General features: G+C 42.0%; 1 protein-coding gene across 2 annotated transcripts; it reads left to right on the forward strand.

Annotated features, from left to right (window-relative positions):
* Window positions 1-2,891: 2,891 nt before the first annotated feature.
* Window positions 2,892-56,800, forward strand: Ubtd2 (ubiquitin domain containing 2). 2 transcript variants are annotated; one of them, XM_051168463.1, is made up of 3 exons: window positions 2,892-3,028; window positions 42,871-43,107; window positions 55,981-56,800. In XM_051168463.1, the coding sequence occupies exons 1-3, from the start codon at window positions 2,959-2,961 to the stop codon at window positions 56,376-56,378; spliced, it is 705 nt and encodes a 234-aa protein (XP_051024420.1). In that variant the 5' UTR covers window positions 2,892-2,958; the 3' UTR covers window positions 56,379-56,800. The 2 variants fall into 2 exon arrangements, with proteins under 2 accessions (XP_051024420.1, XP_051024421.1); XM_051168464.1 differs by lacking the exon at window positions 2,892-3,028 and adding an exon at window positions 32,490-32,635.
* Window positions 56,801-59,291: the final 2,491 nt, after the last annotated feature.

Consider the following 59,291-nt stretch of genomic DNA (forward strand, 5'->3'; position numbering starts at 1 on the left):
GACGATGAGAGGCTGAGAGGGGGATGGCGATGGGAGCCTGGGGCTTGGAGCTCAGCCTGAGACATATAATGAGACAAAAGGCCCCCATCTCAAAACAAGAAAGAAAAGGACCACATTTAAAGCTGACTGCGAAGCTACGGTACTCAAGTCCACTGTGCTTGAATAACCATGGCATAAAAATCAACAACTTAAAACTCACACAATAAGATGGTGTCTCAAAGCAGCAACATTTGAGAGTCCAGGAAAAAAAACCTTTAACACATATGGCCATGGATTTAATTAGACATTTTTTATTGATTTTAAAAATTGCGGGGGGGGGTGTATGTTGTGTGTGTAGTTGTTAGAGTGGGTGAATGCTTGTGTGTCTGCGTGTGCATGTGAAGAACAGACGTTGGTTGACATGGGATGTCTTTTGTCCAGTGGACAACCCTTAAGGAATGACAGCCAAAGTTCTTTTCTAGCTTCCACAGATATGCACACACACACACACACACACACACACACACACACACACACACACAGAGTTGGGCATGACGGTCCACGATGCCATTAATCCCAGCACTCAGGATTCGGAAGTAGGCAGATCTCCTGTGAGTGTGAGGTCAGCCAAAACTACACAGTGAGACTACCTCAAAGAAAAGAATATACAAACCAATCATTCATCTAGAGATTCACAGGCCCATAGAGATATGAATGTGCACACTTGTTTCTTAGCTATTAGATGGATTGGGCTAACCCAGTCAATGAATTTAGATAGGTGATGGGTGACATGAAGTAAACAAAAGAGTTGATCGAGTGCCCCTACAGAGCTTGGAGCATTACTGTTGGCCCCATTTTACAGGCAGGACATCTGGGCTCTACAAATTGTTCAAGCCATACAGGGAGTACAAGACGGAAGCCAGACTCCAACCCAGGAAGGTAATGGCAGAACTGGGGCTGTGTTAAGGCGACACGACTCTGCTCCTGGGAACATGTGTCTCTGCTCTAAGATGCAGGCAGGATGGCAAGCAAGCACTGCTAAGAATCTTTCCACAAGGCTGCTCTCTCTTGCTGGCGCGCCAGCGTACTGCTCAGCAGAAAGCCCTTAGCATTTGGGTGCCTACCATCTGTTTAATAGACATCGTAGAAGTCTTGGTTGCTGTGATTTCTGGAGTGAAATTCAGGACAAAGCAATCTCTTTGCAAATACTCAGGCAGCCACTCTCCTTCAGGGAAGAGATAAAGTGACAAGTGTCTGACAATGTGAACATTCAGATGGGAATGATCAGATCGACGGCTTTGTGACACAGTCCCTCCCTGATGGAAAAGCAATCTTTGAAAATCTGTAACAACATTTAACTGTATACAGCTTTTCCCCTCCCGCCAGCACTCAGGACTACAATGAGGGTAAAGCTAATTCTTCACCATTAAGCCCAAAATAGTGGACTTTTATTTCTTAGACATTTCTGTGCTTTCATATAAACGCAAAGCTTTATTTGTTTGACCTTCATTTTTGTCTGCCTATCAAATGAACACCAGGCCCAAAAATCTTATTTTGGACTGTTATCTGTGAGCTAGATTCCCAGATGTGAAATAACCCCCACTCAAGAGGTATGAACATTTTTAAAGCTGCTGATTGGCACTGCCAAACCTTTGCAAAAAGATTGAACCAATTTACACTCCCACCAGCAGTGCACAAGAATATATTTAAATGCAAATCCTAAAAATCAGAGTGTCTCTTTCTTAGGTATTTCGTTTAAAAAAAATTTTTTTTAACGCTAAGCAAAAGCTGACCCAGGGTTTTATAAAAGGAAAATCTGGCATAAAAGTTAAAACAACGTAGGGGGAAAAAAAAGCTTTCAAAGACCCAAGCAAGCCGATAAAAATGTTAAGGCGCCATGGCAAGAAGCCGAACTCCAAAGGGTCCATTAACAGTTTGGCTTACGTTGGGATGGCAACCGCCAAGAATGTTGGGCGTGGTCAATGTACCAAATTCTAGTTTATGAAAAACAGAATATTAATACTTGACTTTGTTCTAAGGACGACTTAAGATGTCTAACGCCAGGATCTATAGTAGTAGTATTGTCTGTAAAATGAAGCCAGTGGGAAGGACACACATACCGGGGGCCCCTTTGCTCCGAGAACGGGACAGCAGGCCTGCGCAATCTGACAACACCCCTAACCAAGTGGCCACAATGATGGCAGGGGCTGAGGACCGGGAGGTAAGGGACGCCCAGACTCGGTGGCTAGTACGGTGCTTCCACTAATGCAAGGGGTGCAGGCACTTGCGGTGAGGCCAATCCCTCTAATCACGTCCCGGCCCGTCCAGGACCCGAAGTCTCCTACGATTCCTTCTCAATATCCGCTCCTACCCGCCGCACCGGGAGCCCCACCTCGGAGCCCGCCACTTCGTCCTCACTTGGGTCCTCCCCCCTTCTTTCCAGCCCACCACAGTTAGCCCCCTACCCTCCCGGCCTCGGGCGCTCGGCTCCATTCGGCTCTGCTCGGAACTCCCCGCCCCCTCGGCGCCTGCAGCCAATCAGCGTGCAGCCCCGCCCCTCGCGGCCGTTCCAGGCGGGCCGGCCGAGCGTAGGCCGAGCCGGGCTGAGGGCGGCGCCGCGGGCGGGGGCGATGGGGCCTGGCTGCCGGGTGGCGGCGGCGGCGGGGATCGCCTAGTAGCGGGGGGCGCAGGAAGGCGAGGGGCGAGCGGGCACTGCGGCCCGCCCGGGATGGGTCAAGCCCGGCCTGGCGGGGCTGAGCGGGAGCCGAGGGAGGCACGCGGGCCGGGCCTGCGGGCTGGGCGGCCCGGGGGCTGAGGTAGAGGTGGGCGCGGAGGAAGGGGCCGGGCGAGGCGGTGGGAGGAGCGGCAAGGGGGCGGAGGCTGGGCGACGAGAGAGCGGCGCCTGGCCCGAGGCGGCGGCGCCGGAGCAGGCTGAGGCGGCGGCCGGGACGAGCGCCCTGAGGTGGCGGCCGCGGCCCCATGGGCGGGTGCGTGGGCGCCCAGCACGACTCCTCGGGCAGCCTCAACGAGAACTCTGACGGCACCGGAGGTAGGTGGCGCCAGGGGGCGGCCGCGGCCCCCCATTGTTCGCGGCGGCGGCGGCGGCCACCTGTCCCGACCCCGCGCCCCTTTGTGGTTCCTGCTCTGCGTCGGCCCCGCCACGCGCTTCGTGCCCCACGCGGGGCCACGGGCCTAGACCTGGCTGGGGGCACTCCAGCGGGGAGAATTACTCGGCGGCGGGATGGCGGCCCGTGGGGCCGGGGAGGGGCGGCCGCCCGGACTGCCCCCGACGGGCCCCGCCGCACCCCCAAGCCCTTCCCGCGTCGGCAGAGTTGGCGGGGCTCAGCTTTCCCGAGTTTCGGATGACAGCTGCCCCGGTTGGTTCTGGTTTCTAGAGCTGGGCTGGGGACGTCTCAAGTGGCCGTGGGCAGTATTTTAAGGAGGAGAGGGGGAAGAGGATCGGCCCGAGGAAAACGTGGCTCTCTGCTGCTGCCAGGGGCGTTAGCCCAGTGTGCCGTCGGGGCGCACTAGTCAAATTCCGATGTGTCTTACGTAAAAGGAAAACGTGCAGGATAAAAGTACCCCAGTCTAAGTGCTTTGAGTAAAAGTTTTCCAACGCGGCTCGCACTTCTCGGTTGTCGTAACCGTGATGAGAGGTCTCTTAATTCCATTCTTAGTAGTTGGAACAGTAAGATTAATTCTACTTTTAACTGACCCTGAAGGTGCCGAGCCCACTCGTTATATAGAATGTAGAAGTTGGAACGTTGAAGAAAAGAGCCACCGGGCAATGGCAAAGATAACTTGATTTGATTCGAACCTTATATTGGATGCCTTCAAATCGGGTGCAAATCTTTAAGTTGTTTAGTTGCTTCGTAATAGGCGAGGGTCACAGCTTTCCGCACCTTAGACCAGGATCCTGCCCTGTCGCTTAAGCTCTGCCCTTAAATTCTGTGCACCCATCTTTTGTACTAGAAATTTCCCGTTTTAGGTGATGTTTAGCCATGTCACTTCACGAAAATCTCTGACACTAAATGCTGAACAAATAAGGAATTCAGTGAAGGTGGTCTTGAAAAAGTAGTCCATGGAAATGCTCCTTTGTGGTGAAGTCCTCTGTAACAACAAAACCCAAGCATAGAAAGGGTGTGAGAAAAAACACTGGGCTAAGGGCAGGTGGTGGGGTTAGGTGATCTTTAAGTATTCTACTACTTACTAGCATTCAGTTTAACTTTCACATATGCTAACATTATAACATTCCTCTATTCTGTAATGAGATTGAACCAATTTAACCCTGTTGGTAGTGCAGCTTAGGATCCAATCACATTACTAGCATGGACTTTTAGATGAATGAAACCCGAGCTTTGGATAATTAACACCAGTGGCATCCAGTTAGTTAGCTATAGTATTGGTTTCTTTCATTGCTTAAATTTTCTGGACCATAAACTGGTATGTTTTTCTAAAGAAAAGTTTTTATTTATTTATCTACTTTTTAAAGGGAGTATCAGCCATGCGTGGGTGGTACATGCCTTTAATCGCAGCAGAGACAGGTGAATCTGTGTGAGTTTGAGGCCAGCCTGGTCAAAGATTGAGTTCCAGGACAGCCAGGGCACTGTGACACAGAGAAATTCTGTCTGAAAAAACGAAACAAGAGTTACAAAAAAGGGAGTACCTCCTTTTTCTTCTGGGGAAAGACATGGGATAGCCCTGGTGTAGCCAGCAGAAGAAAAGGGTCTGTGGAGAATAAAATAATTCTTTCTGGAATTTAATTTTGGAATCCTTTATTCTCCATTACTGTCATGAGAGGTAAGAGCTGACAGTGGAGCCAGCAGCCTGGGATGCTGGTGCTGGAGGATCTTAAGTCCCAGGCCAGTTCTGGCTGCATAGCAAAACCTTACCACCAAAACCCAACAGACTGTTACTTTGCTATATGTTTCAGGTTAACATGTTAGCAGTTCTCTTTTCTTGTCTGTTTGAAAGGGAATGGCTTTTTCCTAAGGGTGTTGGCAAAGATCTTAGCTTTTCAAACATTAGCAGCTTTAATCGGGTTATACTGAGTTTTATAACATTGTTATTAACATGAAGTAAGGATGGAATGCAGCCTTCAGTTAACATTCGTAGTGCTGTGTGAGCACCATCATTTTAGAATGGCTCCAGCCTTTCCAAAAGTCCACTGATTCATGATAAATATGATTTAAAATAATTTCCTTTTGCTTCTGGATCCAAATATTTACTATGAGTAGAAAATTATCCAAAAAGCCTTATTAGGTAGATTACTTTTGTGAAGGAATTTGGAGAATTCTTAGAAACCATAACACTATAGACATAGCTTAATTCTCACACTAAAATTTGTGTTATTGTTTGAGTCATTCATATCTATACTTCTTCCTCTAGTCTACCTTGTCTAGAACTCAGGTTTGAGTTTTAGTTTTAAACAAGACAGGTCTATTACAGGCTTAAGGTTATCTAATAGTGTTTTCCAAACTGTCCTTCTCCTTGAGTCTTCCATGGTTGTGGGGTGTTGTTTTGTTTTGGGTTTTGGTTTTTGGCTTTTTGAGACAAGGTTTCTCTGTGTAGCCCTAGCTGTCCTGGACTCACTTTGTAGACCAGGCTGGCCTCAAACTCATGGAGATCCGCCTACCTCTGCCTCCCGGAATGCTGGGATTACAGATGTGTGCCACTATAGCCAGTTTGTGGCTTTATTTCCCCTTTAATATAACATATTCTCTAGGTTCTCTTTTTAATGATGACAGTGTGAAGCTGGACTTGGTACTTAGGACCAGTACGTAGGTAGGTAGGTGTGTGTGTGTGTGTGTGTGTGTACGTGTGTACGTGTGTACGTGTGTGTACGTGTACACGCACATACAGCCTTCCCCTATGTTAGTCCCAGGGATTGAACTCAGGAGTCTTTACTCTAGTCCTTTATGATTTTTTGAAATAAATATTTATGGAGACTACCAGTACAACTAATTGAATACATCCAGTGTGCTTATTTTCGTAGTTCATCTCCTCAGTGAACTCTTGAGTGACACCCCAAGAGAACTGGTCCTGGTGTCTGCAGGTTCTTAGGTTCTCAAGAAGCCAGTCAATGCTGGACATGTGTTGGTTTTATCATTACTTCAGAATGTCTCTGCATCATGGAGTCTTTCAGATACCCATTTATAGCAGCCTTACAGACACCTACTCAGTGAGTAGCAGTGACTTTAAAATAATGAAATCTACCATTTATATGGTACTTATTATATAACAAGTCCTGTGCTAAGGGATTAATAGAGGCCTTGAGTCCACAATTCTTTGAGGTGGATGTCAGTCAGCTCTGTATTGTAAGTGAAGATTGAAGCCTGAAGAAATTAAATGATGTCCTTGACGTCATGTAGCTTATAACAGCAGTGAGAATCTTTTATTCAGGACTAAAACTAAAGTGCCTCCCTTTTTTTTTTTTTTTTTCTTGTTTTATTTAAGGAAATCAGCATATAATATACCACATAAAATGTGGTATTAGCCTTTTTTTGTTGTTATTTGTTATTGTTACTCAAGACAAGGTCTTTCTGTGTAGCCCTGGCTGTCCTAGAACTTACTCTGGAAACCAGACTGGTCTCAAATTCAGAGATGTGCCTGCCTCTGCCTCCTGGGTGTTGGGATTAGCATGCCATGGCACCTGGCTAGCCATTTTTAGTGCAGTTCACAGTGTTATACAGCCATCATCACTATCTATAGCCACATTTTTTTTCAGGTAATATGTCTCTCTCCCCTCTCTTTTCAACCTCTGATAACTATTAATGTACATTGGGGTGGGGCGTTTGAGACAGGGTTTCTCTGTGTAGCCTTGGATGACCTTGACTCACCTTGTAGACCTGGCTGGCCTTGAACTCAAAGAGATCTGACTGCCTCTGGCTCCCTGAGTGCTGGGATTACAGGCATGTGCCACCATGCCCTCCTGTGTACTTTTTTTTTTTTTTTTAACTACAGATTTTTGTAATGTGTTCAGGATGTTTCCATATAAATGCAATCTCATAATATTTTTTCCTTTGTGGTTTATTTCACTTAGCATAATCTCTCCTGGGCTCATCTTGTAGCAAATGTCAGTATTTAATCCTTTTTATGATCAAATAATATTCTATTGTATGTACACATTTTCTCTCTAGCCATTTGTTGGTTTATATTTGAGTTGTTTCTACACTTTGGTGCAAATAATACATTTGTGAACTTCAGTTGTATAGATATCTATTTTTATTTCTTTTTAAAAGAATACCTAGAAGTAGAAGTACTTGGGGATTATGACAATTCTATTTATCTTTTCGAGGACCTGCCAGACTTTGTTTAATAGAGGCTGTGCTGTTTTACATTCCTACCTGGTCTTTCTGAAATCTCTCCTTCTTCACCAGCGCTTGCTATTTTCCATTTTTAAGAATATCACAACTCTAGAGGTTTGTGAGATGCTCTGTCCCTTGAGGTTTGGTTTGACTTTCTGGATGAGTTCTGTTATTTATTATCTTTTAATGTACTTAATGGCCATTTATATACTTTGTGGAAAATATCTATTCAAGTCCTTTGCCTCTGTGATGCTGGAATATTTATATCAAATACATTTGTGCAAATTTTAATAAAGTCTAATTTATTTTCTCTTACTGCCTATGCTTCTACTTTGAGTTTTAAATATACTTATATAGCTGTCCCTTGATAATGAATAAATACATAGTTCTATAATCAGTAACTCATTAGTCCATCAAGGAACACTTTATTTTCTCAGTTAGGAATAGGAAACTCTGAGGTTTACTTCCTTTGATCTGGAAGATTATTATCACTTTGGTCTTTTCCATAAACTCACTTGAACTTTTTTTTTTCTCAATGCAAATCGGGGCCTTGCACATATGAAGCTCTGTCACTGAGCTATATCTCAACACTTGCCATTTTGAGACAGGGTCTTGTTATGTAGTCCAGGCTAGATTCTTCTGCTTTAACCTTCTGAATGTTGGGGTGGGAGGAGTATGCCACACTCTTCCTGGATCCACTACAGCTTTTAAAAAAAAAAAAATTATTTTTATGTGGCATGGTGTGTGTGTGTGTGTGTGTGTGTGTGTGTGTGTGTGTGTGTGTGTGTGTGTGTGTCTGCTTCTGGCAAAGGCCCGAAAAGGGCTACAGGTGGAATTAACTTGCCAGATAACTATTGAGCTCTCCAACTCCACTTCACCTTCTTTATCAAGAGATGATTTTTGGGGGATCAACAAAAGCATTGGTCCAAAAAAGGGAACATAATCCTTTTAGGAAAGTATAATATGCACACAGACAACTGCAATGCAGTATAGGCAATAATGTAACTGTCCTGTAACCACATGTGCTATGGGAATAGCAAGGAAACAAAGTGATCTCAGCAGCATGGGGCTAGGAAGAGAAGCTGTTTAAGTGGTCTGAAGCTGGGTGTGGTAGCACAGACCTGTAATCCCAGCACTCCAGTAGAGGGAAGAGATTAGGAGTTCAAGTTTATCCTTATCTGTGTAGCTAGTTTGAGTCTATTGTAGGCTACATGAGACCCTGTCTCAAAAACAAAACAAAACAAAAAATCGACAGTATTCAGAATATGGAAGAAGCTAGTTTTCAAAACATGTTCTAGGCCAGGCACCATGGTGCACTTTTTTAATCCCAACACTTGGGAGGCAGAGGCAGGCCAGCTTCTGTGATTTTTGAGGACAGCCAGAGCTACACAGTGAAAAACTCTGTCTTGGGGGGGGGAAATGTGTGTGTGCGCGCACGGTGCCTGTAGAGGCCAGAGGTGTTGGATCTCTTTGGAGCTAGAGTTACAGGTGTTTGGGATGTGCCTGATGTGGGTGTCAGGACTCAAACTTAGGTCATCTGGAAGAGCAGTGTGTTCTAACCACTGGGCCATCCTCGGCTCTGGTGGCAGCACATGCTGTTCTAGCACTTGGGACATGGGGAAAGGAGAATCAGGAGTTCGAGGTCATTTCCAGTGATATAGCAAGTTTAAGACCAGCTTGGGCTTCAGTGAGAGTCTGGCTTAAAAAAATAAAAGGCAGTCGGGGGTGGTGGCTGGAGAGGTTTCTCAGTGGTTAAAAGCACTGGTAGCTCTTCCAATTCTCAGCATCCACATGGCAGCTCATACCCATCTGTAATTCCAGGGCTTCTGACACCCTCACACAGACATACATGCAGGCAGAACAGTGAACATAAAATAAAAATAAATCTTATATTAAACACAAAAAAACAAGCCGGGCATGGTGCCACATGCCTTTAATTCCAGTACTCGGGAGGCAGAGGCAGGTGGATCACTGTGAATTCAAGGCCAGCCTGGTCTACAAAATGAGTCGAGGACAACCAACGCTACACAGAGAAACCCTGTGTCGAAAAACCAAAACAAACAAACAAACAAACCCAAACAAACAAACAAAAATACCAAAAGGACGTGCATACACTGGAAGAGAGAACATCCCAATTGGAGGAATAGTTGGGATCCAATGCTGAAAGGGATTTTCTTTATTTAAGTTCTTTTTAGGCAGGGTTTCTCTGAGCCAATGCTGTATGTATGTATGTCTTTTTTGGGGTTGTTGTTTGTTTTGAGACAGGGTTTCTGTGTGTGGTCCTGGTTGTCCTAGAACTCACTCTGTAGATGAGGCTGGCCTCGAACTCAGAGATCCACCTGCATCTGCCTCCTAAGTACGGGTATTAAAGGTGTGTGCCACCACCACCTGGTTTAAGAACCTCTTAATAGAAGTTCTAGTCTGGGAGTGATAAGTGTGTGTGTTCCCAACTTGGTTTGGCTTGTTTTGTTTTGTTTTTGTTTCAATAGATCCCTTCTTTATGGAGGAATTTTTAGTAGAATCTTGGTTGCCCTGCTGTAATTAAAGCTTTCACAGCTAGTTCTAACAGTACTTTGCTCAGGCAATATTTAATGAGAATGATTATTAAGTGCTAATCACTACTAATAAACTTTTGCATTAATAAATTAGCTATGTGTTTTGGGTTTAGGCAAAGTGAATTATTGCTGAAGAGCTGGGTTGATTTAGGTTAGGGAATACAGTCAAGCGATTTTTTTTTTTTTCCTTACCACAGACCATCTGTGTGGTTTATCTTTATTTGGTGGGCACCACACCTGATCTTCCTGTCCTCTCACAATCCTAACCATATGTCTGCTTATTGGGCAGTACTAGGCTACCACCAAGTCCTCACGATTGAGTTGAGGGACAGTAGGTTGAAAATTTCTGATGCATTTTTACTTAAAGGCGCTTGTATGCTGGCCAAAGCAGTCAGCGTGTGTTATTCTTGCATTAGATACTTGACTTACACTTAGCAAAAATCATGTTACTTATTTTTATGTGGGTGGATGATGTGTGGGGGTCAGAGGATGGCTTTGTAGAGTCAGCTCTCCTATCTGTATATGGGCTCTGTGAAATGAACTGGGGTCACTAGGCTTGTGCTGTCAGGTGGTGCAGAGCCTTTCCCACTGAGCTTATCTGGCTAGCCCAAAGGCTTTTTGTTTTGTTTTGTTTTTTAATGTATTGACATTGAGCAGCGGTTAAATATCGCTGAGCGTGCATTGGGTGCTGTAATATAAAATACCATATTTTTGCATGTGCATAATAAAATTTGTAAGCATTTTCCGCCATAGCTCCCATATTAGAGCTACTTTTGCATTGTTGTGACATAACTTCAAGGAGGAAGGGTTCATTTGGACTCAGGCTGTTAGAGTTCATGGTTGGCTGCTCCATTTCTTTGGGCCTGAGGTGAGAGGAAACATCTTTGTTAATGAGGTGGTGTAAAAGAAGCTGATTACCTCATGGCAGACAGGAAGCAGAGAGGAGAGGGGAAGGAACAAGGTAAGTCATGGCAAAGGTGACCTGCTTTCTCCCTCTTGGCCGGATCTCCTGAAGTTTCCCCACCCTCCCAAAATAGTGCCACCAGCTGGGCCCAAGCCTTTAACATAAGCCTATAGGGGACATTGCATATTCCAACCATAACAGCTGCCTTCTGAAATGGAATTTCTGTTAAATTAGACATCTAAGGAAACTGAAGTATTTAACTGCATGAATTTGGCTTGAGTGTGGGATCTTATAAATACTTCCTCAAGACTTGGCTGAGGAATATTTTTGTTTTGTGGTGCTGGAGATTTAAGCCAGGGCTTGTGTACATGGAGTAAGCATTTTCCAGCTGAAGTACTACCCTGTGACTGAATGATGGAGTGATTTGGGGCTTTTCTGATTGAGTGTTCCATTCTGGAAAATGGTTTGATGACTATGTGTTTATTGTAAACTGGACTTGCTATCTACTAGGATATGCTTCTTTGATGGACTCACATAGCATCCAGGCCTGTGGGCTGTGTCTGGTTTATGTAGCTGTATTCCCTTAACTTAGCATAGACATTTTATTTCCTAGGGAAGTTAAGATGCTTCTTTCAAGAGCTTATTTCAGACAGAGTCATTGTATGCTGCCCAGGCTGGTATCTAACTCTAGGCATGTGTGACCATGCCTGACTTTTCCTGAAACTTTTAAATAAAATAGCAGGTCTCCATATTCTGACTGTGTACTTGAAGCTATCTGTGTAACCAGAGTTACAAGTAAGACCAGCTCTGAGATAATCAACTAGCTTATGGTTACTGGAGGAGGCATACATTTAAATAATTAAGGCTTTAAAAATCTCTACAGCAATGAAAACGTTAGGCAAGTTAAAAGAATAGCAGGGAGCAGGGTCAGAAAGCTTCAAAACAGAGATGGTATAAGAAGTTTGTTTTTAATGCCAGGCATGGTGGCACATACCTTTGATCCTAGCATTCAAGAGGCAGAGAGATTGGTGGATCTCGTAGAGTTTGAAGGCAACCAGTGCTACATAGTGAGACCCTGTCTCAAAAAGAAAAAAGGAAAGATTTTTATTTGCTTTGTCTTGTTTTTTGTTTTTCAAGGGGTTTCCATGAATGGCAGAATGATATTCACTGTGCAGATGAGACTAGCCTAGGGAAAGAATTAGGCATTTTAGAGTTCAGAGCATGTGAGGAGAGAGGTAAAATACAAAGTTCTTGTTTTCTGGACAGGGTCTGCTGCTGCACTTGGAGCTAGCTGATTCAGCTAGCCAGCAAGCCCTGGGGATCCTCTTGTTTCCATCTGCCCAGGGCTGGGATTATAGACATGTGCTGCTGCCCTTGGATTTTTTTACATGGCTTTTGGTTCTAACTTAGGTCCTCATGCTTGAACATCATGTGTTTTACTGACTAAGCCATCTTCCAGTCAAATTTTTGCTTGCTGTCTGCCACCTAGATTAGACAAATTATAAATGGTATTTCTTTTTTGGGGAGTACAGAGGTCTCATTGTCCATACCAACGACTTGATGTGTTGTTGAGGATAACCTTGATCTTCTAATCCTCCTGTCTCTGTCTCCTAACTGTTGGTGCACCACCACATTCAGTTTCATACTGTTCTGGGGATAAAGCCCAGGTCTGTGAGCATGCTAGGCAAGTACTCTACTGAGACACATCCTCGCCTCTTTGTATTTCCATTAGATGATGTGCCTTTTTCCCTTTCCTTTAATGATATGAAAGTAAGCGAGGCATTATACATTCCCACCATGCACCTCTAAAAAATAAAGTTTCTGCCATGGTACTATGATCATGCCTAAAACTTGGAACTATTTATCCTTCCATGTTTACCAAGATGTAGTCCGTAATTAGAGTCCCCACTTTCTCTCCAAATATCCTTATATAACTTTTACCCCCCAAACTGAATTCTGTTGGTATTTAGGCATTACAAAAGATTTTCTCCTAAGTCTTTTTAAATCTAGAAGTGCCCCTTTTCCTCTCTTTGGCATTGACTTTTTAAAGAGTCGTACAGACGGATCACTAGAGTCTAGGATTGTCTATGACCCTGGGTTTTTATTTTCATGTGCTCTAGTCTCTGTGGTTTTCCTAAAGCTAGAAATTAGGTAGGTCTGATTTTGATAAGGGATTGTTAATAATTAATATTATTAATGATTAATAAAAACTAGAAATTAGGTAGATCTAATTTTAACAAGATGGTAATAATGTACCCAGGCTACAGTGGGTTGACACCCTCCCCATTTTCTCTACTGTCTTCAGTATTAGCATAATTTGCATTATTGACCAAGTCCCTGAGCCCTTATCTGTCATCCTCAGAATTTCCATTCACTGCTTCCCAGTGGTGCCCTTACTCCAAATAATCTGCTGTGGTTATTTTTTAATACTATGGTACTTCTCTTAAAATGTAAGCTGCACTTGACAGAGAGTTTAGCTCTATATGCTTGAGGCTCTAGTACATTTGTGGCACACAGCTTTATCTTCTTATAATGGGGTTGGAAAGAAAGTACTAGTTCCTAACTCAAAGACCTTAGTAGCCTCCAGAACAGGCACTTTGTTTTATAGGACCACATAGTGTGATGAAGACCCTTGAGTGAATCCACTTAACCTTCCTTTCATTATGACCTTAAGTGACTTCCCAGCTCTTTAGTTCTTAACATGTTGGATAATATCAGTAAATTAAAACAAATTTCTTTAGCAGTGACCTTTCTTTTTAGGCTTTTGTCACATTTAACATATTAGTTGTAACTTTCATGCCAGGCTCAGCATTTAATTTCCCTTTGTCTTAGTTTTTTGTTTTGTTTTTGGGTTTGGTTTTTCAAGACAGGGTTTCTCTATGTAGCCCTGGCTGTTCTGGACTTGCTTTGTAGACCAGGCTGGCCTCAAACTCACAGCAATCCACCTGCCTCTGCCTCCAAGTGTTGGGATTAAAGACATGCAACACCACACCCGGTTTTCTTTTTGTTTTTAGAGTTTATTTATTTATTTTATGTACATGAGTGCTCTATTTGTATATACACCTGCATGCCAGAAGAGAACATTAGAGGGTATGGATGGTATGGATGGTTGTGAGCCACCATGTGATTGCTGGGATTTGAACTCAGGACCTTTGGAAGAATAAGACTGTGCTCTTAAGCACTGAGCCATCTTTCCAGCCCTTATCCTAGTTTTATTACTTTATTTATTTATTTTGGTTTTTCAAGACAGTTTCTTTGTGTAGCCTTGACTGTTGTGATCCACTTGCCTCTGTCTCCCAAGTGCTGGCCTTATCCTAGTTTTACAGTCAGTAAATTGAGATTTATTCAACAGTTGGAGTGTATGCCACAGACCATACAGCATCTTGTTTCTCCTGAGCACTGTTTGTTTTCTTGCAGTGTTGGTGTGGACATAGACTGAACAGATGCATCTGAGCTTGCAGTGGCATTTGATGGCACCTAATACTCAAGGGTTATGTTAGTTGCACCGCAGTTAGCAGCGTGTTCGCAGAGTTCCCTAAGTTCCATGTGTATAGAGGCAAGAGAAGCTTCACGGTCAGTAGCAGAACCCACCCCACCTCATGATGGCCTTGATGTTTGAAACTGGGCTTTGTGGAGCTTCGTATTACAGCTCTGTTCCAGCACTGGAGAGACAGAGGCAGGCAGACCTCTGAAGTCTCAGGACAACCAGGTCTACCAAAAAGAACCCTATCTTTACAAAAAAGAAACAGTTGTGATAGAAAGTATTCCAGGCTATGCTGAGGAAGCTCTGAGGAGACTGTCTTTTATTCCCTTGAGCCAGTTTTAAAAATCATGTAACATTAAGAAAAAAATCATGTGACATGATCTTAAGGAAAATCTTTACATAATTTCAGTTTTTCTCTACTATGACGTTAGTATAGTATGTTGGATGTTTTTATTATATATTAAGAATTTCAGAGTTTCTTAGAATTACTGAAGTAGTGGGACAGTTAAGAGGTTTACTCAATTTAGAGAAACATGTTACCAAATTTGTTTAGATTTTAAGAAGACTGATGTTGGACAAGCAAACAAAAGATAAACATTAAAATTAGCTATGAATGGCTGTACTAATACAGTCTTTTTACAGATTCTGGAAGCTTTTCACCCATGCTTCTGGTTCACTTTCCCCAGGCCTTTGACAAGGCACAAGCCTTCGGACAGTCTTTCTCTTCCAGAGCAACTTTGGCTTCATAATGTATTTTCATAAAGTGCAGTTGCTTCATTATTTATGATATGAACTGGAGTGCAACTTGACTGTGAGGCTTACCCTCTTTACCTCTTCCTGGCTTCACTTTTCTCCTCTCAAAGGCAAACTATTCTTTGCCCATAATTGAGGAAAGCTTGTATTATGTTTAACCTCAGGAAGTTCAGACAACTTGTATTTCATGGAAAGTCCTTGATAGATTAGAGGCCTATGACAAGTTAGTCTGTGGCGTAGAAAGGAGGAACCAGGCAAGCGGTGGTGGTGCACACCTTTAATCCCAGCACTTAGGAGACGGAGGTAGGCAGATTGCTGTGAGTTCAAGGCCAGCCTGGCCTACAAAAATGAGTCTAGGACAGGCAAGGGTGCACAGAGAAACCTTGTCTTGGGGATCGAGGGGGGAGGAACCAAAGCTAGAAATATAGGTCAATGGTAGAGTGCTTACCTAACATATTCTAGACCCTGGGTTCAAATCCCAGCACTGAGGACAGAGAGGGTGGAGAGTAGGAACTAGAATCAGATGAGACTACAGAGGTGTTCTGTCTGCTGTGTTTGTCAAAACCCTATCGTGGCTTCTGAAGAGTGGATAAAACTTAAGGTGAAATGAAGGCTGTCAGAGGTGTGTCATGAGAGCTCTGCCTTCCAAGTGAGTAAGGAATGGCTTTTTTCTCTCAAGACATTTGTAGTGTTTGTTTGCTTGGTTTGGTTTTTTGACACAAGGTTTCTCTGTGTAGCCTTGGCTCTCCTGGACTCACATCATAGACCAGGCTGGCCTCAAACTCACAGTGATCCGCCTGCCTCTGCCTTCCGAGTGCTGGGATTAAAGGTGTGCGCCACCACGCCTGGGCAGTTTTGTTTTGTTTTTGTTTTCACTTGGAATAGAAATGATATAAATGATGTTCTTTTTTCCTTTTAGTTTAATTTTGGGTTTTTTGTTTGTTTGTTTTTGTTTTTAAGACAGTCTTTATGCAGTAATCGCTATCCTGGAACTCACTATAAATAAGGCTGGCCCTGAACTCATAGAGATCCTCCTGCCTCTCCTTCAAGACTTCTAGGGCTAAAGGGGCGCCACCACACCCAGCTTGGTGCCTTGATTTGTTTTGGTTCGGTTTTGATTTTTGAGACAGGGTCTTACCCAGACTAGCCTGGAGTTCAAGAGACATTCACTTGCCTATGCCACTAACCACGCCCAGCCCATTGTCCTCATTACATTTATTACATTGGGTAGGTATAATAATGACATTCAGAAGTCAAAGATAGAAAAATTAAAATTTTTTTGGGCGAGGGGGGTTTCGAGACAGGGATTCTCTGTGTATCTTTGGCTGTCTTGGCACTTGCTCTACAGATCAGGCTGGCCTTAAACTCAGAGGGATCCTCCTGCATCAGCTTCCTGAGTGCGGAGACTAAAGGCATATAACACCAAGCCTGGCTGTATTTTTTAAATTACATTTTTTTTGTGAGTTTTTTTAGTTGTGTAGGGTATGCCTGCATGTGTGCATGTGGATATACCCATGTGCCACAGTATATGTGTGAGGATCAGAGGTTTGGTAGAATCTGTCCTTCCTTTCCTCCATGTGATTCCTGGGCACTCGACTCAGGTCATCAGGCTTGGCCACAAATGACTTTACCCATTGACCCACCCTGCTGTCTTTCCACAATATATTTTAATTGGTTTTAAAAGTACTTATTTCAGGGATACAGTTCAGTTAGTGGAATGCTTACATTACCTAACATGCACAGAACCTTGGGCTTGGCGGTGCATTCCTATAATCCCAGTATTCAGGAGGTGAAGACAAGAGGAAACAAGTTCAAGATCATCCTAAGCTATATATCGAGTTTGAACAGCCTGAGCTACATGAGATTTTGTTTTGTTTGTTTGTTTGTTTGTTTGTTTTAATGTATTTATTTCCTCTTAGAATCCTAGGAGCTGTGTGAGGTTAGCACTTTGCCCTATTTATCAGTTTTTCTCAAGTTTGTAGGCTCTAGGATAGCTGCACTGGCTATATATAGGTAATGTAGCAGGTGGACAGTTGTGACTTAATTATTATTTGAAAAATGAAAAGCTTTCTACTTGGATTTATTTCATTTGGGTTTTGAAATTATTTTCTTAGCTAGTTCCTTAGTTGTACAAAGGGCCATTATCTTTCAGAGACTTAAGTTTTCCCATTTGACGAGGAAGCAGTGATCTTATTTTCTTGTTGAGGTCTCTTTGCTTATTTTGTGTTCTGTTTTGTATTATTTTGTCATCCTTAGCAAACCTAGTGATGATTTCACCTGTTTTAGCTATGGACAGAAAGTTAATTATACTTGTACCCACCTAGTTCAGTAGAGCAGTGGACTCTTGTCAGCTGCCTTTCAGCTAACTCTGTGCTTGTGTTAAATGTGGTAGAAATTCAGTCTTCATATGTACCCTATGCTGAGTACATAACAGTTATGAAAGCACTGTTCATAATGCTCAGGCTGGGGATATACCTCAGGTGGTAAAGTACTCAGCTACTGTGCATAAAGCCCTGGGTTTGATCCTCAGAACCCAAGCACTGTATAAAATTGGACCTGGTAACTAGCACATACTGATAATCCCAACACTAAGAAGCCAGGCCAGAGACCCAGAAGTTCAAGGTCATCCTCAGCCACTTCAGGAGTTAGAAGCCAGCCTGGCGTACCTGAGATACTATCTTTTTTTTTTTAATTCTCTGAAAGTTTACATGTTCTTATACAGGTCACATATTCATAGACATTTTGTGGATACTGGAATTACTGGAATGTAAGTTAACTTAGAGACAGAGTTGGTCTTTTACCTTCTCATTATTTATGAATGCAGTATGGGAATTCAACCATGGCCTCAAGTGTGCTTGTCAAATGCTTTACAGAGCGCTACATCCCCTGCCTTCACTTATTTATTTAGGGTTTTTGAGGTAGGATCTTGTTTGTAGTTCAGGACTGCCTCAAAGTCAGGATCTTTATGTGTCCACCTTTCCAACCCCTCAGTTAGGCTCTCAAGAACGTATCACCAGGCCTAACTAGCTCTTCATTTTAGGTCACATTCTTTCATATAAATATTTAGAGAATTGTTTTAGGGGAAAATATATACAAATAAAACCATAATATAATATTGCTTATGATTCACTAATATTCTAGCTATAACATACTATATAAGATATTTAGTATCATATGTCACAATTTTTGTTCTTTTACCTTCTAAAATTTCCTTCATTGCCTATGATTTGTCCGGTGGATACATGTTAAGTGTATCCATAACACACTTGATAGTTTATAAGTAGTAGGTATCTTTTATTTGCTAAGTGAGTGGATTTTACACTGAAGTCATTAAAACAATGATTTTTTTTAGTTGCTTTCTAATATAATTAACAAATATGTGAGGTGCACATACTGAATTTTCCCATGTATTCTGTAGATTTTTTGCAAGAACCCTTGGACTTTAAGAAAGATTGATATTCTATTGCCATCTTATAGGGGAGGAAACAGAGGCACAAAGAGGTTTTGATCTGAACACAGAGAAACCCTGTTTTGAAAAATCAAACCAACAAATCTCAGTTCAATTTTAATTAAAAAAAAAAAAAATGGGGCCCAAGTTTGCCTCCAACTATGTAAACAAAGATGAACTCAAACTCCTGCTTCTTCTGCTCCTACCATACCCAAGCACTGTAATGAGGCATGCACCAGCTGGTATGTGCCATTGCATGTAACAGAATGTTATAGTGAAGAGGAACCTGGGACACTGGCTGTTCAGGGCCCAGAATAAACATCAACTGAGGGGGTACACTCTTGACATGAGTTCCATGTGGGAAGAGTAGCTTCTCTCTCTTCCTCCTCCTCCTCTTCTTCTTTCTTAATCTTTGTCCTTCCTTCTTCTCCTTCTTTTCTTCAAGATTTATTATTATTATGTATACAGTGCTCTGCCTGTGTGTACACCTGCAGGCCAGAAGAGGGCATCAGATCCCATTATAGATGGTTGTGAGCCACCATGTGTTGCTGAGAATTGAACTCAGGACCTCTGGAGGAGCACTCAGTGCCCTTTACCTCTGAGCCATCTCTCTAGCCCATTGATCTTTTAATGGAATGAAATAAAGCAAGGCTGGATGGAGCGTTCAGCAGTTAGAGCACTGGATACTCTTGCAGGGAAGCTGGGTTCAGCTCCCAGCACCCAGATGGCAGTTCATAGCCATCTGTAACTAAAGTTCCAGGGATTCAGTACTCCCTTCTGGCCTCCTTGGACACTAGAAATGCCTGTGGTGTACACATAGATATATAGTCAAAACAGTCTTTACATAAAATACAAATAAAAAGTATATATATATATTTTGAGACAGAGTTTCTTTGTGTAACAGTCCTGACTGTCCTGGACTCACTTTTGTAGACCAAGCTGGCCTCGAACTCACAGCGATCTGCCTGCCTCTGCCCCCTGAGTGCTGGGATTAAAGGCGTGTGCCACCACGCCCGGCACAAGTAAATTTTTAAATAAAGTGTTTGAAGCTAGAAGACTTCTACACTGGAACTGTTATTAGGGTGAAAAATGGTATCAGTGTCTGTTCACTTTCTATACACTGGTAATACTAAAGGTCCTGGCAAAGTTACGCTATAATGTGAGTAAGGCAAATACATAACTGAAAATAAACTTTTCCTATAGTATATGGTCGTCATTCCAAGAAAGAAATGATAGTGACATAACTTGTGCTTTGATGGTGAAAGTAGCCTTTAAAACTTGAGACAAGGATGAATATTAGAATTGTTAGATTTAGGGCATTTCACCATTTATCAACATACAGGGGGAGGTAAATTTTCAGATAAAATATCTAGGGGAGAAAGTTAGGATGAAGAGCAAAATCCAGTTTCTACAGAGAGTTCTGAGTTACAAAATAAGTAGGAAATAAAAGATATTTTGCAGGTAATCTCAGAATGCTATATATTATAAAAATTTTATTTTATTCCTGTGTGTATATAATCCATGTATATGCTACAGTGCTTATGTGGCAGGCCAGAGGACAACTTCATGGGGTCAGTTCTTCCACCTTTATCTGGGTTCTAGAGATTGAACTTAGATTTTCAAGCTTGCATGGCAAGCACTTTACTAGCTGAACCACCTTGCCAGCCTGAATACATTTTTAATAGGAAAATATTGATTAAATTTGTCTTTGCATCTACTCTTGATACAGCCTAAAAGCTTATTGTAATGTTGCTTAAATTAAATCAATACTTGGGAAGATGTTTACACTGAACCACATAAAATCAGTTTTCCTTTTAGATAAAGAGTAATTGAAGCTTTGGTTCCATATAGATCTAGATATACTATATACGTGTATTTTATATACATGCATCATGCGTATGATTATATAAATGATCGGTAACCTCTGCCTGCTTAACATGAGAACTTAAGGCTAATGCTTTATTGTCATCTTAGAGATTTATTATTTATTTATTTTACAGCTTGGATCTGAGACACAAGGCTTTCTGTTTGCTAAGCAAGCATTGTACCATTGCACTTAGAAATCCATTTCAGGACTGACAAGTGAATACAACATCAAGTGAATATATTTACCTATGTTCTTGTTAGAACTCTAACAGACACTGAAATTCTTCAAACATAGAGAAAGTTTCAGATTCAAGACCCTTGCACACTTACAATGCTTATCTTAGGAAACAATTAGAATTTTGTTCCTTGGTGGGCTCAGTACAAGCCACTAACATGCTCCTGGTAGCTGGCAGGTGCTGTCTGGTAGCACTTTGTTTTTAGGTCATTGATAGTTTCCTGTGCCATCCTTACCATTAAGAAACTGTAAGGTAGAGTAATCTAATTTACTAGTAGTCTAACTTTGGAACTCAGATTGAGTCAATATCATTTAGCTATATGATTTTTAAAAATTCTTAACATTTAATGGGGCTTTTAGGAGTGTGAATCAGTAAAGTGCTTTCCTTGCAAGCATGAGGACCTAAGTCCAGTTGCCAAACATATAAAAATGCTGTCCATGGTGGTGCTTTTTTTTGTTGTTGTTTTTTGTTGTTGTTGTTGTTTTTTGTTTTGTTTGTTTTGTTTTGTTTTGTTTTGCTTTGAGACAGGGTCTCTCTGTGTAGCCTTGGCTGTCCTAGACTCACTTGGTAGACCAGGCTGGCCTCGAACTCACGAAGATCTGCCTGCCTTTGCCTCCCGAGTGCTGGGATTAAAGGTGTGCGCCACCACGCCCGGCTCCTTCTCTTTAAATTTTAAGCTAGCAAATTCAATTGGCCAGAAATCCTGTTTTTGTTTGAGACAGTGTTTCTCTGTGTAGCTGGGGCTGTCCTCGAACTCACCACAATCTGCCGGCCTTTGCCTCCTGGAGTGCTGGGATTACAGGTGTGCGCCACTACGCCCAGCAGGAATGTTTAATGTTAATCATAACTGCACTCTAAATTTCTTAGGAATAAGGTAGAAGATTCAAGAAACAGCATTTATGACATTCTAACTAACCTCTAGGCACCAGTGAGTTTGAGCGTCTTCAATACCAGATATGATAATATCATAATCAAACCTGGTTATGGCACCGATGTGCAAGAATACAGCTCACCTAAATTTTTAAATGGAAGTTACAGTAAGGTTATCATGAGATTTAGTGGGATGGTAATAGCATTCTGCTTTGGTAAGGGCTCTCTATTTGCTACTATTTTTTCTGAGAAAACCAAAACTTTGTGGCAAGCTACTACTTCCTTACCCAGATGTAACAACTAGAGCAGTAAGGGACATTCCCTCTGGAGCAGTCCTGCTTATTCCTGAAGAGCTTAGAGTGGTTCAGAGACGGCAGGTTCAGCATGTTTGAGGGTAAATGAGACATGAGTTGTCATAGTCTGTCTTCTGTATTTCAGTCTACAGCTTATTCAAAAATCATAAGTCATCTTTTTAGAGAAAATTTACCTATATGTATGCATATGTCAGCCTGTGTGAGTTTATGTGCACTGCATGTGTGCAGGAATCCATGGGGGTCAAAAGAGGGCATTGGTTTTCTCTTTCCATCTTGTAGTTTCTGGGGATCAAAGTCAGGTTATCAGTCTTAGCAGCAAGTAGTTGCTGAGCCATCTTACAGCTTCTTATCACTGCTTATTTACTGTTACTGTGCTTTCATTTTCACTCATCTCCATGCTTATTTTACCTATTGCTGCTGTGGTTTAGGGTATGGTCTTGGCTCACAAGGGTTCCTGTGTTAGGAGTTTAGTCCCAAGTTTGGTGGGACTTTTTAAAAGTGAGTGTACTGAGAGGTCTGTAGTGAGGTTCTACCCTAGAAAAGGAATGTTGGTTTCCCAAATAAATTCTTCAAAGAGTGAATTGTTAGGACCCCTGGCTGTGTACTTGTTATCTGCCTTGTATTCCGGATGATCTCTCTCATGTGCTACTGCTGTTTGACACTTAAGCAATGACACTGGTTCTATGCTTTTGAGTCTCCGAAACTGAACTAAATAATCTTTTCTTTTTTAAGGCAGGGTATTATTATGTAACTAAGCTAGCCTGGAACTATGAAACTAGACTAGCCTTGAACTTGTGGTGATCCTCTTCCTCTGCTTCTTGAGTTGCAATTCCCAGATAAATAAACCTCTTTATAGTCAGGCACAGTGGCACACACCTGTAATCCCAGCACTCTGGAGGCAGGCAGATCTCTATGAATTCAAGGCCAGACAGGGAAACCCTGTCTCAAAAAAACCAACCAATCAACCAAACAGACTTCTTTACAAAGTTAGTTTGCCCCAGGTGTTTTATTATAATGAGTAAATGGATTCATGTAGGTTTTTTTTTTTTTTTAAAGATTTCACCTATTTTTGTTAAGTATATAGCTGTTTTCCTGCATGAATGTAAGTACATGTATAGACTGCCCTCAGAGGCCAGAAGAGGACGTTGGAGTCCCTGAAAGGAGAGTTGTAGATGGTTGTGGGCCGCTCTGTGGGCACTTGGAGCTGAACCCAGGCCCTCTTGCAAGAGCTGCAAGTGCTCTTACTTGCAGAGTCATTGCTCTAGATGCTGTGCGTTTATGAGTTCTCCAGTTCTCTCTCTGCTGCTGATTCATGTTTTATAATGTAGCTTACTGAGATAGTTCATCTGGAATATTTTCTTAGTAAGACTTTCTACTGTTTCTAATTCGAATTAGTGAGCTTTCCACTTCTTAAGTTTGAGTTTGCTTTTTATATCAGCAGCATCCTTTGAATTGAAGTTCTCTGGTGACTATGCTGCCCAGTGTATTCAATAGGTAAATCCTCAGTTTATCTGCTCAGGGAGCATGGCATAGCTCCACCACCACTCCGAGAGTGGAAGTTTAGTTGACTACAGTAGTGGATTTGGGCCCACTGATCAAACAAACAGTTAAAAAACAGCCACCTTACCTGCAGTAGCTACTATAAAGCCTGTGAACTGCTGAGGTCAGAAGCAGAAGGGATGGAGTCTGAGCAAGGAAAGATAGTGCTGTATCATCTGAGAAGAAAACACCAGAAGAGGGAAATAGATGAGGGAGGGGAAGTATTGATAGAGTCTCCAAACTATGGAGCGTTACAGTTTAAAGCCCAAAGGGCAGGGAGTGGGAAGGGATAGAGGAGGACAAGGTGGAAGTGAGAAGGGAAGGACAAGGGTGTGGAGGGCAAGAACAGTAGAGCACAGATTAGCCTGGGCACAGAAACAAGATATTCATAAACCAAAGCACGATCAAAACGAAACCAAAACCACTTAGAGACATTTCATGCAGGGTTGAAGGTTTTAAAACATTTCAAACAGTGAAATAGTAGATAAAGGTATATCATAGCATTAGACAGTAGTTCTTCCTTGTTAGGATGGGTTTCTAACCCCTCCCCGTGATGCTGCTTGCAGTGAACTGTGCTGATGGGAGAGGTGCAATTTGCAGTCCCAGTTCAGGCTCTGGTTGCAGTGTCCCACTGGAGTTCAAGTACCTTTGGGATTGAGTTTGTATTTACTCACCAGTAGGTGTCAGCCCTTCCTTGCGTTTTCCCCATCCCTCAGCATGGCTTGTTGTTTTGGGGGTTATTCCCCATCTGTTATTCGACGCTTACTTGATGGTCACGCTTCTTTTGCCTGGGATTCTAAGTCTAAGGTGCTGATGCAAGCACACATATCTGCTGGACATGTTGGGCTTTTGTTTACTTTCTGGACTAGACATGTTTATCTTGCTAGGGCTCTTTGTTGGCATCTGGCTCCAAGTAGTTAAAAGTCAGACTAGCTCACATGTAGGAATTGGGTAGTTCTGGCACACCAGAAACCAGTAAGTCTTCCATTCTTTTTCCCTCAATCTTTGTTTTGTTTTGAGACAGGGTTTCTCTGTGTAGCCCTGGCTGTCCTGGACTCACTTTGTAGACCAGGCTGGCCTTAAACTCAGAGACCATCTGCCTCTGCCTCCCAAGTGCTGGGATTAAAGGCGTGCACCACCACCCTCCAGCTTTCTCTCTTTCTTTAATGAAAGGCTCTGGGTTAATATTAAGCTACAATTTTTAAAATTCAGGTAATTTATACTCTACCTTAGACCATGGTTCGTACTTTCTTTGAGTCTTAACACCAGTCAGCGATAGAAGGTTACAACTTTTTCTGATTTTTACTGAGCATCTGTCTTGGGTGTGCACTGTGTTTGGCCTTTTGGAATTCCACATAGAGGTTTAGATTTGTTGGACATCTCATTCCCTATCATTAGTTAATTTGGTTTTGAGGGTTTTGCTTTGTTTTTATTGTTTGAAGACAGAGTCTGGCTGTGCAAGCCTGAGCAGGCCTCACATTCAGTATCTTACTTTCTCAGTTGAATGCAGGGTTACAGATATACACCTCCATGCCTGGCACCTGGCCTCACATTTGACCTAAATGTCTCCAATAGGTTCAATGTTAAACAGCTGCTGCCTTTTAATTCTCAAACCCAAGACTTCACACATGTGAGGCAAGTGTTCTACCACTGAGCTGTACCTTCAGCTTCTGCTTATTTTTGACAAACGTCTACAGAGAAAAAGCTGCTCACACAGGAGAGAAGATCTGGGAATGACACTAAAGAAGCTTCACGAGTGGCATTTTATGAAGAACTTCCAGATAGGCTAAATAATGACAGTTCACTGCAAGTTGGGCCTAGAAAGACTAGTCTTCTGTCTTGCACCTGTTACTGGAGTCTCGGTGCAGTGAGTGAAAAAAGACAGAGTCTGGGGTGTGATAGCATGAACAATAGCACTCTTATAAGAGGATTAGTGTGCTGGTGCAGGTCTCTGGCTGGTCTGCAGAGTAATGAAGAAGTTTATTTTGACAGCTTTGCAGAGCTTTCATTGCATTTATGGACCAGCAGATTTCTGGAAGTCCTTGTTTTTCCTGATGATTTCACTTAATTATGTTCTAAGAAGATTGAGATGCTAGTTTTTTATTTTTATTTTATGATTGTGTGTTAGTCTCCAAGTATGTTACGTATGCTCAGTGCCCATGGAGACCAGAAGAGGGTGCCAGAGCCCCCGAAACTAGAGTTGCAGACAACTTGGCAATTGTAAGCTGCCAAATGGTTGCAGGGAACCGAACTGGAGTCCTTCTGAAGAACAGTTAGTGCTCTTGACTGTGTGACCAACTCTGCAGCCTCTACATAATGACTTAAAACACCTTGTATATGTGTGTAGATCATTAACTACTTATTGTGCTCTGCAGAGTTAGATATCAGTTATTTTCCTTCAGCTTGCAGGCCTTAGTGTTTGTGGTGGTGCACATTTATGGAAGTAAGTCCTCAGATTCTGTGGGAATAGCAAGGGTTTTATTTTGTCTTTGAATCTGTTTGTGTGAGACATGTTTGTGTTGTGTTGTCAGTGTAATGCTGGCCTTAGAAATTGAGTTGGGAAGGTTTCTTGGCTTGTTTTCTGAAAGTGATTGTAAGGGACCGGCATAATTTCTTACGAAGAGATAAAGTCTGCATAGAAATAGGTATAAATGTGTATCTGTATGCCTAAAAATAGTTACCTGTGAACTTAAGAATTTAAGCTGGATGTGGTAGCTCGTTCAGGCCTGTAATCCAAGCACTTGAGAGACTAAGATTGTCAGGCTTCATAGTGAGGTCTAGGCCAGCCCAAACTACAGTTTGAGACCTGTCTCAAACAAGAAGAAAAAAACTTGAGAAAGGACTAGCAAGATGGTTTAGTTAGTAAAGTATTTCTGTGTAAGCACAAGAGCTACACTCACATTCCCAGCAGCCACACAAAAAAGCCAGGCATGGGATACATATCCGTAACCCTATTACTGAGGAGGCAGAGAGGGAAATCCCAAGCTCACTAATCAGACAACTTAGCTGTATCATTGAGCTCCAGGGGTAGTGTGAGATCTTGTCTCAAAACAACAACAACAAACAAACAAACCACAAAAGAAAACAAAGCAAAAAAACGTTGGGGCCTGGAGAGACGGCTCAGCAGTTAAGAGCAATGTCTGCTCTTAACTGTGTTCAATTCCAGGCAACCACACGGTAGCGCACAGCCATCTGTAATGGGATCTGATACCCTCTTCTGGCATGCAGGTGTACGTACAGGCAGAGCATTCATACATAAAAGATGGATAATGAAAATAGATAAATAATTGCCTTAAAAAATACATTAGAGAGTGACCTAAGAAAAACATATAAGGGTTGGAGAGATGACTCAGAGGTTAAGAGTGCTTGCTGTTCTTCCAAAGGTCTTGAGTTCAACTCCCAGCAACCACATGGTAGCTCGGAACCATCTATAGTGAGATCTGGTGCCCTCTTCTAGTATGCAGGTATATATGCAGGAAGAGCACTGTATACATACATACATACATACATACATACGTACATACTTACTTCCTTCTTGGGAAAAAAAGACATACAATGCCAACTTATGACTTCCACATGCGCACACACACAAGACGTGTCAGTATGCTTGAAAGACCTGAGTTTGATCCCTAGCATCCATCTAAAAGAGCCTGGATGTGGTAGTGGAACATTCTTTTATTACCAGTACCAGAGAGGTGGAGGGACAGGTGGACCCTTGGGTCTTCCTGCCCAGCCAATTTAGCCTGCTTGATGAGTTCAGACCAGAACCGAGAAACCTGGTCTCCGCAAGGAATGACACCCAAAGTTGTCTGTGGCCACACTCCTGTGTGAAATGTGGGACTGGCTAGGGATCAAACCAAGTGCTTCGTGCATAGTGCTGAGGGCAGAACCAAAAGCTTTGATGCTTGTACCAGGGAAGTGCTTTAGCACCAAATCATGCCAACCTGAGTAAAGATTCCTTATCATCCTTTGATTTCTGTAGGGTCTGTAATGACACCAATCTAACATTACTAATACTGGCAATTTTTTTCTTGGTCTGGCAGTCTAGCAGTTTGTTGATTCTCTAAATGTTTTCAAAGAGTTAGCTTTTAGTTTTACTGATTTTTGTTTTATTATTTTTCTGTTTTTAATTTTCTGGTTTCTGTTCTTTATTGCTTTCTAAGCTTGCTTTTGATTTAATTTGTATATGTATATATATGTGTGTATATATGTGTGTATGTGTGTATGTATATATACACACACACACACAAATATACACACACACATTCTTTTGTAGTGGTATGGATCAAATATAGACTCTTGTGCATGGAGGCAAATGCTCTACCTCTGAGTTATATACCTATCCTTTGGCTCTATTACTAATTTGACACTAACAGTGTTTTGGGAAACATACTTAACATTTTTGGTTTGTTGTATTTTCCTTTTCATTCCATGCCATGTGTCTTTAAATTTTCCTTTAACCGGTGGTTTATAATACATTTGGAGCTTTTCCAGAGAATCTTTTCTTTTCTTTTGAGACAGGATCGCATGTAGCCCAGACTGTCCTTGATTCTTCTGCCTTTGCTTCCCAAGTGCTGGAATTGCAGGTGTATGCCTAGTTGCGGATAACTGTCATTACCAATGTCTAACAATTCTATCTTAACTAAAGAACATATACGTTGTATGATTTCCATCTTAGTGTTTGACTCAGTAGGGATCTGTGTTGGTGAGTCTGTGCCCATGTGATAGGAACTTAGCTTCCGTTGGGCACAGTGGTATGCACACTTATAGTTCCTGCACTTGGGAAGTAGAAATAGAAGGGTCTGAAATTCAAGGTCATCCTCTTCTGCACAGTGACTTTGAAGCCAGCCTGGGCTGCATAAGACCCTGCTTGTCTCAACAGAATCCCCAAGCCCCACAACAAAAACAAACTCTTATTTTGTAGTTGGGTGGAATGCTCCATCATGTTGATTGATAATGTTCCGGTGCTACTGATGAGAATGCTAAGGTCTCTAAGTGTGACTGTGGGATGATCTGTTCCTACTTTAGTTCTCCTGGTTCTTCCATGTTGGGTGATGTATTTATGACTACTTGTGTTCTTAATGAATAGACTCAGCATTTATCTCTGGAGTGCTCCCATGCTTTAAGATCTACTTCAGCTACTAACACCTTTTTTTTGTGTGTTAATGTCTGTATTTTGTTCTTTTAGTTTTAGCCTTTCTGTGTCAGCATATTTATAGGAGATTCTTGTAGATGGTGTACAGTTGAGTTAACTTACACTTGCAATTTTACAATTTATTTCAGTTTTACTGGCTTCTTTAAGCCATAAACATTTCTCCTTTTTTGGATGTTTTTGTGTTTTTGTTTCTTGAGACAGGGTTTCTCTGTTTAGCCTTGGCTGTCCTGGAACTCACTTTGTAGACCCAGGCTCAAACTCAGAGATCTGGCTGCCTCTGCCTCCCGAGTACTGGGATTAAAGGCGTGCACTACCACTGCCACCCCCCATAAACATTTCTTGCATTGATTTCCCCCACAAGTTTTACAATTTTGTACAGTTTGTGTGCCATCGTACTGTAAAAAGACACTGGCTACCCATCCACCGTGGCTTACACTGGTGTTGGTAGTTTTTGTTTTTGCATTCCTGTCTATTTTTTTTTTAAGACTTATTTATTCATTATTATATATACAATGTGCTGCCTGCATGTACACCTGCACGCCAGAAGAGGGCACCAGATCTCATTATAGATGGTTGTGACCCACCATGTGGTTGCTGGGAATTGAACTCGGGACCTTTGGAAGAATAGCCAGTGCTCTGAACCTCTGAGCCATCTCTCCAGCCCTCCTATCTATTTTTATAGCTAAAGGAGAAAATTCATTTTTATTTTCTCATATAATTTGGTTTTGGCTACTTGTCCTTTATTTTTGAACCCCTCGATCCCTCTGCTATCATTACCCATCAATTGTTAGGACTTCTCTTAACAATTTTAAATTGTTCTGTTTTGCTCTCTTCTGGCAATAAATCCTCCTCATTTTGTTGTCCAACCTGGGACATAGTTTCACTGGATACAGAATTTGAGGTTGACAGTTTGATACATAGCTGTTTAACGTTGTCTTACCTTCTAACCTCTGCTTTCTAAATGTCCACATCACTTCAGTTGTCATTCAGCACATGACTTTGCTCTAGTTGATCCAACATCTCTTCAGCTTTGATTTCAGTAGTTTGGCTATGGTGTGTGTGTTTGTGATTTTTTTTTTAAATTTTTACTTATTTTATGTGTATTGGTTTTTTCTGTACATGTGTGTCTACGCACCAACAACACGCATGCCTAGTGTTCGTGGAGGCCAGAAAAGGGTGTGAGAGTCCCTAGGAAAGAAGTTACATATGGTTGTGAGGCACCATGTGGTGCTCTGAAGAGCAGCTAGTGAGTGCTCTTGCTGCTCAGTATCTTCCCCAGCCCTACTTGCGATTTTCGGTTTTCCCTTTGGGGTTCACTGAGCTTTTTGAAACAAAATGTGTCTCACACATAGGAGGTCTCAGCCCTCACACATGCACATACTTCTTTTAAATACCAGGGTCATCTTTTCTAACAGAATTTCCTGTGCTGTGCCTCAAATCTAAAACCTTGTGTATGTTAAAAGAGCTTTCTACCACTGAACTACAATTCCCAGGCCTCAGATGTTCATAGTGTTGTTTTTGTTTTTATTTTTAATGTTTTGTGGGAGTTTTTTCTTTAAAACATTTTTGGAACTTTGTGTGTGTGTGTGTGTGCGCGCGCGCGCGCGCGCGCGTGCATGCGTGTGCGTGTACATGCGTGCGTCTCTGTCAGGGTGAGGTGGATTTTGTTTAGAAAGCAGAGGGTTAGAAGGTAAGATTATGTTAAGTAGCTAAGACTCAAACTGTCAAACTCAAATTCTGTATTCATGCACATGTATGGAAGCTGGAGAACAGCGTGTGGAGTTGGTTCTCTCTGCCCATCTTCACATGGGTCCTGGAAATCAAACTCAGATTGTTAAGCTTGGTAGCCAGTGCTTTACTTGCTGAACTATCTTGATGGCCCCTCCATCAACTTTTATATTTATTTATTTATTTAGAGTCAGAATCTCACTCTATAGCCCTGGGTAGCCTGGAACTTAGTGTGTAGATCAGGCTGGCTTCAAACTCACAGACATTGGCCTCTGTGTCTGCTTCCAGAGTGGTGTGGTTAAAGTGTGCACTACATGCCAGCTTCCATCAACTTCATTTGTTTCCCGTTCTCTTTAAACCTTCTCTCCTCTAAAAGTCTGTTTTCTACTTTATGTGGTAATTTAAATAGATACTATGTGCTAAGATGTTTTTAAAACAATAAACAAGCCAGGCAGTGGTGGCGCACGCCTTTAATCCTAGCACTTGGGAGGCACAGACAGGTGGATCTCTGTGAGGTCGAGGCAAGCCTGGTCTACAAAGCAAGTCCAGGACAGGCAAGGCTACACCGAGAAACCCTGTCTCGAAGAACAAAAACAAAAAGATGGGCTGGAGAGATGGCTCAGTGGTTAAGAGCACTGACTGCTCTTCCAGAGGTCATGAGTTCAATTCCCAGCAACCACATAGTGGCTCACAACCATCTATAATGCGATCTGGTGCCCTCCTCTGGCCTGCAGGTGTACATGCAGGCAGAGCACTGTATACATAATAGTAAATAAATAAATCTTTAAAAAAAAAAAAAAAAAAAAAAAAAAAAAAAAAAAAAAAAAAAGATAAAACAATAAACAAAAGATATAGAATGAAAACAATGAGGTGTTTGAATTAACAGATTTTAACTTGTTTTCAGAATTTAAGAATAACTGAGGTGTGCTTTGTGAAGATTGTGAGATGGTGGCACCTATGTCTCTGTCTCTCTCACAGACACACATACACACTTGCGCATGCTTGAGCACACATGGTGATTCTGATATGTGTTGATAAATTCTGAACATAAATCCTTTGTGTTTTTTGTTTGTTTGTTTGTTTTGTTTTGTTTTTTTGAGACAGGGTTTCCCTGTGTAGCCTTGGCTGTCCTAGACTTGCTTTGTAGACCAGGCTGGCCCTCCAAACTCACAGCAATCCACCTGCCTCTGCCTCCCGAGTGCTGGGATTAAAGGCGTGCGCCACCACGCCTGGCGAAAGTCCCACAAATCTTAGAAGCCATAAACGTAACCTTTCCTATATGGCATCAGGAGCGATAAAAACTAAATTCTCCCCAAGTGAGCTTGGACTGGTGCAGCTATGGACATCTGTAAATTATGCATATGCTGAGGCATTTTCTTCTGAGCAGGAGTACTGCAGATAGAGTGTCTCAAAGAATTTATTGATAACAGTCTGGTCATCTTTGTTGAAACCAATGTTTTGGACAAGGTCACAGATGGCAGTGATATGTGATGCCATTTTTCACATGAGAGCTGTGTGACCCCACTCCCACCCCACCCCAAGGCTGCAAATTCATCTACTGAGATGATTCCCAAATGAGTGCTGTCTCTGACCCAAAAATTAATCCAAATTAGTTGATTTTGATAGGTGTCTGTCCATCCGTCCATCTTCCCCCCCCTCCCGCCCCCGAAAAAAAATTTAAAAATCCAACAGCTTGACTGCATATCCTCTTGAATCCGTGGTTCTGTGTCTGGCCCTCCAGACGGGGCTTGTAGTGCTTTGCATCTGCTGAGTGTTCACTAGCTGAGACCTTAGCATCCACCATGGCAGTTTCAGAGACCGTAGACTGCACAGTGGCTGCCTGCTCAAAATGGTCAGTTTTCTCCTCTTAAATGCCAAGGAGATCTGAGGAATGGAAAGATAACTTCCCGTAGAGCTGTCAGCTAATGGCTCTTCCTTGCTAATCCTTTGCCTTAGTTAGTATGTGGCTTGATACTCCTTGATCTGTGCTGACCCCAGTTTGATGCAGGCTCTTCTGTTGGTGACAAACAGTAACTGAGGGCAGAAAAGACGGTTAATACCTTGTAATAGTAGCAGAATGCATAACTTGGATCAGGGGTTACAGCCTGTATTTTACTAGCAACTGTTCTATCATCACCTTAAGCCCAAAGCCCAAAGTCTTCTCAAATAGTGTTGACATGGAAGCTCTCCACAGCCAGGAGATCACGCCACAGGATGTCTACAACCTGCCTGTTACTCCTCATGAGTGTGTTCCAGTAGCTCTCTACCATCAGAGTCTATTTTTGAAGCCAAGGACAAAGGATCCCTGACCCCTAAGAAACTGGATTACTGCTGACACTACATGAACTCTAGAGATTGAACACCGCTTCTGCCAGGACAGCGCCTTCCAGTCTAGGGGTGCTGCCGGGGATACTGAAGGCTGCTAGCTTTCTGAACTTGTCATGAGAGTGATGAAAAGGCAAAAGGGACAGAGAGTGGTGTTGGGGAAGAAAATCAGGTGAGTTTCTGCACAGGTTGTCTGGTAGACATTTTTCCTTCATGTGTTTCTCCCCTTATTTTACCCCTGATGGTACATACAGACAGTGTTACTCTGGTCTAGTTTAGCCAAAAGCTTCAGGTCAGTCCTATCAGATGATGAAACGACTTTCTTACTAGAAGAAGCCAGCAAAGTACATCTTGAAGAATTTTTAATATTTTCTTTACACTCACCTGATACTTATGCATCTCTCACCACATGTCCACATGGTGTCCTTAAGATGGAATTCTGAAATATAAGGGCAAAAAGAACCCCAAATTTCCTTTTTGTTTTGTTGTTTATTTTTTTCAAGACAGGGAGCTCTGGCTGTCCTGGAACTTGCCCTGTAGACTAAGGTGGCCTTAAACTCAAAGATGAACTCATAAGATTTCTCTCTCAGCCTTGCCTCAAACCTTGAAGTCACTGTTGAACACATGTGCCTGCTTTGACAGCTGCAGGCCATTCTTACAGAGTATAAAATTAAGTAATCCAACTAACCATGTAGGTAGACACTGATCTCTGTGCTTAACAGGTTAAGACCTGCTTGGTGTTTGGCATCTGTGCTAGGTGTTTCCCCGGTCTCATACAAAAGTTTGAAGATACAGGAAGCATGAAGCTGTGATTTCAGCCTGCACGCTTCACATTGGCATTAACTCCTCAGGCAGGAATGGGACAGGGTGGTGTGGCCCTGCAAAATTGTCCAGCACATCTAAAGATTCTTTCAACTACACTTCTTTGTTAGAGAACATTCAGTTAAGTCCTCCTGCCTTCTAGGGGTAATCTTGTCTTAGGTACTGTATTTTTCATTTCTAGATTTATTTGTCTGATTGTTGAAACAGTGTATGTAAGGCATGCACCGCCACATCTAGCCTCATTTCTAGAATTTATATTTGTTTGTTGAGGATAGTTTGCTTCTGCAAAGAACTTAACTTCTTTTGTGCTAAGCATGGTGACACACGCTTGTATTCCTAGTACTAACGAGGGTGATGCGGGAGGATGGTGAGTTCAAAGATAGTGTGACCCACATAATAGTGAGGCCTGTCTCAAAACCCAAAACAAAGGAAGAGGGAAGAGCTTTTTAATCCATTTTGGTTTTAGTCTCATGAAACAGAATTGTAACTTTTAAAGTCTGTGATCATTTCAACATCTGGATCATCTCAGAATTTTCCATTTGTTTATCATCTTTTCTTTTGAAAATTGGTCACATATTTATTTTGTATTGAGTAATACTGGACTGTTTCCTGGATACCCTGAACATTTGAGAGTCTAGGTCTTTATTACATTTCCTGAAGATACCAGTTTGCTTTGCTCTGTTTCACCCTCAGCCTGGTTACTTCAGACTGAGTTTTTTCTGTGTTAGTTGTTCTAATGCTGATTTGCTTTTCAAAGCCTTTGTTAGGCTTAATAGCAGCACCAGCCTGGTAATTGCTAGTTTGTTTAAATCTGAGCCATTACTGTGCTGCTTTATTGCCAGTTCGTGTGCAGGTCAGGGTGAATTGGAAATTTACCTCAGTTCAAACGCAGAATTTTAGGTTATTCTCTAGTTTGTATTGTGGAGTTATCTATCTGTCCATTCATCCCTCCATCTCCCCATTCTCCAAAGGCCAGTATTCTCTACCTTTTAAACGGAAAAGGTTCCCCTCAACTATTTCCTACATTACCCCATACTTAATGTAACTAATATTGCCTTTTAGGGTAACATGATGAAAGAAAATGGTGAAAGGTTAGAGAGGAAAAGAACCCCCACTTTCTTCATGTTGTATTTTTTTTCCTGGTTGCTTTGTCTCAAAAGCAGGTTTTCTCATTTAGTTTTTGCTGACCACCCTGTCAAGTGTGGGTGTGGTGTGTGCACATGTGCATTTACCTGAGCTAGTGTGCAGTATGCATGAGGTTGGGATCCTCAATCAGTTCATGTTATTTTAAGTTAAGGTGTTTGGCTGGAAATGTGGCTTAATTGGTGGAGTACTTATCTAGCATGAGCAAGCCCTGGATTTAGTCCCAAGCACTGCATAAATCAGGCATAATAGTGAACATTTGTAATATAAAGTTACGGATTACCCTGAGTTACTTGAGACCTTATCTTAAAAAAAAAAAAAAATCTCTCACTAAATCTGAGGCTGCCTGTCTCAGCACCCCAAGAATTGGGTTACAGAGGCATGCCCCAGGCTCTTTAACATGGGTTCTGGCCAGTCCCTCATTTTATTCTAAGAATTCCTTTTCTGGCTACTCTACCAGAAGCTAGATCCTTTCATAGTTTAGTCCATCTCGTTGCATTTCCATATTGAAACTGTTGTAGGTCAAATCAGAGAGAGAGAAAATAATGATAAATGGAAGACTAAGCAGTCCAGTGGTCCAGTGAGGATGTGTCTTTAAGTTTGGCTCCTGTCTGTCACTATCATCAACTTTTCAGAACTTTCAGTTAGTTGCTTTTTGCATTTTGTCCCAGAGTTTTGCTATAGTCAGTGAGAAAGATAAACGTCAATGGTATTCGGTTGGGAAACCCTGCTGCTAAGGAAAACACTGAGCTCAGCAGAAAATTGAGGATGCCCTCTGTCTAGGAGGCTTCCTCCTCTTTGCCTCGGGGTCCTGGACCCCTACACCCTCTACCTCAGAAATGCCCTTAGGGAAATGACCGGTCCAACTCCCTTTCTCCTGACTAGAACCCTTTCAGTAAGCACCTGGGATTCTTGAAATGCTTCCCCATGCAAATGTGGCATCTCAATGTCTTAGCCCTCCAGCCAATGACCTTTGCCCACCCTGGATATCCTTACTCCCTCCCCCAAAGTTCTATATAACTTTCATTCACCCAATAAAATTGATCTGCTGCCCCAAAGCTGATACCAGGGGGGTCATTTCCGGTCATGTTCATAGTCACCGGTTTCCAGTTCATCACTCCTGTTCCCATGTTCCTTGGGACTGGTGGCCTATGGCCCTAGGAACAAGGGAGAGAGAGCTAGGCTTACATTTTTGGCCTATACCGGATGTCCAAGGATATTTTAACAGAACTGAGAGGAAGCTGGGTGTGGTAGTGCACACATTTAATACTGGTACTCAGGGTAGGTAGAGGCAGGCAGATCTCTTGAGTTCAAGGCTAGCCTAAACTACAAAGCAAGTTCCAGGCCACCTAGGGCTACGCTGAGAAACCCTGTCTTGAAAAACCAAACCAAACAAAAAAAGAACTGGAAGGAAGAAAAGGTAATCTTGCAATTTACTACATGAAATTAAGCACCCTTTGAAGTATTGTTACTGAGTTAGACTTTGTCCTAAATAAGCTCCATCCCATAGAGAGTGTTTCCCCACAGTTCCCTTCTGTTGCTCGGCTCTTACTGTTGAGCCTGGTTAGTTTTGCTGCTCATTGAACATGCGAATATGTAGGAGATTAGACACAGACCTAAAAGCTATACATAAATAGGATCTCAAAGCTGCATACAGAATGCTTGGCCTGTTGAAGGCTGAGCTGTTGTGTCCCCACCCGGTTTGTTTTTGTAATATGAGTGTTGAGTGCAGTGAGTTGTGAATCCTCTGGGTTCTGATCCCTTTTTGCTGAGCATTGTGTCTTTATGCTCTTTCCTTCTATATTATGTGCAGTCAAAGGAGATGAAGGTGCTCCCTCAGTCATACGTATGTAGTCACCTTAGCTAAATACCCAGTTCAGTGCTCCCACAAAACACTAACGTGTGAACACAGTTCAGTCAAGGTTTTTGCCACTTTATAACCATGGTCACCTTTGTTCCAGTCCAGTAACAGATTTCTTGTTTCTATCTGACGTGCCATTACAGTGGCTTTTCCTTTCCATGTTTCTGTCACTGTCCTTTTTGTGACTATTCAAACCTTCTCTAGAACCTGAAGGACCTCAGATTTTCTTCCTTTCTTTCACATTTTATTACATTTATTTTCTTTCTCTCTCTCTGTGTGTCTCTGTCTCTCTGTCTCTCTCTCTCTCTCTCTCTCTCTCTCTCTCTCACACACACACACACACACACACACACACACACACACACACACACACACACACACACTACCTACAGGATTTTGGTTTCTGCAGTTTTGTATGTGTGTGAAAGCATTCAAATACTGATGTCACTGAGGTGCAGTGCTTGGTTTAACTTTCTTTGGTGTATGCCAAACTTTCTTTGCTGTGTCTCCTTTAAGTTGAGGATGTCACTTAGAATTAAGCTCTGGAACTTAAGTTATTACCTAGCTCTGCTAGGTTGTCACTCCAGGCCTTTAGTCAAAGAGATAGCATCTTTAGGTCATAAGCTTATATTGACATTTCCAATCCAGAGTTGATGTTATTTTTATGTTTTTTTCTTCTCTAACAAAATCTTTGTTTATAATAACAATAAGAACAACACCCTGGTGTTGGTGACACATGCCTTTAATCTCAGCAGAGGCACCTTGAGAGGCAGAGGCAGGCGGATCTCTATGAGTTCTAGGCCAGTCTGGTCTACAGATTAACTTCCGGGACTGCTAAGGCTACACAGAGAAACCCACAAACAAATACAGTAAAAATAAATAAGTACAACATCAACTGTTTCATATCTAAAGACTCTGAAGCTGCCTTTGCTAGGCTGTAGTAGGGCTGAGTAAGAAATTGTTAGATGTTGTCAAGGTCATTCCCCTCTTAAGAACTATGGGGGTTGCAGGTTCCTGCCAGCTCTGGGAGGGTGGTAAAATCTGCTGTCAGAATTCTGCACCGTCCTCAGCTCTGAAGTGGCAAGAATCTTTTCCTCATGTTTTTATACTTTTGGTGCTCTAGTCAGTAGCACATAGGAGCAGAACCTTTCCTGGTTCTCCCTCTTTAAATACTTGAAAATTACTTGAGACAGTAATTTGTCTTTTGATCAAGATCTCTTTAAATAGTCATTCCCACCCCCAGGCATTGGATTAGGGAACTTGATGCTTTCCAGGTTTCTGTTCATTTCAGCTAATATTCCCAGAGTCATATCTTGGTATTTTTATCTTGACTAAGTCTGTGGCCTCTCTCTTACTTGATGAGTCCTAAACATTGTCAGGGATTTTTCAGAGAAGGCCCAAAGGAAGGAAATAATGATAATCATGAGTCATTTTTAAGATCTTTGATTCTCTTTCTCCTCCCCTTGCCCTTCTCCTTACACACACACACACACACACACACACACACACACACACACACACACACACACACACACACACCATCATCATCATCATCAGATGTCATTTCTCAGGCCTGGACTTGCCAATTAGGTCAGCTTGACTGGCTGGTGAGCCTCTGTTTCTGTTTCTGTCTCTCCAGCACTAGAATTACAAGGGTATTATATCACTCACAGCTTCTTGTATAAGTTCTTCATAAAACTCAGGTCCTCATGTTTGCACAGCAAACTGAGCTAGTTTCCCAGTTCCCAGAGATAATTGTTTCTTATAAACAATGTCTAAATGCATTTGTAGTAAAATGCTTTTAGCTGTATAGTAAATATATTTAAGGTCATATGCTACTTAGCTCCATCTGAAAAGCAAGCCTTTAGCTTTTTAGTATTAAATATGTTATAGAGTGAGAAAACAATGTTTAAAATTTATAAGGAAAGGGGCTAGAGAAATACCTCAGTAGTTAAGAATACTTACTGCTCTTGCAGAGGACTCAGGTTCTGTCACTAGCCACCCAAGCCATTTTCATGTTTTAATGAAAGGACAGCTTGAATTAATTTGCTAAAAACTTATTTTTTCCAACTTATTTAACTAATGATATATTAAGCAGTAACCCTGATGTAGGTTATTATGAAGCTCTTTTTTACTTGTTTTGGTACTCTATTGAAGCCAGCATGAAATTTTTAAGTGCAGTGAAGATTCTGTATTGTAGGACTGGAGAGATGGCTGTGTGGTTAAGGGCACTGGCTGTTCTACCAGAGGACCTGAGTTCAATTCCCAGCACCCACATGGCAGCTCACAACTGTCTGTAACCTCAGTTTCAGGGACTCCAACATTCTCTCTAGCCTCTGTGGGCACTGCTCACACACAATGCACATACATGCGGGTAAAACACTCATAGATGTTAAAAAAAAAAAGAAAAAAAAGTAAAAAATCGATGACTTTTCCAAAATAATAATGTTTGTCACAGATTTGGTCATTTTAATAGTGGATGTTATGCACTCAGATGATACAGATATCAAGTATGTATGTTTATGGTTCAGAAGCCTAGACATAAATGAGATGAGCCTATTTCATATTCTCATAGTGAATACTTATTTTGTTTTATTTATTTCTGCAGAGCAATTATTGTGGAACTTTTTGGCAATACACATTTGAATGATAAATGTATCACTGTGTGTGTGTGTGTCTGTGTGTGTGTGTGTGTCTGTGTGTGTGTTATGCTTAGTACAAATATGAGCCGCAGAAATAAAGTCACCTCACATAGGTAAGGAAAGTATTTCACATAAGTAAGGATTGTTTTTCTTTGTTTTTCTATTGGCTTTCTGTATTTGAGAACCTCCTTTTTTGGGGGCGGGGGTTGTTTCAGTTTTTGGTTTTTTCAAGGGAGAATTTCTCTGTGGCCCTGGTTTTCCTAGAACTCAGCTCTGTAGACCAAGTTGGCCTTAAATTCAGAGATCCACCTGCCTCTGCCTCGTGGGTGCTAAGATTAAAGGTGTGGGCTACCACACCCCATCCCTGGCTGGAGCCCTTTGGGTTTTTTGTTTGTTTTGAGACTGGGGTCTTGCTGTGTTGCTTAGGCTAGACTCAAATTTCCTATCCTCCTGTCTCAACCTTCTGGGTAATTGGAATTGTATGTGGGTGCCACCATACTCAGTTTGAGGTTTGGGTTGTTTTGTTTTGTTTTTGTTTTTGAGTTCCCCTGATTAGATAGATTGTAGAGGTTTTGTTGAGTCTCACAATGATAAGAGAAACTACACCAAGTGACATGTTGAGGATATTTACACTATGTGAGAGTCTAGAACTGTTCGGGTCAACCTACTGTGTTATCCTAGTAGGTGACACACTGAGTCTGCTTCCTTGTTACCATGCCCTCCTCTTTACTTCCTGCTCAGTGAACTGAGTGCTGAGTATAAACTTTTTGGCGCATGTAGAGGATACCATAGCAGAAAATGGAATTTACCTGTGCATTTCACCTTGGTGAAACCAGTGGATAAATCGTGGGTTTTGGACATATTTCAGATACCTTCATGAGAATGGTGCTTTAGCTTTACTTTCCAGTGTTATTTGAAAAATATAGGGGAAAGCCATTACTACAGATTGAATTGTTCACAAGTGAATCAGACCTCAGAGACACAGTATAGTGTTATCTACAATAGGCAGTACCTATTTGTTGATTATATAAGGAGACATGGATTTTATTTCCAGCTATGCTACTACTAAGTACATGGGTTTCCTACTGTTACATTCATCCTTTTAGAATTTGCCTGCTTTGCATTACACTAAGACAAATTAGAGGGCCAAAACATCAATTTGTGTGTCAAACCAAATGTATTTTACCATATTAGTTAGCCCTCTCACATAGGAATGTAGCCTGGGAAAGATTGAGATTTCCCAGGGGCTAGAGTAATTTTATTTGTTTTTGTTTTGTTGTTGTTTGTTTTTATTTTTTCAAGACAGGGTCTCTCTGTGTAGCCTTGGCCTGTCCTGGACTCACTTTGTAGACCAGGCTGGCCTTGAACTCACAGAGATCCACCTGCCTCCCTGAGTGCTGAGATCAAAGGCGTGTGCCACCGCTCCTGGTGAGTCATTTTATTTTCTATTATGCATAGACTAGGCCAGCAAGAGGGGCGGGTCATTAAATTTATGCATACTTTAGAAAGGGTTTAGGTTCTTTTAAATAGGTATTCTTTCTGCAGCTAAATATGGAACAATGAATTATGATGCATACCTTCCCTGCTTCCCACTGCACTGTCAGTTATTACCCGCCTACTCTTTCCTAACATTTCTTATCTTTTCATCATGGTTTAATTTTCTTTTTACTTCTGTCTAGTAACCTTTTTTTTTTTTATGCCTGTCATAATATACGCCACAGATCCATAGGTAGGAATGGCTATATAGGTCCTGGAACTACCTCTGTAGACCAAGCTGGCTTTGAACTCAGAGACCCTCGTGCCTTTGCCTCCCAAGTGCTGGAATTAAAGGTGTGCGCTGCTGCTGCTGTCTAGCTGGCATTACTATTCTTTCAGTTCTTTGTGGTTGAGAGATTTTGCATCAACCCAGTATTACCTGTTTGATTCCTGGGTCCTCCAAGAAAAAAGAAAGAAATGTGGATTTCATCCCTCTGTACTACTTCTCTACAGACTAGCTTTTGCTTGAGTTTCAGAGGACAGTATTCTGAGCTCTCTGAAGAGAAACTGGAGGAGGAAGCATTCCTCTAATCAGTTTCTTCCTGAATTTTGTGGTCTGGTTCATTTTCCTTAAACACTGAAAAGTTGCCTTTTGTCTTTTTGGATTTGCCCAGTTCCAACTTCCTGGCTTTATATGTCCAAAGATCCTGAGATTCAAACTATTTCACACCATTTACTTTCCAGTGTGATTTGTTATAATATCTGCCACTCATTCTGGTGAATACTACTCTTTGGGTGTTGGTATATGTGCATGTGTGTGCGAATGTTTTAATGAACAAAATAGAACTTTTGTTCAGAAAATTTGTATATTCTTTTTTGAGGGTTGTTTGTAGTTACCCATTATACAGACCTCTTACCAGAGTGATAAATTTGTTACAGTTTTTCTTGTGGTTTTGTTTGTTGCTTTTTGTTTTGAGACAGGCTCTCTCCTTGTAGTCTTGGCTTTCCTGGAACTCTGCTGTGTAGACCAGGCGGGTCACCTGCTTGTATGTATGTTTATGGGGCAGTGGTGCAAATGTGTGCCTGAGGAGGCCAGACATCAGCCTCAGGAGCCATCCATCTTGTTTTTAGGTCTCCCATTAGTTTAGAACTCACCAAATAGACTAAGCTAGCTGGCAGCAAACCCCAAGGACTTGCTTGTCTCTACCTCTCATGTGCCTTTTTAAATTGTGGTTTGTGGGCCAGGCGTGGTGGTGCACACCTTTAATCCCAGCACTCGGGAGGCAGAGGCAGGTGGATCGCTGTGAGTTCAAGGCCAACTTGGTCTACAAAGCAAGTCCAGGACAGCCAAGGCTACACAGAGAAACCCTGTCTCAAAAAAAAATTAAAAAATAAATAAAATAAATTGTGGTTTGTAGGGATTAAATTTGGGTCCTAATACTTGCAGAGCCAAGTATTTCATCAATTGAGCTAATGTTCCCCGTCCACAGTCTTTGTCTGTGTGTATGTGTGTGTGCATGTGAAGGCCAGAGATCACTGTTGGTGTCCTCCTCAGTCACTTTCCACTTGACTTTTTTTTTTTTTTTTTTTAATGGGATCTCTCACTAAATGTGGAGTTCACTGCTTTGTCCAGACTGGCTGGCCAGTGAGCTCCAGAAATCTGCCTGTCTCAAATCTCCTGCTTGTACCACAGGCATTTTACTGACTAAACCATCTCCCAAACCTCCTGTAATTAATTAATTAAATAATGTTTGGTTTTTCAAGACAGAATTTCCCTATGTAGTCCCAAATGTCCTGGAAATAGTTCTGTAGACCAGGCTATCCTCAGATTCAGAGATCCGTCTTCCTCAGCCTCTCAAGTGCTGAGATTAATAAAAGCATGTGCCACCAACACTTGACCTATAATTATTTCTAATCATCCTTTGGAAATACACTGAATGAAAAAGAACTATTGACTTACTGAAAATTATGCAGCCTGTTACAGTGGCTCCTGCTTATAATACTATACCACTTGGGAAACTAAAGCAAGAGAGTTGCTATGAGTTGGAAGCTATCCAGGGCTACAGTATGAACTGTCTCAAGAAAGAAAAGAATGCAGAAAAGAGCCAGGCAGTGGTGGCACACACCTTAATCCCAGCACTTGGGAGGCAGAGGCAGGCAGATCTTTGGGTTCAAGAATGGCCTGATCTATAGAAGGAGTTCCAGGACAGCCAAGGCTACACAGAGAACCCCTGTCTCAAAAAACAAACAAAATGTAGAAAATTTTGCATCTAGCTTATCTCCATTTGCTCCAGATTGATTATTAGAATTTCAACCAGAAAACAGCAAATATACAAATGTCTATTTGTGGTAAAAGAATTGAAAACAGGAATACAACCACATAACCTTCTCTCCCCCTACCCCCTGCAAAGAATTGGGGTTTTGTGTGTGGGGATATTGATGTCAGCCTTTTTCTCTTTTCAGTTGCTCTAGGTCGTAACCAGCCTTTGAGAAAGGAGAAACCAAAATGGAAAAGCGATTATCCCATGACAGATGGACAACTGCGCAGCAAGAGGGATGAATTTTGGGACACTGCACCAGCGTTTGAAGGCCGGAAGGAGATCTGGGATGCCTTGAAGGCTGCTGCACACGCTTTTGAAAGCAATGACCATGAACTGGCACAGGCAATCATTGATGGTGCAAACATAACACTACCACATGGTAGGTTTGGGGTCCTGATGACTGTCTCCAGTAACAGTGAACCACCTGGGGAGAAGCTTCTGTGTTTCTTCTGCGCATTACTCTAATTCTTTTACATTATAGTAAAACGCGGCTTTCCTCCTTTTTTTAATTTTTCCTTTTTTTTTTTTTTTTTTTTTTTTTTTTTTTTTTTTTCTTTTCTTTCCTTTTTATATCTTTCAGCTGATGGTAGTTTGTGACTTGGTTCATTTTTATGTTTCTTAATCTCAGAAAAGAGAACATGTGGATAAACTGTATTCTCTTTTTCTATGTGACTTAGTTCTTTCTACAGAGAAGCCCCAAGCTCCCTTGTCTGCTTCTCTCTTCTGCAGTCTACATCCCCATCTGGTGATCGATCAGTGCTGCTGCTGCTGCTGCAACTACTCTCCTGGGGAGTCTCAGTTTAGGTTTTATAAAGTGCAGAGACTTCATGGATGCCCCTTAGTCAATCATGCTGTCCCATCAGTTAGCATGAGCAGACCTAAACCTTCAAGTTTAGGTCTCATTTTGGGGGGAGGGAAGGCCATGGGAGAGATGGCTCAGTGCTTGCTGAAGAGGATCTGGGTTTAATTCCCAACCACTCCTGCTCCAGAGAAATCTGATGCCCTCTTCTGGCTTCTGCAGGCACTGCATGTAATTAATACATACACACATACATATCTTTAGGCAAACACTCATATGTATAAAAGCAAAGTAAAAATCTTTTTTAAAATTGTATTTATTTTTATTTTATGTATGAGTTTTTTGTCATGTGGGTGCTGGGAAACAAACCCATGTCCTAGAGGAGCAGCAGCAACTCTAAACTGCTATGCCATCTTTTCAGTCCAAACTTCAAAGTTTTAAAGGATACTTCTCCATGACTCTAGGCTAGGCCTTATAAGAAACCTTTCTTGCTTTAGGCACGAGACTAAGAACCACCATAATATATATGTATTCAGGGACACAGAGATGCTAGACTTGTGCGCATGTGCTCACTCTTGTATGGTCTCCTTGATTTGAAACATTAAATGTTTCATGTTATGCTGAGGTTTAGGTATTAGTTTTATATATGTACTCTTTGGGTTTTTTTTTTTTTTTTTCTTTATGTGTTTGTGTTTTTCTCTTTAGCTTTTCAAGTTAATAGCTTTCTAGGTTGTTTTTCAGACCTATATACAGGATGTTAACCACCTACATTTACTGTTGTTCTCTGTTCATTATTATTCTGCCACTGTTTTCCCCAGGTCTTTTTTACTGTGTTCATCTGTAGAGAGAAGTGCTGTAGTAATTTAATAATCTACAGAATGTCTTTGACTCTTTGTCCAATACAGGATGTTTTACTCATAGCCTTGCCAACTTTCCAAATCCCCATGCTACTCTAATTAGTCATGCTTCTAAGAAGCATTCCTTGTTTTATGCAGCCTGTTATTATGAGAGCTTATTAACATGGGCTTATATCACTAACATTTATCGAACACCTACTTTTCCCACACATGTAAAAATGATCACTCCAAGCCTTGTGGTAGTGGCCAACGCCTTTAATCCCAGCACTTGGGAGGCAGAGGCAGATGGATCTCTGTGAGTTCAAGGTCAGCCAGGTCTACAAGAGAAACCCTGTCTTGAAGAAACAACAAACAAAACCCTTCTTTAACTGGGCGGTGGTGGTACACACACTAGATTAAAGAATCCCAGCACTCAGGAGGCAAAGGCAGGTGGATCTCTATGAGTTTGAGGCCAGCCTGGTCTACAAAGTTCAGGACAGCCAAGGCTACACAGAGAAACCCTGTCTCAAAAAAAGAAAAATAATGTTGCTATTCTAGGCATGGTGGCACACATCTTTAATCTCAGCACTCAGGAGACAGAGGTACACAGATCTTTTTTGAGTTTGAAGCCAGCCTGGTCTACTTAGCTGGTCCAGTACAGCCAGGACTACCTAGACAGACCCTGTTTCAAAAACCCAAAACAACAATAGTAGTTTTTGTTGGCAGTCCCATCAACCAGCACATCTTGGGGAACTACTGGAAATTTGTTACTATTACAGGAACGTCAACTCCCCCAATCTGCCTATAAATTCTGCAGCCAGGTATGGTTGTGCACACCTTTTAATCCCAGCACTTGGGAAGCAGAGGACTCTGATTTTGAGGCTAGCCTGGTCTACAGAGCATGTTCTAGGAAAGCTAGAGATCCACAGAGAAACCTTGTATGGAAAAAAACAAAAGAATGAGAGGAAGGAAGAGGGGGAACAGGAGAAAGAAATATATTCTGCATAAGCATGGAAGAACCATGATGATGTCTGAGCATTCCTCTCTCAAATAAATTGTAACAGACTTGTAGGTAATAATGTTTTTCTCTGATACCCTTGAGTGTTTCCTTGGTTTTCTCTGAAGCTTATCAGTGATATTTCTTGGGTAGGTCTCTCAGTTAAGTTCTCTCATATATCCCTAGTTTGCCATCAGTTAAATTCAGCTACTTTATTGGATGTTTTTACTTTGATCTGCTCAGTGGTAGGTTTTTATATCATTTGTGCTTTTACTGTAGTAATTAAAGCTGTCTGCCTTTAAACAAATCCCTTCTGTAACCTTCAGTTCTCTTTATCATATGTGGACCGTGGTAACCATCTGTCTGGTTGGGTTGTTGCATTGGTTCAGTGTCATGATACATGTGAGTCATTTATTGTAATCCCTGACCTACCTACCAAGATACTTAGTAAACTGAGTTTACTTTTTCATACTGGACTCTGGCACTAAAAGGTAAATTTCCTGTGCCAGCCTTAACTTACAGATCCTGACCTGGCTGTGTCCACCTTCTCATAGCCTTCTGTCTATAAAAGAACCTTTCCTCCATAGTTTTTACAGTATTTTAAAAAGTTAATTGCAGGCCAGGCGTTGTAGCGCACGCCTTTAATCCCAGCACTGGGGAGGCAGAGACAGGCAGATTGTTGTGAGTTCGAGGCCAGCCTGGTCTACAAAATTAGTCTAGGACAGCCAAGCCTAACACAGAGACCTTGTCTCAAAAAACAAAAAACAAAAAATGTTAATTGCCTCTCTGTGACTTTGAGGACAGCCAACACTACACAAAGAAACCCTGTCTAGAAAAAGCAAATAAACCAAAAGTTAATTGCCTGGCTGGAGAGATGGCCCAGTGGCTAAGAGTGCTGACTGTTGTTCTTGCAGACGTTCTGAGTTCAATTCCCAGCAACCACATGGTGGCTCATGACCATCTAAAATGAGATCTAGTGTCCTCTTCTGGTGTGTGGGCTTACATGTAGGCAGAACGCTGTCTATATAATAATCTTTTGTTTTAAAAAGTTAATTACTTTAAATTCCTGTTTTGAATTCAATTTTTTTTAACTTTTTATTGATTCTTTGTGAGCACCCTAGTCCCACTCATCTCCCAGTCCCCTCATATCCACCCCACCCACAAGCAACAACATCTCATGGTGGAAGCTGTAGTGTGCCCCACAGTAAACCCCTTTGTCCATATATATTCACTTGCAAATGTTCACTGCAATGAGTCATTGGTCAGGTTCAAGGTCCCTGGCTTCTGTGACACCTTCAATACTGGATCCTCACTGGGACTCCTAGTTATCCTGTTGTTGCCCTATGACATGGAGATCCTGCAGCGTTAGACTGGCCCTTTCAGGAGTCCCAACACTTTGAAGATGATTCAGATTTCTGAGTGGGCCAATTCAGAGCCCTGGATCTGGGCCTGGGTAGTAGCCGATCTGGTCAGCCTGCCTGCTCTCCTTTTATCTGTACTCCTGCTCCAGCACTGCTCTGGCTAGCCTACCCAGTGCCACAACCATCAGCAGGAGTCAGGGACTGGTTCACCAGCACCCATGTCTCCACTGTGCTGCCCAGTCAAGGTTTGGGGCACACTCTCCGAAGTGCTGCAATCTGTGAGAGTCTGGGACAGCTCTCCTGCTCCTACACCCTCCGGGCTGGCTCACCCATGCCTTTGCCCTCAGAGCCAGCTCCACTGTATGGCCCAAGGGAGGTGCAGGTCCCACTCTCCAGAATACTACAGCCAGTGAGGGGGCAGGGCAACCCAAAAGAACCAAAGAGATGGTTCCGTGTATAAAAGCACTTGTCAAGCAACCCTGATGTCCTGGATTTGATCCCTGGAACCCATGTTAAAGACAGACATAGTGGCCAGGCGTGGTGGCGCACACGTTTAATCCCAGCACTCTGGAGGCAGAGGCAGGCAGATCACTGTGAGTTCAAGGCCAGCCTGCTCTACAAAATGAGCTCAGGACAGCCAGGGCTACACAGAGAAACCCTATCTCGAAAAACCAAATAAAATAAAAAACCAGATGCAGTGGTACACATCTAGCCAGAAGTATACTTTGGCCTGCCTTAAAACAAGGTATACACAATTCAGTATAAATAGGGGACACACACACACACACACACACACACACAAAACTCTCCAGAAACTTTAAGAAATGGGCAAGGGCCAGATATGATACATGTCTGTAATCCTGACACTTGGGAGGATCACTTGTTAAAGGCTGGGCTACATGCAAGAACCTTTTGTTGTTTTATTTTTTTGAGACAGGGTTTCTGTGTATAGCATTAGCTGTCCTAGACTCACTTTGCAGATCAACCTGGTCTCAAACTCACAGAGATTCTCCTGCGTCTGTTTCCCCAATGCTGGGATTACAGGTGCACCTGGCTGCAAGAACCTATCTTTAAAAAAAAACAAAACAGGAAATTTGGTTTCTTTAAAGGTCCTAAGGAGAATGTAAGCATAACTAATACAGAGAGTTGTTTTTATGTGGATGATTTTTGCTTGGCTATTGTAGTGTTTAGAAATGAAGCAGCCTTTAAGCTGCCTGATGACTGATTAATTATAAATGATATATCATTTTCTTCTTTCTGTCTTCAAGAAAACAAAGAAGGCTTAGTGTTACAAACTGTGAATGTGTCTGCTCCTCTGGTACTGTCATGCTTTTTCTTGAATTAGAGTGATAAAGTCTGAAAATAGCTGTGGTGGGAGGTTGTTCCTGAGCCAGGAGGCTCTACGAAAAGCTCCTTTCCGTGTTCTGGGGTTAGGGAGGGAGAAGCAGGCTTTCTCATATCCCAAGGGAGCAGCTGTATCAACTTCCACTTCTCTAAGGCCTGCTGGGCTTTCAGTAGACACCAGATCCAAGTGCTTCTGACCTGCACCTCTGCCTCTGTAAAGAAGTGAAACCCTGGAACTAAAGATTAAATGTCCCTTGTAGAAATTAAGCAAAGTGTTACACAATGTTTCATGCTGGTTTGACTATCATGTGCCTTCAGCGGTATGTATTCAGCTAAGCCATTTTCACCTCTGCTTGCCCAGGAGAGTTGTTAAGCCTGGTTCCCCTAGTTGCCAGTCCTGCTGGCTGGTTCAGTGGATGATGACAAATCTGGTAGGTTTGCTGGATTCTCAGTACGGTGTACTTAGGGAGAGAAGCTGTATTTGTTAGCAGCCCTGAGGTGCTGAAGACGGCTCCCAAGGACTGGTGGAAGGAGAGTTAGTGGCCTTTTAACATTGTGATTCGGGTTTGTAGAGAAGCCCATGCAGGATGAAGCAACAGGCTGTAAGTTACTTCATAAAGCTGTGATCCATTTATTACATCGTTGCTTATGAAATACTTCTCCAAGTGTGTAATTTTGAAATTTAAAACCATTGAGAGAGAACCAACATTATTGTTTTCCATGGGTTTTTGTCTGTACTAGGCAATTTTGAATGTGTTTAGTTTTTGAATCCTTATAGCAGCCTTTTTGTTTGTTTGTTTGGTTGGTTTTTTGTTTGTTTGTTTGTTTTATTAAGGGGGAAAAAAGGGAGGGGAAGGTACTATAATCCTTGGGGAGATAATCAGCTTGTCCCAAATTAGGTTCTACACACAAACCTAGTTATGAGTAGAGACCCTGTCCCTCATACCAGATTTACTACTACTTTAGTCCTTGATACTCCTGGGGGTGGGGGGGGGGTGACTTGACTCTTCAATGTTTGTTTTATTTCCTTACTTGAATTCTTTGGTTTTGGTGTTCTCCTTTCTTTATCTGTGTCCACTTTACTTAACTGTTGAGGCATTTCTTTAACATAGGAATTTATGAGTATTGAAAAGTGGAATTCCAGAGGGCTAGAGAGATGGTTTAACAGTTAAGAGCATCAACTGCTCATCCCAGGCCTGGGTTCAATTCCCAGCACCCACATGGCAGCTCACAACTGTCTGAAACTCCAGGATGTAACACTCTCACACAGGCATATATGCAGGGAAAACACCAGTGTGTATAAAATAAAAATAAGTTAATTAAAAACGAAAAAGGTAGAATTTCAGCCTCCTAGGTCTGTTAGAACAGAGAAATTAATATTGAGGATATGGGTAAAACCATATGATAAAACTTGGTGATAAAAATTTAAAAATTTTAAAAAGCAGTGCCAGGCACGATGGAGCACACCTGTAATCCCAGCTCTCAGGGAGGCAGCTCTCAGGGTTAGAGACCAGCCTGGTCTACAAAGTGAGTCCAGGACAGCCTAAGCTACACAGAGAAGCCCTATCTTGGGGGGTGGGGGAGGAAGCTTTTGGCATTCTAAAATGTTGCCCCTTGTTTACTTACTTACTTTGGGGAGGTAGTTTTTTTTGTTTGTTTGTTTGTTTGTTTTTTTCATGTTACCATGTGAGCTAAATATTTTTATTTTCAAACATTATTGAGAACTTAAATTAAACAGGTATGTAAAATGTATACTTTCACTTTGTCATGTATACACTATGAAACCATAGTCAACAATCAAGACACTTTTTATCTTTACACATTACTTTTTATTACCGGAGGATGGTGTGCATGCACGCCTGTGTGTGTCATAGTGCATGTGGACATCAAAGGACAACTTCCAGAGTTTGTTATTTTCTTCAGCTGTGGGACCCAGTGTTCAGATTCAGGTTGTCAGTCTAGCATGTGCTTTTATCTGCCTAGCCATCTTGTGACCCAAAGAAATTGGCTTTTAAGTTTTGAATGTAGCTATCAAAGTCTCTCTCAGGTGAGAAAAGTCTTAAGCCTGAGCCACATTCTTACGGAATGAGAGCATAAAGGCACACTCAGCAAGGCCTTTACAAGGTTGTTTTTCAGCCTCAAGGACTGCTTGAAACAGTAAAGTGTTCGGCATAATGGCATGTAATAAAACTACTTTTATTATTTGGCAACCAGTGTAATTTCTTTATCTTTCTAGAGATAGGTTTGTTTGTCTTGGTCTTTTTGAGACAGTCTCATGTAAAATCCAGACAGGCCTCAAACTCAGCATGTAACTGAGGCTGGTCTTTACTGGTCCTCCCGCCACCACTTGCCGAGGGCTAGTTTTACAGAGATGAACCACCATGATTGGCTGTAGTGAATGAAATACGGTGATGCCTAATTGAAAACAACTAGAGAAGGCAGCTGACCAGGGAAAGTAAAACATCTAAGCTAGTGATCTAGATAAAATATAGATAGAAACACTTTCAGGATATTGTGTAAGAAGTCACTACAAAAGTGATGACTTGGCAGCCTCTGCCAAACATGGGGAACCTTCAACGCTTCCTGACTTGAAGAGGAGGGTGTCATACCTCCCTTCCTAGCAAGTATTTATCCTGATGACCCACTGTCTGCCAGATCCTACACTATGTTTGTAAGTGGAAAAAAAATCTGCAGTGGATACTCCATAATAATGTAAGCAAGCCTGGCTAAAACTTTGAAAATAGTAGGAATTGCAGGACGAGCTGAGCTTCAGTGCTAGAGGGTAGTGTTAGAAACCTTCTGTGAGTTTCTGATGCAGCCAGGGCTAAATCAGCTTTTGGAAAGTGCCTTCCTCCTGTGTGTAATCAACTGGCCTTCTGTGATAACAGATATGCATATGTGTAGGCAGAGGCCCAGAGTCTATCTGTGTTGGATGCCCACCAGTGGTCCCTTCTAATTTTCTGGCTTCTACAGGTGCTCCAAGTCAACACACAGCTAAAAATTGTCCTCATAGGAGTAAGAACATGTGACCAATGAAAGTAAACCTACTGTAGGAAGGACCTGGCAGAGACAGTTGGCCAAGGGGATAAATACTGCCAGGGAGGTTATCCTCTTTGTCTTTCTGGGGTGGGCCTAATATTTTCCAGTTCCATACATTTACCTGCACATTTCATGATTTTATCTTTCTTTGTAGCTTTATCATTTCCTTGGTTTCATTATCCATTCATCAACTGATGGACATCCATGCAACAGAACTTTTATTCTGTTGTAACTGTTATTTTGGAGGCTTATTGCCACCGTTTACTAACCTAGGCTTAGTCCTTGACGCTCTATACAGTCTAACCTAGGCCTAGAGTGTTTCAGCCTCTGAGACTTACTCCTTTAAAAGCTCACTTTTTCTTGTTCTTACTAAGTTCTGGGATGGCTGGTTCAATTCAGCTGTTTTGGCTCAAACTCCTCTCCCATCTGACTTACTCAATCTGGCTTTTCTCTCAGCCCCTGAATTGCTCTGCTTGGCCTCAAACTAACTCCAGCAATCTGTTCTAATCTTCTGGCTCTTTCTCATTATCTGGCTCATTAGGTCTTCACCACAGTCTAGTTTGCTACCTCTCTATGTAAAACTCTCCCTCATTCTGTGTTGCTCCCTTAAGTAGCTTCCCTTTCCTCCTCCTCCTCCTCCTCCTCCTCCTCCTCCTCCTCCTCCTTTTCCTCCTCTTTTTTCTTTTTAAGACTTATTTATTTATTTATTTATTTATTTTATACATACTCTGCCCACATGTGTGCCTACCCTCCAGAAGAGGGTACCAAATCTCATTGTAGATGGTTATGAGCCACTATGTATGTAGTTGCTGGGAATTGAACTCAGGGCCTTTGCAAGAACCGTGCTCTTAAACTCTGAGCCATCTCTCCAGTCCTCCTCTCTCTTCTTGTGAGAGTTGGCCATGTCTTGTTCTGTCAAATCTTTCTCTGGTTCGTCACGTTTTCTGCTACTCAACTAAATATCACTTTCAAGCATGGGTGCTTCCTTTTACAAATTCATTTTACCTTCATTGTTGGGATTAAAGGCATTGTACTACTTACTACACCTGTACCTGAAACTTGCTCTATACCAGGCTGGCCTTGAACTTAGATCTGCTTTCCTCTGTCTCCTGGATTAAAGGCGTGTTTGTATTCCAGCCAGATCACATAGACATAGAAGGTCTTTGGATGTGATCTCTTGGTAGAGCAGCCATATTCTGAATTAAAACTCCTCTTCTCATCTAGGCTGATTCCATGTCCCAGCTCTTGAGAATAGAACAATGATGAGAAAACGGATGAACATCTCTATTTCTGTAGTGGGCAGTGGGGTCCTTTGGGTATACAGCTGGACCACACTAGGTCTGTTTCTGGTTTTTTTTTTTTTGTTGTTGTTGTTTTTTTTTGAGGAACATTGCACTGGTTTACAGAGTCAGCCTAGCCTTTTACATGGGTTCTGGGATCAAAACTCAAGTCCTGCTGAACATGGTGACTCCCACCTTTAATCCCAGCATTTGGGAGGCAGAGGCAGGTGGATCTCTGTGAGTTCAAGGCCAGCCTGGTCAACAATAGATAATCAGGGCTACATAGAGAAACCGTGTCTTGAAAAAACCAACCAACCAACCGACCCTCAGGTCCTTGTGCTTGTGAAGCAGGTACTTCACCCACTGAGCCATCTTCCCAGTCCAACACTGGGCTGCTTCAAGAAAGCCTTTTTTTCATTGTTCAATTTTTCTTTTTGTTTGGTTTTGCTTTTTTGTTTTTGCTTTTGGAGACAACGTTTCTCTGTACAACAGCCCTGGCTATTTATTGTACAGAACCCAGGAACTTGCTCTGTAGACCAGGCTGGCCTCAAACTCAGAGATCTACTTGCCTCTACCTCGAGGGCTGGGATCAAAGGCATGTGCCACCACACCATGCCTCATTGCTCCATTTTTCATACTTGCTTTTAATTATTGTAGACCAGACAGTGACAGTACTGAGTCTATGCTGTCACTATGTTTACAGCCTTATAGTACTGAAGCTTCTCTGAGTGGGCACACTTTTTTTGGAATGACTTGCTGGTAAATACTGTCAGGTTATTAGGTTGTGCTTAGATCACTAGTTTCTTGTCATGCCTCTCATTTTCCTCTGAGTTCATTTATTTCTCCCAGTTAGCCATCTCATTAACATAATAATAAGCTGTGTGCTCTTACATTTATGTTGCAGATTTATTCAAGAATCTGATTACTGATTATTTCATTATTATTTACTAGCTATGTAGCTCTAAATAAAACTTACTTCATTATCAATTTTCCCATCTGTAAAATATGTACAGTAGACTTACTTTCTGCTATAGTTGTAGGTATTTGTTACATATATATAACATGCTTATGGCTAAGACTGGTAAACATTCTGAAGTGTATGCTTTTGTGTTTAAGTGTATATATTGAAATTGGTTGCCTACCTAAGATCTGAACATTGATAGTATGAGTGGGCATGCTTATGGGAAAGGGGAAATCTCACAGTGCCCCATCCTATGAAAGAATCTGATCATTGCTGAGAGAGGGAAAATTCCCCAGGGAGGTGCCCCTAGTTGGTTATCTTTTTCTTTCTTTCTTTCTTTCTTTCTTTCTTTCTTTCTTTCTTCCTTCCTTCCTTCCTTCCTTCCTTTCTTTGTTTCTTCCTTTCTTCATTGCTTTCTTTTTTTAACTTTTTCTTGGTTCTATGTGAATTTCGCATCATGAACCCCAATCCCACTCATCTCCCTGTCCCTTCGTATCTGCCCTTGCAACTCCCCCCAAATAAAACAACAACAAATACCAAAAAAAAAAAAAAAAAATCTCCTCGTAGAAGCTGTAGTGTGTCACACAGCACACTCTTTTGTCCACACATCTTTACTTGCAAATGTTCATTGCAATGAGTCACTGGTCTGGTTCAAAGCCCCTGGCTTCTGCCACACCATCCACACTGGATCCTCACTGGGACTCCTCTCAGATACCCTGTTGTCACCCTGTGACTGGAGATCCTGCAGCTTTGGATCTGCAGGACCGGGCCCTTAACAAGCTCCAGCAGTTCATAGATGGGGTAGATTTTGGAGTGGGCCAAAGCTAAAGCCCTGGATCTGGGCCTGAGTGATAGCTGAGTTGGTCAGCCCACCAGTTTTTGTGCCCCACCAGGGTGAGCTCTCCAGCACTGCCCCAACTAGCAGGACCGTCTCTCCTGCTCTCATGCCCTCTGGGCCAGCTCAACCATCTCCACACCACCAGGTCCAGCTCTACTTTGCTGGGCCTGCTCTCCCAAGAGCTACAGCTGGCACCTAGCAGCTAGCTAATTGGTTATCTAGTAGAATGTGATCAGCCCTGAAATCATACACATAAACCACTAAAGGGACTCAGTAGTTTTTATATATATCTATATATAACAATAACTAAAGAAAAGAGGTCATCATTTAAAGGGGGGGGGGGATATGGAAGGAATGGGAAGGAAGGATTGATGTAATTATATTTTAATTGCCCTGCTAAGAGGCAAGAAACTTAGATACACTGTCTGTGATTGAGTAACTACTTTCCAGTGACATCCTGTGATAGCAAAGTATGGATTTTGAGCAAACATCTCTATTTTCCAAAGTGTTTAAGTGAATAGGTTGGTTTTATTTGTTTGTTTGTTTGTTTGTTTCCTGAAACCTTATATGTACTGATCTTATTTCCCATTTGGAAGTAGATTCTTTTAATGCCAAATTTGTACCATAATTTTTACCATATTGAAGTATGCTAATATCTCCATTCTTTGGGACTTTAGGAGTACAGTTTCATTCAGCACCAGAAAAATGATATACAAGTGTTTATCAGAACCCTGTAATTTAATCTTTCCAGATAACTGTACTTACACAGAAAGTGACATAATGTGCTGATGCTTTAAAAGAGTATGTATTGGGGATTGCTACAGAGTTGGGGTTACTCTTTCTAACTTGTCCCTTTGTGCTTCTTCAGTTAGTGCCTGTCTGTCAGATCTGAAGCTGAAGCTTAAATTAAAAACTAGACAAAGAGTCTTACAGCCTTTCTGGGTTTGTCTCTGTTCCTCCAGTTAGGTGGTTTATCTTTTTGTTCTGCCGTTCTAACCCCTCACTGATCTCTGTGAATAGTCTACATTCAGGCAGGTGTGTGAACAGTTTCCTCAGGGTTCCACTCAGCTATATAGTTTTTTCTATAGTGTTGTATTTGATTTACCTAATATTTTGTTGAAGATTTTTCAGTCTTTTCATGAGATATTAGTCTGTAGAGGTATTTGTTTTCTTCCTTTAGCACTAAGATAATGTTTGTCTCATAGAATGAATTAGAAAATTTCTCTTCTGTCTTGTGAAAATAGGTTGTTATAATTTCTTATTGTTCAGCAGAATTCACCATTGACCCCATCTGGAGTTGGTGCTTCCTGCTTTTTTATTATTATTATTAATATGCTTCCTGTTTTAAAAAGTTATTATTTATTCAATTTCTCTTGATAGGGCTGTTTAGATTATCTCTGTTCATAAGCTTCGGCAGATTATGTCTTTTCAGAAAAAGTCAGTTTCCTCTAGTGAATCCAACTTGTAGGTATGATGTTTTCATAGTATTGTTAGACTTTTAATGTCCATATATGTGTAGCTGCACCTGATGCATACTGCGTGTGATTTCTTTTGCTACTGCTAGTAGAAGCACAAGTTTTCCTGATATTTGCAGTGAGGGAGTGGGGATTGCAGTGATAAACTCAAAAGGCCCCCACCTGATTGAGCCTCTTAAGAGCTTTCTCTTCCCTTACCTACTGGTTCTTGAGCAGCATGCCTGTTAGAGGTTGAGATGAGAGTGCTGTTGGGTTTGAAGCTGACCACACTGTGATTAGAAGCACACTCATGGAAACTGTGCCTATCCCCCTTTCTCTGCAGGTGCACTGACAGAGTGCTACGATGAGCTGGGGAACCGATACCAGCTGCCAGTATATTGCTTGGCACCACCAATCAACATGATAGAGGAAAAGAGTGACATAGAGACTCTGGATATCCCTGAGCCACCTCCCAATTCTGGACATGAATCTCAGCTCCGTCTGCGCCTCTCCACAGGCAGAGACCTCAAGCTTGTGGTGCGCAGCACAGACACGGTGTTCCATATGAAGAGGCGCTTACACGCCACAGAGGGTGTGGAGCCAGGCAGCCAGCGGTGGTTCTTTTCTGGCCGGCCTCTCACTGATAAGATGAAGCTTGAGGAGCTGAAGATCCCCAAAGACTATGTGGTGCAGGTTATAGTGAGCCAGCCTGTGCAAAACCCAACACCAGTGGAGAACTGAGCTGGGCTTCCTGCTCTCTAGATCCCCTGGCTCCTTTTTATTGTTACTATTTCCTATTCTATAGCGTGAAATTTATTTTCACTGCTCTGAATTCCCTATGAATGGATTTAGTTCTGAGGAATTACCAGTGAAAAATTCCATCTGTGATGGAGACCAACAAATATAATAAAACACACAGAGCCAGCCTCTGAGACTCCTGTAATTACAATTTCTAATTTGAAAGGCAGTTAAGAAATAGATAACCATTTATTTTAAAACATGTATCAACTATGTAATGGCTGTATTTAAATGATTTGGAGTGTAAACAGACAGCAGACCCATCAAGTACAGCACCAAGCACCTTTTAGATACAGAATTTTTAACATATATGTCAAATTATATTTCCAGAATCATCAATAACAGTTATAAAACAAAACTTGTTTGTATTTTGTTTGGGGGTTTTTGTTTTGTTTTCTGATGGAACCTAAAAGAGCAGAGGGTTTTGTTCCCTCTCTGTTTGTATTCCTGCACCATCAGGAGGCAGTGGAGACTGGGGGTTGTCAGTGTTGCTTCCCCTCCCCTCCCAGTCATGGTCCTTATTCACATCCACTCAGTTCTGCTGCTGTACAGCGGGCAGCAGGCACCCTTAGCACACTGGGCGGTAATTTAGTCAGCCAGTTGGAAAGGCTCGTCTTGCTGCACAGTAATTTTAAAATGTCTTTGGCACCTGGGCTTGACAGCTAGCTTCTATGTGATGCCTTCACTGGTCCTGCCGGTCTGTGTGGCCATTTGTGGAGCTGACTGGCCCCACCTTTATGTTTCTGGGCCAGGCTACACAGAAATGGAGTATAGCTGCTTCCACTCTGGAGTATTCTGAAAGCAATCCTCTTTCCTGCCTGCAGGGGATGTGAGTAAAGCCCTTTCTGCCTTTCCTGGAAAACCTGTGCCTAGTCTCAGCATTGAAGAAAATTCCAGTTCAAAACTTTCAAGTGTGACAGTTTACTAGTGTCACTTAAACAATACTGGTGAGAATAGGTGGTGGCACCTGGCTCTAGAGTGGAGTATTTTCACCTCACTCTCACTGGTCATTGTGGGTGGGCAGCGTTCTTCCTGCACCTTCCCAGCAAAGGTGAACTAACCACTGTCTGCACACAAGGCTAAGGGATGGACACACTGAACCAGCATTTCCTTCTCTGGAGAAGGCTGGAGAAAGCTGCCAAAGGTTGTATTTAATCTGGAGCCTCTTAAATGCTGATTCTTCTGCCCATGGTAGTACCTGCCTTTAATCCCACACCGTGGGAGGCAGAAACAAGCAGATCTCAGAATTTGAGACCAGCCCAGAATACATAGCTAGTTCCAGGCCAGCCAGAGCTATATAGTAAGACACTTTCTCAAGGGGGCTAACATGTGGCCACACTAAATCTTTGAGAGTTTGTGAGGTATGAGCAGTAGATGAAAGAAGATTCTTTCCTCTTCTCAGTGTGGAAATAGCAAACCTCCAATAACTATTGGATGTAAAACACCATTCATTATTTTAGTGGCAAAATGAAACTGCTAGCTAGTTTAAAATGTAATGTTAAAGTGGGATTAAATTTTCTATAACCTGTTAAATTTTTTCTATACTGTAACGTGTTTCTGAGAACTCTAACCACCTCCTTAAAATGTTCATTTTTAAATTGGTGACTATACCTAATTTAGATTTGATGGTGGCTGAGTCCAAATTCAGGAGGAGCACACAGCTCTAACAACAAAGGAGGATGCTCACGTTCTCATGTGGAGGGGTACGGTATTTCAGTGCATCGCCCCACCATCAAGAAGGCTGATTTGTTTGTCACATTGAATAACCATATCTCTCAAAGTCTATCAACTGGAAAAGAGTGTTTAAACTTGTTACCTTTCTAAAGGGAATTTGATGTTATCACCAATAACCTATGTTTGGTCAAAGGTCTTGTTTGTTTTTTGAGGGTTTGTCCTCTCTAAGAATTTTTGTTTTTATTTTAAAGGAACATATACTTTGAATAACGATCCTCCAGGTGTGGTGAGAAAAAAAAACTAGGTGCTGGTACTTGTCAATAGACTGATGTAAGATTGAATCAATACTTGATGTGTATAATTTTAGTATGTAGGGGTTTTGTGCTTTTTTATATATAAAAAAACGTTCCACTTTTCTCTTTGTCTTTGCCTTTATTCCTTCATACAGTAGCAGTCCCTCACATCCTGTGGGGAAGTGGGAGGCTCTCTCTAAATCCAGTGGTGAGATCATGACCACCAAATTCTGCCCCACTACATGCAACCGGCCACTTAGAGCTGTGCTTCAGCAACATTGGTCTATACAGGTTTATCTGGGTGTTGAAAGTGGCTAAGTACTGCCTGCTGTGCTGCTGAGGACATACAAGAGGCCTGGAGTTCCACACTCAGCCATTTGGGCCAAATTGGGGACCTTCCTCTTCAGTGAGAGACCTACCTTGAGAGTCATAATCACCCAGTGTCACTTCTGACCTCTGCATTCACATACCCAAACAATGGGGGGGGGTTACCTTATTTTTGTGTGTGTGCAGAATTTTCAAGTGTTTCATAGTCAAATCTGAGTCCCACGAGGTGTGGTTGCACACACCTCTAATCCGGCAAACTGAGTTGGGGGGCAACTTAGTCTACCTAGTGAGTTCCCAGCCCGCCAGGCCTATATAAGTGAGTTAACAATCTGTTTGCCTTTTATGGCCTCTGGTTTATTCATTGTTATCTGGAGTGAGAGAGAGAGAGAGAGAGAGAGAGAGAGAGAGAGAGAGAGAGAGAGTGTGTGTGTGTGTGTGTGTGTGTGTGTGTGTGTGTGTGTGTGTGTGTGTGTGTGTGTGTGTGTGTGTTTAGGAACAGAGCAAGAAAATGGAACCTTTTCCTGAAGCTACTTGGTAATTTTCATCCATCTGGAGTGAGAGA

Source organism: Acomys russatus, chromosome 25 (assembly GCF_903995435.1).
Source record: "Acomys russatus chromosome 25, mAcoRus1.1, whole genome shotgun sequence".
Classification (NCBI taxonomy): domain Eukaryota; kingdom Metazoa; phylum Chordata; class Mammalia; order Rodentia; family Muridae; genus Acomys; species Acomys russatus.

Bases quoted from the DNA above. Each gene is read 5' to 3' on its own strand.
- Ubtd2 (XM_051168463.1), top strand. From the start codon at position 2,959: ATGGGCGGGTGCGTGGGCGCCCAGCACGACTCCTCGGGCAGCCTCAAC. The intron at 3,029-42,870 runs GTAGGTGGCGCC...TTCTCTTTTCAG, and splicing joins GAACTCTGACGGCACCGGAG to TTGCTCTAGGTCGTAACCAG. The intron at 43,108-55,980 runs GTAGGTTTGGGG...CTTTCTCTGCAG, and splicing joins AAACATAACACTACCACATG to GTGCACTGACAGAGTGCTAC.